Raw genomic sequence first — 72,089 nt, forward strand, 5'->3', positions numbered from 1 at the left:
CCCAGTACCAAAAAAAAAAGTCCTTTAAACAGATGTTACACCACCTATTGCATAGTCATTTATACCAAATAGATGAGGAGGCAGTGAGTAAATAATTCACTGCACATCTTAAGGATTATTTCACAAAACTGGTTTTGCTCATAAATAAACCATAAGGCACAGTGTATTTCTTATTGCATTTCACCATAATCACTGCTGATAAGAAAGTATCATACAACAGTTTGAACAAAATCAAAGAATTGTTTCAATAAGTTATCACTGAAGGCATAAACTTAGTCATTCAAATATTTTCCTTTGATCCTGTACTTCCTGTACTGCAATGTAACATCAGCTATTTACCTATTTATTTTTGTTTTTTTGAGACAGGGTCTCTCTATGAAGTTCAGGTTGGTCTTGACTCACTATGTAGAATAGTTGGCCTAGAACTCATGGCATTTCTCCTTCCTCAGCTCCCTGAAGGCTGGGATTATAGGCATGGGCTACCAAGCCTGGCTGTAACATTAGCTACTCAAAAGTGACCCTTCCAATGTACTCTTGTTTGCTTTTGTGTATATTCAAAATTTTTCATAATAAAAATGTTCTAAAAACTTTCCACCTAATTGGCTCAATTTTTGTTCACGTAAACAAATTGGGGAGAGTGTCTTTTGTACTTCTCTTTGAGGCAGACCCTGTGGACAGAATCTGGGCCATCTCAGTGCTTCCAGAGCTTCTGTGCCTGAAGTTGCCACTTTGGCTCATGTCTTCCATTCAGATTGTAGGAGGAAAACCAATCCATGAACATAAAAAATAAACCAGTGCCTCTGAACAATTTCAGTTGCAGTGTTCTCATGGAATCCTTTCATGAGGTTTGTTTTTTTGATTAAAAAAACATAAAGTGGCTCACAAAAATAAATACAAGTTCTAAGAAAAGATGGTTGAGGTTGTCTGCTATAATGAACCTATTGTCTTCTCTCTACAAGTGTCTGTAGAAACCCAAAAGAGAGAGAGACTCATATTGGCTGAGCACCTATGCAATGGGCACGGCTCTTAGGGTTTTCATGCTTTCCCTTCTAGATCTATGCAGCAGCCTGCAGTAGTTGGTTGGTTTTATTCTCAAATTTGCTGAAATTCTGACCCCATAAATTCTGATGAAGAGCATTGTTGGTTAAGGGTTGGTGGGGAAATAGAAAGTCATGTACCTACAACAGGTAACAGATGACAGGGTCATTTTCTCTGAGAGGATACTTGTAACTTTAGAGTACTCAGGTTGGTCCACCCAGGGGTAGAAGCTATCACTTATTTGAGTGCTCTGGGTTTCACATAAACAGCATCTTCTTTAGTGGGAGTTAAAAGCCATGGAGACAAGGAATTTTCTGGGGAATGAGTTACAGCCTAATTGGAATGGTATATACATTTGCCAATTCACTGAAATGCGGTATGTTATATAAGTTAACCGCAATATAATTGATTAAAATTTTTTGGATGACCTAAAGTATTTTTCTCATGGTTCCTTACAATATATTCTCAGCTCTTGGTCCATTTTGTGTGTGTTCATGCCACACTGGTTTTAAGTGTGAACTTCCTATTTAGACCACCTATAAGGCCTACAACATGATGGTTGCATTGGTTTTCTAGGGCCATCATAACAAAGTACCATGCACTAGGTAGTTCAAGCAACAGAATGTTATTGTGTGAAGTCCAGAAGTCTAATTTATTCTGGAGGCCAGAAGTCCAACATCAAGGAATCAGCAAGCTTGGGTCCAGGGTAGTGAGGAAGACTCTGTTCCATGCCTCTCTCCCAGCTTGTGGTGGTTTGCTGGTGATCTACAATGTATCTGGACTTTAGATCCACTACTCCAATCTCTGTATGTGTGTGTATCTTTGTGTTCCATTTTTTTCTTTTTGATAAAATGACCAGTTATACTGAATTAGGGCCCATTCTAAACCTCAATTTAATTTGATAATCTGTAAAGATCCTATTATCAGAAAAGGTCACATTCACAGACACTATAGGTTAGGACTTCAACATTTTTAGTGGGACACAATTCAGCCTGTAACATTTATGTACAAATTAACATAGAGATCTGGGGTTTTGCTTTATAAATGTGGTCATCTTGACAAGTTCCACTGGTCCTTAAGCCACTAGTCTTTGGAATCCTTGCCTGTCATTCCTGCTTTTTATGTTCTCTTGTTCTAGACCAAGTTCCACAATAAGCATAATGAATGAATTGATTAGGATGTAAAGCAAATGTTTAGACAAAAATGAATATATATACTCAATGTTCAGCTATCCTGTTCATTCATTCCTTGATTTACATTAGGGGCTTAAAGTAAATACCACCTACTTAGAAAGGTTGCTTTATATCAAAGGTTGCTTTATCTTGTGGCTGCTGCTATAGTTGCTTTACAAAATCTATTTCTAAGACCTGTAAAACTGTAATAGTCATCAGCTCTACAAATAAAGCAACATTAATTTTTAAAAATCAAAATAATGCTCCTCTTCACAGTAGAAAGCTTAGGGCTAGCCTTTTCTGTTTAGTTATCTTTACATAAAATATATTTTTATCCTATAATTTTCTAGTAAAAGAGCAAACATATTTAATGAAGAAAGCTGTATCTGCTTTCTTTTTTTCTTTTATATCGATTAATTTTAACATAATGTGAAGTCTTTACAGAATATTTGGAAAAACCAAATAAACAATCAAAGTACCATCAACTTATGTAGTGGATGTATATACATTACATTTTGTATATACATTGCATTTAGATATACTGATTGGACAAACATTTTTTCCTTTATAATGTAGATGAACTTTCTGCTAAAATTTTTATTTTTATTTTTTTGGTATGGGGGATCGAACTCGGGTCCTTGTACTTGCTCAGCAGGTGGCAAAACCACTGAGCTAAATCCCCGGCCCGATAGATTCTTGTTTTGTTTTGTTTTTGGTACCAGGGATTGAACTCGGGACTTTGCGGTTGTGAGACAGGCGGCAGAACCACTGAGGTAAATCCCTGGCCCTAAAATTTTTATTTTTATAACATTTCCACTACATTTTTGTTCATGGTGAGGAAAATGATACCAGATTTCTTTATTCTAAACAGTTTATATATTTTCTGACTTTTTTATTGTATGATAGCTAAAAAAATAGATCTAATAAGTTGAGTAACTAGTGAACAACTAGATGGGATTATAGGATTGTGCCAGTCATTGAAAAAGACATTAGAAAGGTAGAAAAGAGGTCATTGTCCTTAAGAATCCTTAAATCTAGTTGAGTCATTTACAAAACAAGTGCCAGGTCTGAACTCAAATCAAATTTTCCTCTTTGTTTATCTGCACATTATACTTTTATACTTTTTTTTTTTTGGTATCAGGGATTGAACTCTGGTCCTTGTGCTTCAGCAGCAGGCGGTGAAACCACTGAGCTAAATCCCTGGCCCATGCACATTATACTTTTATGCTACCTCCTCTGAGACTGAGGCTATGACTAAAGACACTGACAAAAATGAGAGTGAAAAGTAAGCAACAGAAAATTACATCTGCGGATGGTCCCCTTGGGCCAGGTGTGTGTTCATTATGTACCATAGGGGTAAAAGGGTGTGATCCTTTTCTCATCCTTTATAGGCATCAAAGCCAGTACTCCTACAATAAAAGCTTATAAAGAGAAAAATCATAACACATTTATTTCATCTAAGTTTTATGTGACACAGAAGTCTTCAGAAATCATGACACAAAGATCCAAGGAAAACTTTCTATTTTATGGTTAGGTTCAATGAAGAACAGCCAGTCAGGCAGAAATGTGATTGGGCAAAAGGGAATGACATAATGGTAATAGGCTGAGGGGGAAAATCAGCAAAACATGTCTGCTCAGATTCTTTTTGGCCTCTTTGTACAGCATTCCTTCTTCTTGAGTGTAGGGAAGGACATTCTGGAATGAGGGTCTTAATCTACTATTAGAAAAAGTAGTCTTGAGAATTTCCTTAAAACCAGCTCCTTTGCAGCATGGGAGGGAATGTTAGCATGGATATAATGCCTGATTTGAGGGGAGAGGAATCCTAGTTTATATGGCCTACGTTGGGGAAGAAGAATCTAGAAAAAAGAATGAGAGACACAGTGGCAAAGTGTCAGAAAAACCTTGTTTCGGAGGCTTTCCAACCTTCTTCAGTTCAAATAATCAGCATGCCAACATGCTATACTTTGGAGTACCATTTTTCTCAGCCACAACAGGAGAAATTTTATGTGCCTTGATTCTTTTAAGATTTTGCTTTTAGGGCTAATAAGTATTTGGGGAATGTAGTGAAAACAATACTAATAAGATAGTGAGATAGCATTTTTGTGTGCATGTGTGGTGTTGGGAATCAAACCCAGGACCTTGTGCATGTTAAGCAAGCACTCTATTCCTGAGCTATAACCCCAGCACAATGAGATTCCATTTATTACCTGATAGGAAGAGGATAAAATATGCTGATGACATAAGACATAAAAATACTATGGAGGTTTGCCCTTCATTTGGAATTCAAGAAACACACATCAGTGATGGCTATTAATGCAGATAGAAAATTTCAAATGTCAGTCCATAAAACAAAGCAAAACAAACAAATAATGCCCCACAATATCTTATCTTTCTTTCCCATTAAATCCTTTGTTTCTGAATGTGGAGAATTAATTATATTGATGAGGGCAAATCAGTTTTGGCAATTCATATTTTCAACCCCATTATCTTTTGCATCTTTACCTAGATGCAAACATTTTACTCTAGAGATAGGGATGTTACAAAAAGTCTACCAAAAAATGGGCTCACTTCATAAATAGCTACTTATTTTCCAATTAGCAAAGGTTAAAGCATAGATCAAATCCAACACAATACAAATTGCTACAAATGTCTCAACTTAAATATTTCCACCTTGTTGTCATCAGGATAACCACATCCACATTTTAGTTCATTTTGTTGAAGTAAGTAGGTTTTTTAATTTATCTGGGTAATTTTTTTTCACCTTCAAATTTTCTTTGGCTTGAATGGTTCCAGTCTTTCTTTGGGAAAGGGCAGAACTCCATATCTCTTCAAATATTCATGTGATTTATGACCTTATAAATGAATCTGCTTGATAGAGGATACTGGGGCTTGAGTTCCCAACGGGATACCAAGTTCCTATTACATCAGAAACTATTGTGTTGCCTTGCGGGCACCATGCTGATTATCCCCAAATCCACATTATCAAGGGTGTGAACTCTGCCTCTCTAGAGTCTTTCTTCTGAACTTACCCTTTTAATGGAAATTATCAGGTAACTCAACCCTCCCTGCTAAATCAACCCAGATACTGAACTGCAGTCATATCGCAGGATACTCATTTTCCTAATTACTTGGGGTATCAAAAGTACTTTCTTATCATGAGTTACTTAGCTACACCATGTCTTGCTGTTGTCTTATTTCTTGCTACCAGCACCACAATAACTCACCTGAGGACAGCTGAGGAGAGCTTCCACTCCAGATTTCTGGACTCACTTGGAATTTGGATTCCAAATGATATTTTACTTTTTTCCCCTCCTTTTTTTTTTTTGGTACCGGGGATCAAACTCCAGACTTTGGGCTTGCGAGGCAGGCAGAACCACTGAGCTAAATCCCTGGCCCTCCCCTCCTTTTTGAGGTAGGGCTCTTCCTATGTTGCCCCAGCTGGTCTTGAATTTCCTGCCTTAGCTTCCCAAGTAGATGGGACTACAGGCATGTACTCCTGCTGAATTGGTTTTTAGTTGTTATTTGCTAAGGTTTAGTCCTTAAATGTCCCCCAAAACTCATGTGTGAAAAGCTTGGTCACCAGCCTGTGGCACTATTTGAAGGTGGTGGAACCTTTCAGAGGTGAAGCCTAGTGGAAAGTATAAGGTCATTGGGAACATGCTCTTGAAGGGAATATTAGGACATCATTTTTTTCCTGCTGCTACAATGTGAGTAGCTTCTCATACCATGAACGCCCGGCCAGGATGTGCTGCCTTGCCTTAGGCCCCAAAACAAGAGCCAGCCAACCATGAACTGAAGCTTCTGAAACTTTGAGACAAAATATACCTTTCTTCCTTACAAGTTGATTATCACAGGTTGTTTGCCACAGCAATAGAAAGCTGATTAACACATTATCAGTGTTGCATAATAGAGAATTTGGGTGGTCCTTGTCTCTGCTTCCTGTGAGGGAACCTTTAAATCCTTGGAATTTTGATAGAAATGTTTTTGTTATTCTTGAGGGGACCCTCAGATTATACATGAATTTATGCTACTTAAGTGACTCAGAGTAAGGTTTAGGACAGTTCAGGATAGGGGGTAGCCATGTTGAAAGGACCAACCATGTGATTAGAAAGTTGGGACTTTGAGCCATGCCTTATCAGCCTGATGTCTGGAATGAGGAAGAACTGATGATTAAGTTTTATCATGTGGCCAATGACTCAGCCAATAAGGTCTATGTAATAAAACCTTCAAAAAAATTCTGCACTCCTGAAGCTTGGGTGTGCATCCTGGTTGGTGATACACACTGATGTGCCCTGTGGGTGATGCATCCAGAAGAGACAGGAGGTTTCAGATCTGTGGTTCTCTTCATTTGTCTGACTCTGATTTGTGTCTTCTGTAATAAAGATATAATAATAAGTATGGCACTTTCGGAGTTCTGTGAGTCATTCTATTGAATTACTGAACATGTGGCAGGAGTGGAAATCTCTAAGTTTGTAGCCAGCTGGTAAGAAATGTGGTGATCCAGGAACCCCAGAGGCTGGGTTGATGTGTGAAAGGAGGGAAGCCTGCTAGAGGTCTATGTCCTTGGTCTGGAAAATCTGACCTAACTCCAGGCAGTTAGTGTCAGAATTGCATTGCACCAAAGAATTTACTTTCTTGTTTTTCAACAGAAGTGGAAGAATTTCTTATGAATACATACGAACACAAGAACACAACTAATTTTCTCCTCAAGTTTATTTTTATGGTAGACTTCCAAGTCTAAATAAAAGATGAACAGTTTTATTTTTTTAGAAGATTGAAATACAGCATGATATTCTATTAATGGGCTTATTTAATCCAGCTACCATTGGAATGGGTTTGGGCTTATAACCAGCTAGTTTATTTTTAGTTTAGTGGAAATGACATGCTTTGGTGTGTTAAGCAACACTTTGCATGATTTTTCCAATGAGAGCAGCTTGCAAGAATTTCTAGCAACTTTGGATACTGAAGCTCTAAGAGATGGGAACTCTGCAAAACCACTGAGAAAAACAAGACATACTGCAGAAAGTTCTGGGAGACAAGATACAAGAGTAGTATGAAAATGGATGTATCAACTTGATTTGGGAAACTTAGAAGAGAAGAGAGGAATTTGGAAATAATTTCTGTCTCATGCAGAATCTTATAACAGAGAGCTCTATATACACTGAGTGCTCAATAAATGAGATACCATGAATGAGGCCTTGAAACTATGAGAGGAGTTTGATGTGAGTCCACGCATTAAATTAGTGTTATGGCCTGTGTCTAGACATCCCCCAAGGCCTCATACAGTCATAAGTGGGGCTTTTTCCAAGAGGGCTGGATCTAGAGTGTGTGATGTTGGGACCAAGGGTGTGTGATTACTAAATTAGTCCACTGATTGGTTTGACATTATTCTGGGAATGGATAATGGGAAGGCCACCCTGGGTGTGAGTGCTACCTGCCCTAATGATATGTAGCCTGGATATAACATAAGGGGAAGAAAGAGGGCTGCTATTGTTGCTTACTGCTTGCTTCCTCACTACTTTGTTGCTTTGCTGCCTTCTGCCCACCATGAACTGTTTCTCCTCTGCAATGCCCCTCTGCCATGCCAACCTGTCTTGGAGCCAGCCAACTATGAACTGAAATTCCTACAAATTGTGAGCTAAATAAACCTTTCTTCCTTTAACTTCAGGTGTCAAGTATTTTGTCTCAGCAATGAGAAAAGTGACTAAGACAATAGGTTATGATTCTTGCACTAGCCAGTAGGTTCTTTATGTAGACTGAACTTGGGGACAGGGAGCTTAGAATAGTGTGAGGAATGGTGGCTTCTCATATATGCTTTGAAAAACATGTTTGTATTTTTTGTTTCAAAGTAGGGCTTTAAATACTGATGCTTCTAACATGGTCCCAGTCTTGGGAGACAGAGGACAGGCAAAGCCAGTCTTTTCATGAGAAAATTATCCTGAGAATTGTATCTTCCTGCCCCATGGAGAATGCTGAAGGATTCTGCTTGGACAGTGTGATGCTTGGGTCAAGAGAGGATAGCTATTGAATATAAGAGACAATATGTTTAAATCCAAATACTCAATAAACGGTGAACATAGTTATTTAAGGTCACAAAGGCCTTAAATTCTTTCTCTTTTTTTTCCTCCTTAAAACTTGATTTTTGACTATGAACCTAAAAGGAAGTGATCGTGGAAGGTTTAATCTGGAACTATATGATAATAAAAAGAATAGTATGATGGCTCCCTACATACCCACCATGTATTACATGAACTTCAGCCAATGTTGCTGTAGGAAGCAGACATGTGGAAAATGTTCATCTAAACAGTAAGATAAGGTCCTCTGTGAGGAAATCAGACACACTGGAATTTCTTCAAGTATGTCTGTCCTGTCCTGATCAGTGGTGTGGCTACAAAGCTTCAGAGGGCTGCTAATAGTACCCTTAAAATGTCCTATTGCCTGAGGTACTGGGGATCAAACCCATGAATGGTGCCAAAGTTTACCCAGCTACTTCTTAGCCTTGCAAGGTGAGCAAAAGGGAAACCACAGAAAGTTCTTAGAAATAGTTTTAGAATTCCTTCAGCCTTGGAGTACATGCTCTGGGATAAAACCCTCAAAGAAATGCCCGCAAATGGAACAAGAAGAAAATCTCCTCTTCAGGCCCATTTAATTGAGCCATTAACACCTAGACAAGAGCAGCCCAGAAGCATTTGGGCCTTACCACCACAGCTTATTTACCGAGCAGGCGAGGAAGGTCATAAATGGCCTTATAAAACACACCCAGTTGTCTCTTATTCTTTAATTTACACCTTATAAAGTTAAACATATGATTATGATTGAATTAAACAGAAATTAACTGATGCTTTCATGGGTAGACAGCATAACTTCCTCACAACAATTAAGAAGTAGTGTAAAAAAAAAAAAGAAATAGTGTGAACACAAGAGGGCTGCTGACTACACAGAAAACAACATGATAGTGTTTTAGTCAGCTCCTTTAAACTTATAAAGAAGAAAATCTTGGACTTCTAGCCTCTGGAACTATGAGAAAATCAATTTCTGATGTTTAAGCCACTCAGTCTGTGGTATTGTTATAGCATTCTGAACTGACAAATTCAACAATACTGTATATATGAGGCCCCCTATGTACAAGGGTTTGATCTGTACATTTTTGGCTCTATAACAGTTTTACTGGGACATATCCGCATCATAAGTGAGGGAGCATCTGTACATATACTTCTCAGGAATCTGAAGGTTTTGGTTAACTTGGCCTACCAGCTGCTTTAAACTGGGGGCCCACTCCTATACCCATCGGATGGGTTGTGAGTCAGCTATGAATCTAGGAGCCTCAGCTGGGGCAGCTTGGCTTGGTTTCTTGTGTCTCTCACCCTCATCTTGAGATGATGGGCTAATGTAGCCTATCCTTCTCACTGTGTTAGCAGAAGAACAACACAGTAGGCCCAGATATTTAAGCCTCTTGTATCATATCCATTGTTATTCCATTGGTCAAAATAATTGAGATAGCCAAACTCAGAATCAAAGTGTGGGAAAATATACTCTACATACTAATGAGGGAATGGCAAAGTCACATGGTAAAGGTATAGTCATTAAAAGGGCTGAAAACTTATTGGTCAACTACCCGTTTGTTTAAACTATTTTAGCCTCTCCTAACAGAAGCCTACCTTACCTATGAGGCTGAAAATTCAGTGAGACCTGGCCTTATAAGGAATACATATAGAAATCATTTTCAAATCTTTAAACTTACAAAGTATAGTACCTCATTCATGGCATAAAATTTAGGAAAAATATTACTAGGATATGTAGTCCTTCCATTCCAACTCTAGCCTTTTAATTGTCTTATAATCACATACAATACTAACTCCACACTGGTAGAAGTAGGAAAATAAGGTTAACCTGTGGTTTGAAAATACGCATAGAAAACACAACTTTCTAGAAAGGATTTAAGAGTAACTTAAATGTATAATAGGTAATGTGAAATAGGAAAAGGGGCAAAGGGGAAGGAAGTGGGAGGGCTAGAGGAAAGGATAGAAGGGAATGGGATTAATATGAGAAAATGGAAAAATAGGAACAAAATCTTTGTAAATAGGGAGGACTGGAGGGGTTGAAGGGAGGGCTGGGCAAGGGTGAAAAATAAGAACCAAGAGAGACTATGTAAAGGTGCAAATTTCCAATGATGAATGTCATTATATTGTATACCTAAAATGTACCAATGATTAGAATGAATAATCGATAATGTAAAATAGGAATAAAAGGTCCAAAGGGGTAGGGGTAGTGGGAGGGGCAGGGAAAAGGAAAGAAGGGAAAGGAAAAATGCTGAGAAATGGAAAAAATGGAAATAAAGTCTTTGTAAATAGGGAAGGGTGGAGGGTGTGAAGGGAGGGCTAGGAATGGGGAAAAAATAAGAACCAAGATGCATTATGTAAAGGTACAATTCCCAATGAGAAATGTAATTGTGTTGTATACCTACAATGTACCAATAAAAGAATTTAATTAAAAAAAAAAGAAGAGTAACTCAGAACTTGTACAAACATTTCAGTGAAAAATTATCATTCATCTGATAAACAATTTTTGTACTATCTAGAATTATCAGAAGATAGATTTTTCCTGTATATGAATTCTTTTATGTCTTAGATCTAAGTCAACATGGGATTTTCAATTACACTTTTGAATAAATTGTTTTCATGTTGCGATTTATCATTTAATTAAATTTTCCATTTGAGCTGTTCACTTGCACCACTTGCATCAGTGACTAGATTTCTTTTTGGTGTCACTGTTCACACAAAAAATACAAAGTTTATGTTTCCCTAGTGTTGCACTACATATGAGATGCATAAAAAGGGACAGAAACCCGATATGAACAGTTGCTGGTCAGTCAGCTAAGCATATTCACTACTTAAGTGGTTTTGTAAAATAATTTAACATTCATGTCTTAGGAATATTACATATTACTATAGTTGAGGAAACTGAGATTATTAGCAATAATCAAAACAGTGAAAATAAATTTACACATTAAGAACTTCTTGAATACTTTTAACTTGAATAGTTTAGAAAAAAGACAGTCTATATGCTCCTTAGCAACATGCAGTTGCTAAGGATCAGCGGCACATGTCAAAACACTTGACATTTTTATTGTACTTACAGTTTTCAGTATACTCCCACATTCCTTTTCTAATTTTTTTCTTTAACACAATTCTCCTAAAAAGAAAGGTTTCTCACCTTGTCTCCTAATTAGTAGGTCAGGAGTCATGATTTTACAGATTTAGGTTGAGAATACTTCCATGAATCATACCTGTCCACACTGTTGATGAAATATAACCTCTGATTCCTGGATCCAGGCGCTTCCTTCTTGTACCCTTGAGCATTAGTCCAGAAAACTCAGGTTAATCTTGATGTGGAAATGGCAGGTTTGGATTCAGAGCACAGAGCTACATGCAGTTCATAGGAAGGGTTCATTCTGGATAATAAATGTATTTATTTTCATTATGCCTATAAACACTGATTTTCTGAAGGATGTTATTATGTGGCAATGTTTCAAAGGGAGTTTTAAAGAAATATGACAGAAATCAGTTTCTTAAATAACCATTGCTTCTTGAGAACATCTAATTTTAGGAAGGTTTTCAAATCCTGAATTCATTAAACTTTTTGATGTAAAACACACAGGGCAACAAAACAGAGATTGAAGATGAGGGAACAAATGCAAAACATAGTACAGCACATACAGATGGTCTCTGACTAATGACGATTCAACTTTTGAGTTTTTGATTTTATAGTTTATCAGGATGTAGTCCCATCATCAGTTAAGGACCATCTGTATAGAGGTTAGTACTATTCATGGTTTCAGGCATCCACTGGGAGTCTCAGAAAGTTTCCCCTGCAACACAGGAGACCACTGTAACAGGAGCTGTGATGTAGCATGACACGGTGGCTTTGACAAGCTTTCTCTATACATTTTTTTCTGTTGCTTCAGGATTTGGATAACTTTTTTGTCCTCCATTGCTTCTCAGGGAGCTGAGCATAATCAGAAAGGTTCAAGTGTGTAAATGGACAGGATTTTTAAGGAGAAAAAGGAGTGGGAAAAAAAGAATGGGAGCCTAAGTACGGTAAAGAAAAAAGGTGATTTCAAGTAAGAAATTTGAATGTAATATCTGTAAGGAAGACTTTAAAAAATCTACTGTACTTATAACATGTAGAACAGAATTGAACACATGATGAGTAAGGAAATATTCGTTGAAGAAATCATGGAATTATGGTGCTACTGCTGCACATGTTCAGTGTAGGGCAGCAGCAGAGCTGCACCCCTCAGGCCTCTCTTACCATTCCATGCAGGAGTACAGTTAGCTGGAAGCCTCCAGTTGCTAGCATCTCAGGATCTGCTTCAGCTTCAAGCTGAAGCCATACTCTTTTTTTTTTTTTGTATTAAATTCTTTTATTGGTACATTGTAGGTATGCAACACAAGTACATGTCTCATTGGGAATTGTACCTTTATATAATGCATCTTGGTTCTTATTTTTTCCCCATTCCTAGCCCTCCCTTCACACCCTCCACCCTTCCCTATTTACAAAGACTTTATTTCCATTTTTTCCATTTCTCAGCATTTTTTCCTTTCCCTTCTTTCCTTTCCCCTGCCCTTCCCACTACCCCTACCCCTTTGAACCTTTTATTCCTATTTTACATTATTGATTATTCATTCTAATAATTGGTACATTTTAGGTACACAATATGATGACATTCATCATTGGAAATTTGCACCTTTACATAGTCTCTCTTGTTTCTTATTTTTCACCCTTGCCCAGCCCTCCCTTCAACCCCTCCAGTCCTCCCTATTTACAAAGATTTTGTTCCTATTTTTCCATTTTCTCATATTAATCCCATTCCCTTCTATCCTTTCCCCTAGCCCTCCCACTTCCTTCCCCTTTGCCCCTTTTCTTCCTATTTCACATTACCTATTATACATTTAGTCCTTATTTACACTTTCAGTTTCTCACACCAGAGAAACTATTCGGTATTTACACATGTGTGTCCTATTTATTTCACTTAAGAGTATGGCCTCAATGTGCATCCACTTAGTTATAAATGTCTCTAATTTCTCATTTTTTATGGCTGAGTAGTACTCCATTTTATTAAAAAAACCACATTTTCTTTATCCAGTCTCCAGTTGATGGGCATTTGGGCTGTTTCCAAGTTTTAGCTATTACAAACTGTGCTGCTATGAACATGGGTGCACATATATCACTGTGGTATGATTCTTTTAATTCTTTGGGGAAGATCCCCAGCAATGGAATAGCAGGGTCATATGGGACTTCCAGTCCTAGTTCTTTGAGGGATCTCCATACTGATTTCCACAGTGGTTGCACCAGTCTGCACTCCCACCAGCAGTGGAGCAGGGTTCCTCTTTCCCCACAGCCCCGCCAGCATTTGTTATTGGTTCATTTCATGATAGCAGCCATTCTTTCTGGAGTGAAGTGGAATCTCAGCGTTGTTTTCATTTGCATCTCTCGAATGACCAGTGATGTTGAACATTTTTTCATGTATTTATTTGCTATTTCTACTTCTTTGTCTGAGAAATGTCTGTTCATTTCAGATGCCCATTTTCGGATTGGGTCTTTAAATTTGGGAGGTCTGATCTTTTTAAGTTCTTTATAGATTCGAGATAGTAGACCTTTGTCTGAGGAAGAGCAGGTGAAGATTTTTTCCCACATTGTGGATTGTCTCTTCACACTGCTGGTGGTTTCTTTTGCTGTGCAGAAGCTTTTTAATAAGAAGAGATCCCATTTGTTGATTGTTTGGGCTAGTTCACGGGCAACTGAGGTTTTGTTCATAAAATCTTTTCCTACACTGATGTCTTCAAGGGTTCTACCGAACCTCTGTTCCAACTGGTTCAGAGTTTCTATTTTAATATTTAGATCTTTAATCCATTTTGATTTTAGTTTAGTGCATGGTGAGAGATACAGGTCTAGTTTTAATCTTTGGCAAGTTGAAGCCCAATTTTTCCAACACCATTTATTAAAGAGGCTATCTTTCCTCCAGTGAGGGTGTTTGGCTCCTCGTTGAAGATAAGATGGCTGAGTGTGTCTGGCATTGCTTCTGCATCTTCTAATCTGTTCCACTGGTCCTCAAGTCTGTTTCTTTGCCAGTATCATGCTGTTTTTATCACAGTAGCTTTGTAGTAGAGTTGCAGGTTGGGGAATGTGATACCCCCTGCCATATCTCTGTTACCTAGAATTGCTTTTGCTATTCTGGGTCTCTTCTTGTTCCAAATGAATTTTTGGATTGTTTTCTCGAGGTCTATGAAGTATGCTGCTGGGATCTCAATTGGAATTGCATTAAATCTATATAGCAGTTTTGGAAGTATGGCCATTTTCACTATATTAATCCTTCCTACCCAGGAGCAGGGGATGTCTGTCCATTTTCTGATATCATCTTCAATCTCTCTTTTCAGAGTGCCATAGTTTTCAGAGAGGAGGTCTTTGATTTCTTTCGTTAGGATTCCTAGGTATTTCAGTTTTTTGGGTGCTATTGTGAAAGGAATTATTTGCCCTATTTCTCTCTCAGTGAGTCTGTCATTTGTGTAGAGGAAAGCTATTGATTTTTGTGTGTTGACCTTGTAACCAGCTACTTGACTGAATTTGGTTATTAAGTCTAGAAGACTTTTGGTGGAGTTCTTGGGGTCTTCTATATAGAGTATCATGTCATCTGCAAATAATGACAATTTGACTTCTTCATTTCCTGTTTTTATTCCTTTTATTTCTTTCTCTTGTCTAATTGCTGTGGCTAATGTTTCCAGAACTATATTGAACAAGAGTGGTGATAGTGGACATCCTTGTCTTGTTCCTCATTTTAGTGTGAAGGATTTCAGTTTTTGACCATTTAGTATGATACTGGCTGTTGGTTTTTCATAGATGGCTTCTATCTGTTTGAGGTAGAGACCATCTATTCCTATTTTGTGTAGGGTTTTTATCATAAATGCATGTTGGATTTTGTCAAATGCTTTTTCTGCGTCTATGGAGATAATCATATGGTTTTTGTCCTTGGCTCTATTGATACAGTGTATTACATTGATTGATTTGCATATATTGAACCATCCCTGCATCCCTGGGATGAATCCCACTTGATCAGGGTGTATGATCTTCTTGATGATCTTCTGCATTCTGTTTGCCATTATCTTATTAAGGATTTTTGCATCTATGTTCATTAGTGAGATTGGCCTATAGTTCTCTTTTTCAGTTGGGTCTTTCTCTGCTTTGGGGATCAAGGTGATGCTTGCTTCCAGGAATGAATTTGGGAGTATTGCTTCCCTTTCAATTTCATTGAAGGGTTTAAACAGTAGTGGCAGCAGTTCCTCTCTAAATGTTTTGTAGAATTCAGCAGTGAAGCCATCAGGGCCCTGGCTTTTCTTAGTTGATAAGTTTTTGATTACATTTTCAATTTCATTGGTTGATATTGGGTTGTTCAGAATTTTTAGGTCTTCTTCATTCAATTTTGGTAATTCATATGTATCTAGGAATCTGTCCATTTCTTCTGTGTTGTCCATCTTATTGGCGTATAGGTTCTGGAAATAGGTATTGATGATCCTCTGGATTTCTGCTGGGTCTGTTGTCATTTCACCCTTTTCATTCCTAATTGCATGGTTTTGGGCCTTTTCTTTCCTTTTTCTGATAAGGTTGGCTAAAGGTTTGTCAATTTTGTTGATTCTTTCAAAGAACCAACTCTTGGCTTCATTGATTTTTTTGTATCGTTCTCTTAGTCTCCATTGCATTGATTTCTCCTCTGATCTTTATAATTTCCTCCCTTGTAAGAACTTTGGGGTTGTTCTGGTCTTCTTTTCCTAGAAGCTTGAGGTTCAGCATCAGGTTGTTTAATTGGGCTCATTCTGTTTTCCTAGTATGCATATTCACTGCTATGAATTTCCCTCGTAAGACTGCTTTCATTGTGTCCCATAGATTGCGATATGTTGTATTGTCATTGTCATTTAATTGAAGGAACTGTCTGATTTCTTCTTTAATTTCCTCTGTGACCCATTGGTTATTCAGAAGTGTGTTGTTCAATTTCCATGTGTTTATGAAATTTTTTGAGTTTCTTTTGCTATGGATCTCCAATTTCATTGCACTATGGTCTGATAATATACAGGGGATAACTTCAATTCCTTTGCACTTACTTAAACATGTTCTATGTGTGAGTATGTGGTCTATTTTTGAGAATGACCCATGTGCAGCTGAGAAGAATGTGTATTTTGATTTTGTGGGGTGGAAGACTCTGTAAACATCTGTTAAATTCATTTGTTCAAGAGTTCGATTGAGTTCTAGTATTTCATTACTTATTTTTTGTCTAGTTGATCTATCTCTTTGTGACAGTGGGGTGTTGAGGTCCCCCACTACAATTGTATTAGTGCATATATGGCTTTTCATGTCTGTTAGTATTTGTTTTATATAGTTGGGTGCACTAGTGTTTGGTGCATAGATATTTATGATTGTCATCTCTTCCTCTTGGACTGTTCCCTTTACAAGGATGTAGTGTCCTTCTTCATCTCTCTTAATCAGTGTTGGTTTGAAATCTACTTGATCTGCCAAGAGGATAGCTACTCCTGCTTTTTTTCGGGTTCCTGTCTCATGCAGTATTGTTTTCCACCCTTTAACTTTCAGTCTATGAGTTTCCTTTTGAATTAAGTGTGTTTCTTGTATGCAGCATATTGTTGGATTTTGCTTCTTGACCCATTCTGCCAGTCTATTTCTTTTGATTGGTGAATTGAGACCATTAACATTGATAGTTATAACTGAAATGTATTGACTTGTCATTGCCATGACTTTTTCTTTTTGTTGGGTTCTCCCCCTTTACATTTAATTTCTTGTCATGTCAGATGGGCTCATTCTGCTTTGCTTCCTGGGGTTGTGATCCTCAATGTCTGTTCCTAGGATATTGTGTAAAATTCTTTGGAGTGCTGGTTTGGTATTCACGAAGTTTCTAAGGCGCTCTTTGTCATGAAAGTATCTTATTTCTCCATCAATTTTGAAAGATAGTTTTGCAGGGTACGTCAATCTGGGTTGGAGGCTGTTTTCTTTTAGGGCTTGGAATATGTCACTCCAAGCTCTTCTTGCCTTGATGGTTTGTGTTGAGAAGTCTGCTGTGATTCTGATGGGCTTTCCTTTGTATGTGATTTGTTTCTTTTCTCTAACTGCTTGTAGAACTTTGTTCTTCTGTTGAGTTTCTGGAATCTTAACAATTATATGCCCATGTGTAGTTTTTTTTGATCAAGGCTAGTTGGAGTTCTATATGCCTCACTTATTTGTATGTCAAGTTCTTTTCCCCTGCTTGGGAAATTTTTGCTATTATTTCTGTGAAGAGATTTTTTTATGTCATCTGCACTCTCTTCTGTTTCTTCATTGACTCCAATCAGTCTTATGTTATTCCTCTTTGCATTGTCTAGCACCTGCTGGGTTGATTTCTCATGTTCCCTTATAATTTTGAAGCAATTTTTCTTTTCCTGGTCATTATTTGCAATCTTATCTTCTACATCTGAAATTCTGTTCTCACATTGGCTCATTCTGCTGTGTAGACTTTCAGTGGAGTTTTTCATGTCCTGGAAATCTATTTGCATCTGTTTTATGGATTCCCTTTGTTTCTTGTGTTTGGATTCCATCATGTTCCTCAGCTCCTCTCTAGATTTATTAATCATGTCTTGCACTAGGGGCAGAATTTCTCCTGTTATCTGAGAAATTATTTCTGATTTCATTTTTTCCAGATCCCCTTTTGTTACCAGTTCAGTGGGTCCAGGTGGTTGAGTATGAGAGTGTTCCATCTCATTTCCCTTTGCGGTTGCTGTAGGTGATCTGGAAGTCTGGTTTTGAGACTTATTTACGTGTTTTCTCATTTCGACCGGGGCGGGGGGATGTTAGCGCCTGCACGGATTACCTCCTCTGAGCTGGGTGAGGTGGGACAGGGTCCGGGAGCAGCGGTAGGGATGGTGACCCAAAAGCTCTTTCCTGTGGGCGGGGAGCAGCTGGAGGGATGGTTGAAGCCATACTCTTGAAAGGCAGCTTTCAACACTGACTGAACACAGAGGGAGGGCAGTTCATTGACTGAACATTGAGAAGCAACTGGTCATTTCTGCCCTGTGTGGCCTTCTCTGAGGAGCACTCTTAGCTCTGGAGCTCACTACTGGGTTAGCAGATTGGTCTGTCACATGTACATCATGACCTGAGGCTCTCCCTGCTCAATCCTGCTTCTTCTTTCTTTAAGAGACCCCATCCCCAACTTCTGTTACTCCTGAGTCCAGGTTAATGTTATTACTAAGGACCCAATTACTATAAAAGCTCCTAAGTGATTATTCTCAACTAGTGCACTCATATCTTTGTGGAGCTACAACAATAGTTCATGGACTGACATTGATTTGTAGATCACTCTTTGGGAAATGGATGCAAATTTTCACCATGACAAAGGTTGAGACCTGGGAAACCTGAACCCAGAATAATTCAGAACCTGAGAGTACTGCATTTTGTCCTGCGCCAAGGTGATAGTGGTATTTATAGCAATTTCACATTTGCTGCAATACTGGTGATCAGTGAACGGATTTTCTTGAATAAGATGTAGGTTATTTGAATGTTTTTAAACTCATATTGTTGAGTTCCATGTCCTATGAACTGTGTACTAGTTAAGTGCAGTGGGACCACATTACAGTTTGTGACATTAAGATTAGTTTGGAAATTGTGATTCTAATAGTATATATCTAGAATTAATTTCTTTCATTAACATATACATTTCATGGTAACTTTAAAGGATAATTTGTTGGAAGTGGCAACTGATGATGAATGGATAAATTTTGAAAATATGGCATCATTTTTTTCATTTTAGAAAGAACTTAAAAAATGAATATTCTAGCCGGGGATTTAGCTCAGTGGTTTTGACCCCTGCTGCGCAAGCACAAGGATCCGAATTCGATCCCCAGTACCAAAAAAAAAAAAAAATGAATATTCTAAACTTGCTGAAACAGCTTTAAACTCTATTCTATCAGCATAGCTACCCGAAAATCATTTCTATACCATAGTATGAAAAAAAATGCGCACTATCCTTGCAAACACTGCAAGAAGCTCAGTCTTTTTTTTTTTGGTACCAGAGATCGAACTCGGGTTCTTGAGCTTGCGCATCAGGCGACGAAACCATTAAGCTAAATCCCTGGCCCTAGGGGCTCGGTCTTTAATCCAACTATATAATAACAAACCAGGAACAAAAATTATTTGTCATTTTAAGAACTTGGAGAACTGACATATACCGCAATTCTTCAAAGTGCTTTTATGGGTATTTAATACAGTATATTAATTACTATTTGTTCATAATTTTTGTTAAATTATGACTAGGGAACGATAAAAAGTGACAAACATCAAACAATGCAACTTGAACACTAAGTAAGGTTTTTGTTTTGATTTTTGTAATATATATATATATATTTTTTGGTACCGGGGATCGAACTCGGGTCCTTGCGCTTGCGTAGCAGGCGTTGAAACCACTGAGCTAAATCCCCAGCCGTTTTGATTTTTTACCAATGCAATTTTACCTGTATTAATACCAGTAATTAAAAATCTGAGCTTAGATTTTGCATGTTTCGTTATTCTAGCATTCATTTTTTCTGTATTTAAAAAAGTATCTCAGCGATGGACTGAAAAACTAAAGAACTCGTCCTTTTGTCAAGGATAATTTGGGAAGCTACTCTAGAAACCTAATTTTGAGGTAGGTAGAATGTAGTAAAAACCAGGGCCCTTAAAGGCACGTCAGCCAAAGTAAAAAAGTGAACAAAGCTTTATTAACATTCTTTTCTAGTTAACTATGCTCAACTTGTATTCGGGGTGGAAGTTCGCCGAACAAACCTACGTAAAGGTGTCCAGAGCCTCTGCTCAAATTCCTTTCACATCCTTGCCGTCAAGAACACCGCGTTTCAGGCCGCAGGCAAAGCAACCGAAAGACCAGGCGACCAGCGTGAACTCATCGGAGTGCGACGCTCGCGCTGCAGCCAGAGCCGGCGCCGTTACGTCATCATCACGCGACCGTTTAGGAGCCGGGAATCGAAGGTCTAGAGGTATTATTCAAAGCTGTTGGAGTTTTTTTCGTGCTTCTGCGAAGGCCCACTTCTGTCCTTGGGTTACTCTTTCATCTCTGGCCAGAATAGGAGTGGGGTGGGCCTGCGTAGCCTTCCGGGACTGAGATCTGTGGCAGCTAAGTGTTATTGGGAGCATTATTGCAGGACCCCCACTTCCTCTTGTGGCTGCTTGCTGAGTTTGATTTACCCTGGCCTGTCATTTCTCTCTTGGTTCGATCTGTCTCTTTTTTCTTTGTTAATTTTGCATTCATTCAAATATTGGGCGGCAAGAAATAAAAATACACGACTTTACAGCTTTCAGCTGACTTTAGCCTTTAGGGAGAAAGGCTAAGGAGGAAAGTGTAGGGGAGTAAAATGTTACTCTCGTTTATCATTCACATTTATGATTACAGACTATCTGCCCCCGCCATATTAGCCCATCTGAAATTGTGGGCTGATATTGACCTTCAGTTAAAATCTGTAGTGGATGATCTCAAGAGGGCATTTTTTTTTTCAAGAGGGCATTTTTAAATTTATGGCCCAAGAAAGTTCATTGTGACTCAGACTTATGTTAGAAAACAGCTTTAATATATTCATGTTTGTTAATTTCAGTTCGATTTTAGCTTGATAAAGATATGTCTGTCGCAATGAAATGTTCATTTATTAACCCATTTCGACTGACTGGTAATAGGCGGAACCAAAACTTGACCATATATTTTTATTTCAAAAATAACAATCCCGTTCAGAGAACAGCTTGTAGGTGGTGGAAATAATATAATTCATTGTTTTGTTGGAATATAAAATAATGACGGTGTGAACAGTGATTTTTCAAAATAAATTCTTAGAGTCAAAAGATGTTATAGTTACATTCAGATAGCTGTATTTTATATATCACAATTTAGAGGTGGTAAAATTTTTACTTAACAGCTTTTAACTTTTCAAATGGCTCTTCATACATATTAGCTTAGCTGCTGTTTCTGAACATTTGACCCTTTAAGTGTGGCTCTAAATAGCCCATATTGGATTAGGATTTTTTGGAATCATTTTCACTTTAGTAAAATAATGACTAATATTACCAGCTAGTGTTTTAAATGGTAGCCAGGCACTGTGTTAAAAAATATGCCTATATTATTCACTTAATCTGCACAACAACTATACTATTATTTTTACTTTAGGGATAATTACCTTGAAGAGCCTACTGAGTAAATAACCAGTGGAAAGTTCTGAGCAGAAGAATGATGTGATCAGTTTTAGGTTTTAATAGGATTACTCTGGTTGCTATGTTAAGAATAACTTGTTGGAAGGTGGGGTAGATGAAAGCCAGGAGACTAATTAGAGAGGTGTTGTAATAATTCAGATGAAATGATAGCATCTTAATAGAAGGAAAGAAGTGAAGATGTTGAATAGCATAGTTCAATTTTGGATGTGTTTCTTAGGTAAAGCCAACAGGGTCTGCTTATGGATTAAATGTGGGTTTGAGTATAAGGTAATTGCCAAAGCTTTGAGCTTGAGTAACTAAAAGAGTAAAATTACCATTAACTGAGACATGGAAAACTGTGGGAGGTACAGGCTTATGGGAGAAGATTAGGAGTTCAGTTTTGACATGTTAAGTTTGAGATATCTGTTAGTTGTCCAAATGGAAATGTTGAGCAGGCAGTTGAGTATATGAGCCTGGAGTGCAGCGGAATGGTCATAGCTAGGAACAAACTTTTGAGAGTTGTCAGTGAATAGATAGTATTTAAAGTCATGAGATTAGTGCCTGTCATTAAAGGAGTGAATATTGACAGAAAAGAGAAATGGCACAAGGCCTGATTCCTTAGGTGTATTAGCATTTACAAATTAAGTAGCTGAGGAAGAACCAGAAAAAGGGATAGACTAAAAAACCAGCAAGGGACAAGGATAGTTTGTTTTCTGGTGCTATGGCTTTCAGGGTGAAATAATGGCATTCAGTTTCATCAAATGTAGCTGATGGATCAGGGAAAATGAGGACTGACACCTTTGGATTTATCTAGATACACAGTATTACTGATAGATATATGGTAACTGTCTGGAGAAGTCACACACGAATGACTGAGATTATTGGAGGTATATTCAGAGAACCTCGGGAGAAAAATGGGATAAAGAGACTATCTTCATTGGGGAAATACAAGGAGGGGGCATTTGGTATGGGTTTTAAAGGTTTAATAGGTTGTTCTAGGCTCAGAGTGAGGAGATGGATGGGGAGGGGTTATTCCAAGCATGAGGGAATGACTATTATGAAAGAGCCTCCTTTCTCCTTTCATAGCCATACCTCCCAGTGATGTTTTGTTTTATTTATTTATTTTTTTCTGGTGCTGGGATGGAACCCAGGACTTTGTGCTTGTCAGGCAGGCGTGACACCACTGAGCTAAATCCCCGGCCCTGGTTTTTTCTTTTAAAGTAAATACAAGATGTTATGTAATTTTACTCCATGTACTTGAGTATGCATTCTTAAATGACAGGAACATTTTCTTGTATATGTATAATGCCATGTTCATAGATTATAAAATTATCAGTAACTTCTTGGTATTATTTTATTATTATTTTTTTAAAGTAGGAAGATATTTATTGATAGGAAAGCTCCTGAGGGGCAGGAGGGGTCCCGAATGGGTAGCCACTTCTTGTTATTATTTAATACCTGGCCCATGTTCAGATTTCTTTCTCTCAAAAATATATTTTTACACTTGATTTATCTGAATGAAGATCCAAACAGGTTCTGCACATTTCATTTGGTTATGTCTCCTAAATCTTCTTAATCTCCTCCTCTGTATTCCTTCTGTTTTCTTTCTTTTTTTCTTCTTTCCATTGACTTTCTACAGAAACCTGGTCAGTTGTCCTATAGAGTAATTTTCATTCTAGGTTTGTCTCTTTGCTTTCTTACAGTGTTGGCTTGTTTCTCTATTCACAATATTTCTCATAAAATGCAAGTTAGTTGTCAAGGCTTAATTAAATTCAGATTGCGCTTCCAACAGTGCTGAGTGTGTTACATTGCCTTTCATCAGCAAGTTCATTATATGTCCTACTTTTTTTGTGATGTGATACAGGCAGGAAAAGTTCACTAGGTGACATTTGAGCACAGATCTGGTGAAGGTAAAATAATGAGTTTTGAAGCTGTTGGTTGGGGTGGAGGAGGGGAAGAGAGTATTCTAGGAAGGAGAGAAGAAATACAAAGGCCCTGAGGTAGGCACAATTCTTGAAGTCATGAGGGGAAGAGGAGTAAGACTATTGTAGTTGGACTGAAAATGAGCAGGGGGAGAGTGGAAAGAGATAAGGTCACAAAGGTGACAGGGAGTCACGGAGAGTGTGTTTGGCTTTTTGAGGCCACTGTAATGATTTTGTCTTTACTCTGAGTGAGGTGGAAAGCCTTTGAAAGTTTCTTAGCGAGACATTACTGAGATAAATATACATCTTACTCTTTTTTTATCCTCTTTTCTCCCTGCTTTCCTTCCCTCCCCCCCTTCCTCTCTCCTCCATCCATCGCTTGCTCTTCTCTTTTTTGTATGTTTGCACTAAATGTTTACATTGCTTGTGTGGAGTTGGTACATGTGAACACATCTTAATCCTTTTTTTAATCCCCTTTCCCTTCCCTTCCTTCCCTCCATCTCTTGATCCCCTTCCCCTTTGAGAAAGACCCATCTCCCTATTTTATTGTATTTTTTAAAGCTAAGCAACTCTTTTATTGAAAGGACCCCTCAGAGCCCCTAATTTGTTAATACATACTGAAAAAATTCAAGAAGATTAATACCTAAAATTATTTTCCTGTAAAAATGTTTTCTTTCAAGACATACTAAACAGAGAAAAGCAATAACCTTTGCCCATATGAACTCCAGTTTCTTTTTCTGGCTCACATGTAATTAATTCTTTTAGAACTACCCATGTAATCTGGGAAAAATATATATCCTCATGCAAATGTGTATGTATCACTAGGTGCAAGTTTCAGCCAATAATTTAAATTCTAATCATAAGTAATATAAGTAAACAACAGGCAAAAACAAAGGTAGCTTCATATCCTCTGATGGGTGTGTTCAGTACTGCCTCTTGGTTGTCTGTTTGCTCCTATCTCTAAAACTGTGCCAACTTCTCTGGAGGCTGGGATCTCCCTTTTTTGTTGATTGCTTTCTTATACCGTCTAGCTGGAAGCAAAGAGGCCATTTAGGTGGTTATTGCAGCAATTCAGGCAGAACATGCTGGTGATATGGACCAGTGTGATAGTAGATTCTGGATATGTTTTGAAGATGAATTAAGAGAAAATAGTCAAGGTTTTCTCTGAAGTTTGGGTCTGAATAATTAGAAAGTGAGTCAGGATAATTGGAAAGTTGCTGTGAAATGGGATGAGGAAGACTAGTAGACAAGATTAGGAATTTGGCTTTGGGCAGGTTACATTTGAGAATTTATTAGATATCCTATGAGAGATAACAGAGCAAGCAGTTGGAAATGTAAATTTAGAGTTAAATGGAGAAGTCAGGACTAGGAAAACAAACCTGGGAGTCATTAGTTTATTAATGTAATTTAAAGCCCTGAGCTCACATAAGAGTAAATTAGAAAAGTAAAGAAAGTTAAGGACAGCCTTTGGGCCCTTTAATAAGGTTGAGGCTGAAGACATGAGAAGAATGCATCAAAGAGACCAAGAAAGCAGCCAGTGAGGAAGAAGAGAAGCTAAGAAAATGTTATGTTCTGGAAACCAAGGGGAAGGAGTCAATGATGTCTTGATAAGAATAATCTAGGGCCAGGGATTAGCTCAGTGGTTCTGCCACCTGCTTTGAAATCGTAAGGTCCTGAGTTCGATTCCCGGTACCAAAAAGAAATGATAATTGGCCATTGAATTAACAATGTGGCAGTGGGGATGATCTTGATGGGCAATTTTTTTTTTTTGTACTGGGGAGCGAACTCAGGACCTTGTGCTTGCAAGGCAGGTGCAGTGCCACTGAGCTAAATCCCTGGCCCTTGTTGGGCAATTTTAAGTGAAAAGTAGGGGGCCTATTTGCAGGGCTTCTGAGAAAATAAAAGGAGAACTGTAGACTTAATATAAGCAGCCTTTTTGAGGAGTTTGTTGTGAAAGAGAGCAGCAATAGGGTTTTAGCTGGAGATTGTGTTAGCTTTCCATTACTGTAACAAAATACTCAAGATAATCAACTTATAAGAAAAAAAGATTTATTTTGGCTCACAGTTTCAGAATTTTCAGCCCATGGTTGCTTGGTTGTATTGCTTTGGGGCCTGTGATGATGCAGAACATCATGGTGGTGACTATATGGTGGAGGAGCAATAAAGGTGCTTAATCTCATTGTGGCAAGGAATCAGAGAGGACTGGGGTCCTAACATCACCTCAAGGGTGTCCCCCTAGGGACCTAACTTCTTTCCATTAGGCACCACCTTTTAAATGTTCCACTACTTCCAGTAGCACTGTGGCTAGGGACCAAGCCTTCAATACATGAGCCTTGAGGGAACATTTAAGATCAATCTGTAAGAGAGGAGGATACAAAGTCAGGATGTTTTTTCTGTGTCTTGTCTTAGATGGAGAAATAAAATGTTTTATTCTTAGGAATAATGACCTAGCAAAGAGAAAACCTGATGCAAGACAGTAGAAGAAATTCTGAGAAGAGTTTGAGAAGTCCTTTTTTTTTGCAGTACCGGGGATCCAACTCAGGACCTTGCACTTATGAGGCAGGCGTGGTCCCACTGAGCTAAATCCCCAGCCTGAGAAGTCTATCTTAATAAATTTATATACATATGTATAAGGATTTCTGTAGGCTGGATTCTTAAAAGAATTTCCTGAGTCAAAGGATACATGCATTAAAAAATATGTACCAATTTATATTTTACCTTTATTTTATATCCTTGCTAACATTGAACATTCCTAATCCTAAAAGTTATTTGCACTTGTGTTAGCCAGCTTTCTGTTGCTGTGATAAAATACCTGACATAAGCAACTTATAAGGAGGAAAGGTTTATTTTGGCTCATAGTTTCAGAAGATTTGTTGTCTGGTTGGCTGGTTTCATTATTTTGGGCCAGAGGCAAAGCAGAACATCATGGTGCAAGAGCTAGATGGAGGAAAGCTGTTCACCTAGTGCCAGCCAGGAAGCAGAGAGGGAGGAGAGAGAGGGAAGGGTCTAACAAGATATACCTTTCCAGGCTGCAGCCCAAGTGACCTACTTCCTCCAAGTAGGCTGGATTTCCTACAGTTTCTACCACCTTCCAATAGCCCATTTAACTATGAACAGTTAAGTACTGTAGGAATTGTTTCTTAAAGGTTTAGAAGTTAGTGATAAAATCTTCTAGGCCTGGAGCATTTATGGAGGTCTGTGGCTTTTTTTTTTTTTTTTTTGGCTAAAGGTCTGTATAATTCTTTTTAGTTTTATTAATTGGATTTTCCTCCAGAATGCCTTTCTTACCACATTTTCAAATTTATTGGTTTCAAATTCCACATAAAAAGAGGAAATATGTGTTCTCTGTATGTGTAGTAGATCTCTGTCCTTATACCTTTATCTGGACAATGAATGCTGGAGCCATCCATTCTTTCACAGATCTGGAGATTGATTTAGCTGTTTTCAGCCCTTCAGGCCCTTGGGGTTATTAGATTCTGATTCTCTTGTTTAAAAGGTTCCTAGACTCTTGCTTATCAGCTTGATCTTGCTTATTCTGTTTACAGAATTTCTACTGTTGAGCTCAGCTGATGTGTATGTGCCATTGTTGATTTCTAGCATTTTATTTGTATATTTGTTTTAGCTTTTCTGTCATTTTGGATCATTTTGAGGGGCAAATGCATATTTTCAGCTACCCTTTGAAATAGGAGTCACAATTCTTCCCTGAATGGTTTTTTTTATAATTATTACAGTCTTTGTTTAATTGCTGATTGAACAGTAGTTGGATAGTAACTTTACAGCTCAAGTAGTGATAGTCAGATGGACGTCATTTTTTTTTTTTAAATGAAACCAAATGTCTCAGGGTAATATACTCATTGAGAGGAAATGTTGATATATTATGACTAAATAATCAAATAGTACTTTAAAAATCTAAAAGACATTTAGAACTTTGAGGTACTTTACAGATCATTAGACCAACTGCCTTATTTTATGGATGAGGAATTTGAGGCCAGAGAGATTCATTGATTTATCTAAGGTGACAAAGTCAGTGATCAAGCAAGATGGAAAGCCATCCCTTTACTTCCATTCTGCTGTGCTACTTGCCATTATACACATTATTGCTATTCTTTTTAGCATGTAATGAAGGAGGTATTTCTGCTAAAAATTTTTTTTAACCTAAAGATATTACATATGACTTGGAATTGCTTCTGAAATTTGGTCTTGGATACTTTACTTTATGCATTGTGTGAATTTTGCTGTTTCTCACGTATTGATTATTATGATATAAATGTGAATTTTAAAAGAAAGGCTGTCAGGGTGTGCTCTACCTTGAATGAAAACCAGATAGTTTATTTTTCCCACATTTCCTCTTTTCCGCTTGCAGACTTTGTATGATTTATGGACTGTCTGAATTTCTTATTAATATTTTAAAGAAGCTTAAGGAATATACATATAAATATGCATGGGCTGGAAAAATAATTTTAGTGATAAATGATCAAGATTTTTCAACCTAAGATTTTTATTTTTTTAGCTTAATATAACGTGCTACTAGATCAATACCTAAATTTAGAAAGACTATAATATATTAGCTTTTCAAAGAGCACTTTGCTTATTTCTTCAGCAGATATTAGGGGATGTATTTATCAGATTTTTATTGCTTTTCTTGGTCTTTAACTTCAATAAAAAGTTTTTCAAATGTAGGATTTTGATATCTCATGTTTGTAATCCTGTTTTTAGTACTGTAGAAGTATTGAGAGTTTGATAGGTATATTGTTAATATATTTGAGGGAGTTCTTCCCCCCCAGGCAATTTAAGAACAGGGGAGGTTGGACTGTAGTTGCTCTAGAATTATATTCTAAGAACATTTGTTTAATTATCTTCATGTTTTAACTCTTAATGCTTTTGAAATAAATGAAATTTTGATCTTTTGGTATGACTTCTATCTCTGATACGAATTCTAAGAATTTATTTTTTTTCCAGTTGGTCATAATGGCAGGGGAAGAAATTAATGAAGACTATCCAGTAGAAATTCATGAGTATTTGTCAACATTTGAGAATTCCATAGGTGCTGTGGATGAGATGCTGAAGACCATGATGTCTGTTTCAAGAAATGAGTTGTTGCAGAAGGTATATTTTAAGTATGTAATTCCTAAAAATGAATTTCACAGATAGGGTGCTACTTTATGATACATATGGAAAAAATAAATTAGGGATTTATGCTTTTTTATCCCTTTATTTCAGTTTTTTAAGTGTTTGGGTATTTTAAGGCAAAAAAAGAAAACCCAAAGCAAAAACTTCAGTCTGAGAAATTATTTCTTAAATATATTTTTATTTTGTCTTTGTATTGAAAAACAAGGAGCACTCACAGCATTCTTTTTGACAGATTCTATCTTTGACCTTTTAAGTATTACAATGATGTTATCAGGGTTTCTGGAAACTCTATAGGACAAAAACAGTAAATTGACTTTGACAGTCTAAAACAAATCTCATTATGTTTCTTCTGTCTGTGGTATTGCCTAAGTATTTTAGCCTGCTTCTTATACATAAATGCATCATGTACAGTGTTTATATTGAAAAATTACTTTTGACATGAAAGCCCAGATCGTAACTCCTGAAATTAAAATAATTCAGAAGAATTTTTCTTGGATTATACACATTTCTTGTCTAACTAAAGATGATACCCTGAAGTGAAAATTTGTGGGTAAAATTCACTGGTCAAGAACACTTCTTTTTGCAAATTATTTCCAGATCATTTGGTTATTGGATTATAGGAAGTGAAAAAAATTTCTTTGATACACTGTGCTTTGTGAGAGTTTAAAATGTTATCTGATGGTGTTCAAAGTTTGTGTATTTCTTTTTTCTTTCTCATTTTTATTAGTTGGACCCACTTGAACAAGCTAAAGTGGATTTAGTTTCTGCATACACATTAAATTCAATGTTTTGGGGTATGTATATTACTTTGGAGTTAATTGCAAAGCTAATAATTTATTGTGTCAGTTTATTGTGTGATTTATTTTTTTAAATGCATACAATTTATATACCATTATACTTTATGACAGTTTTAACAGTCAGATATTTTATTTCTCTTAAATCAGCATACTAGCTACCTATGAGCCATATATTACATAGTATTGTATTAGTAATGCATAGAAGTTCAGTAACTTAAAATTTAATTAGCTATCAGTGGGACTTGCCCTTTTTGTGAGTAACTAGAGTTTCTTTATTAGAATGCTTTTATTCATATACGTATCATTTTATTCCATGAAATCTTTCTCTTACAGTTTATTTGGCAACTCAAGGAGTCAATCCTAAGGAACATCCAGTAAAGCAGGAATTGGTAAGATTTCAGTTAATTTATTTTTATTTTATGTGTCTATTACAGTATTTCCAAAATTTCAGTCACTATCTTTATCACACTAATTATGGAGAACAAAATTAGATTTGAAATTATGAGTGAGCCAGATCTTATCATGTCTTTGGTTTTTCTTTCTCTTACCTTTATCATAGAATTGGTGTTCCATATATTATATAAACCTGGATGGGAAAATATTATGATTCTAGTAGTTATTTATAACTTCCATATTATTTTTCCTATAAATTCTTAAAATCTTGTTCATCTCTGGGGCTGCTTTTTTTCTTTTAACTCTTACACAATTCTTAAAAGTATATTCTAGTTGATTTACTAGCAAAGACGGGAAAGTTTCTCCCCCACCTTTTCAATTCCTCCATTAATTCATTTTCTCAGCAGTAAAGAATCCAATTCAGCAACAAAGCTAAAAGCTTTTTTGGCACCAGCTGTATGTGTACTGTCCAGTAATTCTGCATTAGTGACATATTTACAGCTTGTAATAAATCTTGTAGGTTTGTCTTTGTATTCCATTTAGATGTATAAGTACAGTATATAAGGTCTGATATCTTGGAGTTTTTGCTGACTTCAAATATTAAATCATCCAATTTGAAGGGAAAAATTAGACATCAAACTTAGGGTTACCTTTTTGACTTGGCTTTATGAATAAGAATATTAATAAATTTATTCTTTGTGTTTATAAAATATAAAGTAGATATATATATGTGAAATGCACTTGACATTGTATTCTTTTTCTCAAGTCTTATGGTAATTGATATGTATGTTATTTATAACTTAGTAAAGCACTTGGTCATTTATTTTTAGAAAATGAGTAAACAAAACTTCTTGTTTTCATTTTTTAAATATGTGGCCTTAACAGTTAACATTTTATTTTTTAAAGTTTTTGAGGGAAAAATAAATTCATTTTTAAATACAGCAGTTGGGAAAAATATTTAAAGCAAAGGCATAAAGCAGGGTGATATGCAGATTTTGGTTTGACCAATTGTACTGGCTTAAACCTTAAGAAGTATAGGTTTTACTGTCTGTTTTCAGCTTTGTAAAATTGACTTTACATTTATAAAATTCTTTTTTCCCTTTAACACAAGTTTATTAAGAATAATCAGTTTTGTCTTCTGCTTTCTCCCTCAGAACCCACTCTGTGGAGGAATGCATTGATATTCTGTATAAAGGTTGCAAATAAAAAGCATACAAAAGCCTAGTCCCCTTTTCTGACCTTGGGATAGATATCACTAATTGATCACAGAGTTATTTTTTTTTTTTTGCTACTGGGGATCAAACTCGGGACCTTGTGCTTGCGAGGCAGGCGCTGGAACCACTGAGCTAAATCCCAGGCCCAATCACAGAATTATTGTGATTGGATACCTCTTTACCATATACATCATAAATGGGGAAAGGCACTGAAAATAGTCACTATTCATTCAACAAATATTTGATTACCTACTAGGAGCCAGGCATTATTTCTAAGCTAGATGATTTTTTCAGTGAGCAGTGGTGAAGAATGTGGCAGACCTCACACTATATGGAATGGAGGGAGACAAACAAAATAAACAATAAGTACATGAATATGTAGTATATTAAAAAGTTATATATTATGGGGAAAAATGTAGAACAGAGTAAGGAGGATTGGAGTGAGGTCGGGGCCTCACTGACAGGGTTAACATTTGAGTAGACTAGGAGAAAAGAGGGAGTAGCTGGGTAGGTATTTGAGGAAGATCATTCCAGGCAGAAGAATAAGCTGGGCAAAGGCCCCAAAGCAGGGCTGGCGTGGGTATGTGTTCCCCTTGGTGTCTTCTATCTCAAGGACTGTGGCTTTTACAGTACTCTGAGGGAGAGGGAGCCAGGGGAGGGTTTCGAATAGTTACCGACCTTTTACAATGAAAACTAAGGTTTTACATTTTTCTGTGTATGTTTATATAACTATTTTCATTATTTTAATGAAACTTGCTTTTAAGCAGTGATCAATCTCTGTTCTATTTTATGGCTCTCATCAACTTTATTTCTCCATTTGAAGTATAGGATAGCCATTTATACTGATTAATGTCTCAGAAGATTCAAAGTGGTTCAGCAATATATTATGTTTCTCACCTTGTAAAGTCTGATTAGAACTATATATTTAGAAAATTTTATGCCTTTATCAATCAGAATTATGAAATTGAATAAAAGATCTTGTTTTCATTCTTCCTGTTTTAATTGTGACACTAGATGCTAACATAAAAAGATAAACAGCTAAATCTGCCTCATCTATTTTTTTGTTTAGAAAAATTATAACAGAATTTAGTTCATATATTGTACATGTATGAGAGCTCAGATTTTAGATTTTGGTCTTCATATACAAACAGTTAATATATGGATTTGGGTTAATGCTAATTAAAAAGATGTAAAGCCACATGTAAGCAATTCAGCGTTCATCTGTGTGGTAACATCTTGGTATGATTCTTTCTTTGGAAACACTCAAAACACTTCTGAAATGACTTTTCAGTATCTGTCCTTCCCCTAGAATATGAACTCCTGGAAAGCATGGCCTCATGTTTATCCTGTTCCCTTTTACTAGTGCTATGCACTTAATAGGCAATAAATACGTATCTGTTGAATTTAACTGAGGTGTAGTGTAATAGTATAATAAAACTTAGTAGTGGTGAACAGCTCAGTAAATCCATTGCCTTTCTTTTCTTTCTTTTTTTTGTCTCTAAGGAAAGAATCAGAGTATACATGAACAAAGTCAAGGAAATAACAGACAAGAAAAAGGCTGGCAAGCTGGACAAAGGTGCAGCTTCAAGATTTGTGAAAAATGCTCTCTGGCAACCAAAACCTAAACATGCAGTGAAAGTTGGCAATAAAGGAAAAAAGTAAAAATTAACTTTTAGTTTTGATGTACACATACTCAAAAAGTACATTATTTTTTTCACAACATAGATGATTATGTGGCAATGAGAGGTTTAAATTTACTCTTTTTGAAATTTGTATTTAAATTTACACTTTAAATTTGTAGTGCTAAGTATTTCCCCCACCAGAAAGATTGACTTGTCTTTATTGATTTTCCTATAGAGCACCATGAAGTTTTTAACATTGTGATTTATATTTATAGTTTACCATCTCTTGGCAAGATACTCACTTCTCTACATAGGTCAGTCTTGCAAGTACCATTTTATAAGCAACTATGAAATTTAAGTTAAATGTTCTTTGTAAACATTTGTACTATTTTAAATGAATAATAATCTTATGAAGTATGCTATCTATCGACTGAAATTTTAAGTACATATGTTTTTACTGTATGGTATTAAGAATGAAATGGCTTAAATATTTTTTTCTGTGTAGTTAATTCATCATATTTTCATTGTTGTAGGAATTACTGCTTTTTTGGTATTCAAAGTGTGAAATTAAAACTTTAAGATTGTACTTTAATTCTTGGTATATTGCCTCAGTGTCATATTTACAATAAAATATATTCTTATTAATTTTAGGTGGGAAATAAGGTTGTATGGTGATGGGTGGCTTTTGGTCTGACGACTGTACCTTTTTTTTTTTGGTACCGGGGAGCAAACTTGGGTCGTTGTGCTTGTGCAGCAGGCGGTGAAACCACTGAGCTAAACCCGTGGCCCTGTACCTTCTTAATAAAGGCTCTAAATGTTGCGTAGCTGACCTGTGTAATTTTCTCTTCTGAGTAAATATGCCCTCAAAATGAGGCAAATAGGTTTCAGAAGTCAGATTTAATGGAGAAATATATGTTTTTGTTTCTCAGTGTTCTTGGTCTCACTTTTTCAGATTTTTTTGATTACATGTTCCTGAGGTTATGTTCAGTAACATACTCGTTTCTTGGAACAAGTCTCTTTGTTACATAATGCCACTTAAGTAGAGGAAAAGTCCAAAGGAGATTATATTGTGTTTATGTTTTGGTTTTTTTTTCCGGAATATTGTTACAGAGAATTCGTTATAGTAAAACTTATTTATGCCTAACTCCATGAATTTTAATAATATGCTCTTAATGCTTTCAGTCTTTGAATGCACATCATTAAGAGTAGCTATGCCAAGTATAGTAAAGTGCTTTAATTTTTGAAAAAGGAGTTGTTAAAATTTTCTATGTGATTAATTCTCCATAAGTAACCTTGAATAAATGGATTTCTTGATTTATTGTAGCAGATATTGGAAATGATTTTAAAATGTAATGGATTTTGTAAAGCGTGTTGAACTCTTTCTAGATACATGAAGAGGAAGTCAGTGATAGATACAGAAAGTCTTATCTCTGATGTCACAAATTTTGGAGTGGAAGAACATTTGTGAACACTTAATAGTTATCTCCTTACATATTTTCATCCTCTCACATTTCTAGCTATTTTAAAAAGTAATTTCATGAGTAAATCTATTATTAAGATCAAATATGTGCATATCTTTGTGTTGCTAATTACAAAGAAACTTTTAACTTGGATTCCTGTGTATTTGTAAATTTCATATAGAAAAATTCTTGAATGAACAAATTACAGAAAATTATTAGCTAAATTATTGGTTTGTGAAAGACCAGCTGTTACATTGGAGATTCTTAAGTAAATAATTCTTTATTTATAGGAATAAAAATAGTTTGAATGTATTCCACTTTATTAAATATAATTTAAAATATTTACTGCTTAGCATATGGCAGGGAGCTGAGTGGTGGTCATGCATTGGATTACTTGTTTGTTTATTTATTCCATAAGTATACTTAATGACATTTATATTGCCAGATACTGAGCTAGGTGCCAAGTTCCAAAGATGACAACTCTAGCTTGTATCTTATTTTTATAAAGTGTTAGGAAAAAATAGCCTTTCATTTCAATTCTGTGTTTCAGAGTTCCTGGAAAATTTATGACAAATTGTGCTCATTAACCTTAGTCAGAACCATAAAGGGTGATGGGTTGATCTATTTGACTGTGGTGAAGTTATTGTTAACATAGTTTGTTCCAAATGGCAGTCATTCTAAGTTTAGGTGTTAATTACATCTGTTATTAATCTCTTTGGGAATTGACAAGTTGGAGAGGTTGCAGCTATAGATATTTTTAAGATCAGAATTATAGATTATTAATCTAATACTAAATAATGAGATCTTTTCTCTTAATATTTTAAGTAAAATTTTCTTCTTGTTCATAGTTGCAGGATGGGAATTCATTTTAGCACAGTAGAAAATGTTGAGAGAAGAATTGAAGATTTAATTATGTTTTACATTCCTGGAATTAGGAGGTTATGATAAGTTGATGAACTTTTAAGGTACCCTGTGGCTTAAAATTTTTCTACTTAGCTACTAGAAATGAACTGATACGATTTCTAAATAAAGGTTTTAAAATTGCAAAGAAATGTAGGAAATACTTAAAAAATGGACAGTGTATTGGATGTAGATACTTTTTTCTGAAGTCTGTCAATGGAGAAAAAGATTCTTTTTTTTTTTTTGTACTGCGGATTGAACTTGGGTCCTTGCGCTTGCGAGCCAGGCGGTGGAACCACGGAGCTAAATCCCCAGCCCGAGAAAAAGATTCAGTTTATGATACAGTTAAATTATAATTTTATACAATAAAATAAAATTCTGGCTTTACAAAGTGAATTATCTGAGAAAGATTTGAATAGTGATTCTGAGCTGTATGTAATAGCTAAGTTTGCTAAACTTGGTGTGATAGAAAAATACAGTGAATATTCAACCATTTATTACAGTGAAAGACACATTGCCATTAAGCTTCAAAATCCTGCTCCTTCCTTTGAACCTGCTTATCCCACCATCCTTGGCACTTCCTAAAGCAGCACTGGAAGTCCTCTTTCATCTTTAGTTGTGCTTTTGTGGCTGCCTTGATGTTCTGAATCAATTAAAAATGTTTACCTTTTATGCTCATTTTGACTTTGAAGAAGTCAGAAATTGCACAGTGCCAGATCTGGTAAATAAGGTGAATGAAGACACACCAAAATGTTTTTATTTGTCTGCCTTTCTGTTGTGTGGCACTCAGTGGCATTCACTGTATTTTTGATTACACCTCGTAAAGAAATAGGACTTCCAGAATTACTTCAGAAAGTGGCAAGAATGATAGGATAAGTATGTTAGAAAAGTGTGTGTGTGTGTGTGTGTGTGTGTGTGTGTGTGTGTGTGTGTGTTTGCGGGGGGTATTTTGAAAGATTAATGGCAACATGTCTTCTACTGTAATACTTTTTAAAAATTTATGTTTTGTTCCCCATTAAGTTTATTGGTACATTTTAGGTATACAATACAGTTACATTCATCATTGGGATCTTGTACCATTACATGAGTATCTTGGTTCTTATTTTTTTCCCCTTCCCTTGCCCTCCCTTCACCCCCTCCACCCTTCCCTATTTGAAAAGACCTTGTTTCCATTTTTTTTCCTATTTTCATATTTTTTCCTTTCCCTTTTTTCCCTTCCCCTACCCCTCCCAATTCCCCTGCTCTTTTAGACCTTTTCTTCCTGTTACACAATATCAGTTATACATTTGTAAAATTACAATATCAAGATCTAGGAGACATTACCACAGATTTTACAGAATTTAAAAGGATATAGAAAGCATATTTCAAAAATCTGTTTTGAAATATATTTGACAACTTCTAAGAAGTACCTTGGAAGACAAATTAATGAAACTAACTCTGGAGGAAATATAAAATTTGAATAGCACCTATTAAAGAAAGTATATTCCTAGCTTGAAAACCTACCTATATGACAACAACAGGCTCCTCATATACATTTTAACTGATAAATTACATCAAACATTTAAAGCAGAGAAAAGGAATACTTTTCTCCTCATTTTAGGAAATCAACATTGTACTAATCCTAAAACTGGATAAAGATAATAGAAGAAAAAAGTATGAACAGAGATAGAAATTTGTTTAACAAAACAAACTATTAGAAGTCAGATCTGGCAGTATGTAGAAAGTGGTTTTATTATAAGGATGGCAGTGTTGGTTCAGCATTGGAAGATCCACCCCCATAAGTCATCATTTTAACAGAGGAAAGGAAAAAGCCATATGATCCTGTCACTAGTTGGAGAAAAAGTATCGAACTAAATTTTACAGCTGTTCATGGTAAAAGCTATCAGGAAACTAGAAGTAGAACAAAACCTTCTCAACAGATTAAAGACATGTACTCCATACTTCCAGCAAAAATGCCTTGTAGGAATGGAGAAGATACAATGCTTTCTCCCTAAGGTGGGGAACAAGGGCAGATATGCCTACTCTTCATCTGTCTATTAAATTTTGAAACCTAGGCCCAAACCAAAATAGTCTGGCAATAAAATGACACAATTAGGATAGGATTGGCAAGGTAGAAGCAAAATCTTTATATGTAGATGAAATGGTCATCTACAGAGAAAATACTAAGAAATCTCTAGGAGCCCCTAGAACTTGGACTTGAATTTAGCAGGATTAGAAAACACAAGGTATATATAAAAATTCAGGTCTGTGTATACTTGCTATAAATGAAGAATTGGATATTGAAATTTAAAAGTTATGTGGGAGTACAAAGGACCTAGAAAAGTAAAAAAAAGAAAAAAAAAGTATTGGAAGACGTTTAGTACCTAATTTTAAGACTTCCTCTAAAGCTACAGTAATCAAGGCAGTGTTGGTGTAAGGAAAGACATATAGATCATTGGAATAAAACAGGGAATCTAGAAATAGAACCACACATACATGGTCCACTGAGTTTTGAAAGATTATTTAACATTAACATTTAGTAGGATATAAACTCAATTCAAGAGCCAGGGAAAGATAGTGTTTTCAGCAAATGGCACTAGAACACCTGGTATCTGTATGTAAAAAATTAACCTCAACCCTTTATTTCCATACATGAAAATAACTTGAAGACATCTATGAACCTAAATATGAAAGCCTAAAACTATAAAACTTTAAGAAGAAATTATAAGGGAAAATGTTTATGAATTTAGGGAAGGCAAGAGCTTCCTAGGATACAAAAAACATGTATAAAAGAAAAAAAATTGATAAATGAGATTCCATCAAAATTTAGAACTTTAAATGACATCATTAAAATGAAAAGTAGTCCTTAAACAGACCATATTTACAATCCATATAACCTATGAGCAGAATATATAAAGAACTCTTACAGCTCATAAATAGACAACTCAATTAAAATGTAGATGTAAGAAGATGATAAATAGCCAGTATAGCACAAGGAAAGGTGTGCAACATTAGAATCAGAAAAATACTAATTAGTACAAAAACAAGATTGAGTTATACATTCATGAGGGAGATGAAGCTAAAAGTTTTAAAAGCCTTGTCATGACTTTTTCTTTTTGTTGGATTCTCCCCCTTTGTGTTTAATTTGTCACCCCCAATGGATTCATTCTGCTGGGTTTCCTGGGTTGTGATCCTCATTGTCTTTTCCTAGGGTATTGTCTAAAATTTTTTGGAGTTTTGGTTTGTTATTCATGAAGTTCCTAAGGTACTCTTTATCGTGAAAGTATCTTATTTCTCCATCAATTTTGAAAGATAGTTTTGCAGGGTACATCAATCTGGGTTGGAGGCTGTTTTCCTTTAGGGCTTGAAATACATCACTCCAAGCTCTTCTTGCCTTGGTGGTTTGTGTTGAGAAGTCTGCTGTGATTCTGATGGGCTTTCCTTTGTATGTGATTAGTTTCTTTTCTCTCACTGCTTGTAGAATTTTGTTCTTGGGTTTCTGGAATCCTAACTATTATATGTCTATGTGAAGTTTTTTTTTTGATCAAGTCTAGTTGGAGTCTTATATGCCTCACTTATCTGTATGTCATGTTCTTTTCTCCTGCTTGGGAAGTTTTCTGTCATTACTTTTGTGAACAGTTTTTTTATGTCATCTGTACTCTCTCCTGTTTCTTCATTGACTCCAATCAGTCTTATGTTATGCTTCTTTGCATCATCTAGCAACTGCTGGATTGCTTTCTCATGGTCCCTTACAATTTTAAAGTAATTTTTATTTTCCTGGTCACTAATTGCAGTCTTATCTTCTATATCTGAAATTCTGTCCTCACATTGGTTCATTCTGTTGTGTAGACTTTCAATGGAGTGCTTAATCTCCTGGAAATCTGTTTGCATGTTTTATGGTTTCCATTTGTTTCCTATGTTGGAATTCCATCATGTTCCTCAGATCCTCTATTTTTTAAATCTGTGTCCTCTCTAGATTTATTAATCATGTCTTGTACTATGGGCACAATCTCTGCTGTTATCTGAGAAATTATTTCTGATTTCATTTTTTCCAGATCCTCTTTTGTTGCTAGTTCAGGGAGTCCAGGTGGTTGAGTATCAGATTGTTCCATCTTGTTTCCCTTTGGGGTTGCTGTACGTGATCTGGAAGTCTGTTTTTGAGGTTTATTTTTGTGTCTTCTCATTTCCATGGGGGGGAGGGGGGGGTGCTGCTGGCACCTGCGCAGCTCACCTCCTTTGCCCTAGGAGTGGTGGAATGGCGGCAGGGAGCCTCCTCCTGGGTGCTGGGATTGGCTCACCTCCTCTGCCCTAGGAGCAGTGGGACTTTAAAAAAATTTAAATACACAGTGTATTTTTTCCATCACCCCTTGTGTAAAGGGAAGAAGGAGAAGAACTGATGTCTCATTTTCTTCCTTAATAGCATAAGAGTGAACTTGTTCATTGGCTCTTTTACTGAGTCATCTTGATAACTTAATTTATGTAAATATGATGTGAATATACTTTACTAATACAAACTTCACTTTCCTTGTATTCTGGTCTAAAACTTCAGTTTGGGAAATATAAACTAAAGTTGTTTATTTTCTATATTAGGATTTTATAGCTGTCACTAGCAATTTAGGAGAAATGTGCAAGACTGTAATACAATTTTGTAAATTTGTTCTATTTGATTAATTGGCTTTTGTATTCATGTTAGCAGGATTGTAAGAAAATTCTTGGAACGTTTTTTGTTTGCAGATTTTTTGTCCTATTAAAGTCATAGACTGATTCGTGGAACACCTACCCTCTGACTTGATGTGCCTTTTTAAAGTGCTTATTTTGTGACATAATTTTTATGATAGCCAGAAAGATTTGTAAAGCAATCCGGAAAAGGGCCAGCCACTGTGATAGCTGTTGGCAATTGAGGCTTAATTTTAAGCTACATTCGCCTCCTCCCAAAGCTAAAAGCCAACCAGCTCTGGTTCTTGAAAGGTAGAAAGAAAATACTAGATTTTATTCCCCTTCCTCCTACTCAGCCTTGAAGTTTAACAGATGCATCATGGCAGAGTAACTGCACGCAAGATGTCAATTTCACAAAGTGATATATTTTAGACAGTATACAAAATTTGATGGTGGAAAAAATAAGCTTTTATAAATGAAACATTTAAGAGACTTTTTTTATTATTTGCCTTTCAGTTTAGTGTTGCCTTTAAGGTGCACCATTTCAGTGTGGCAGCTACAATAAATGACTGAAGGAAATTCAAGATGATAATTTAACATTTCAAGATGCTTCCTCTGAAATGAATGTTCACCTATACAGGGCTTGGATTAAAGTTTATAGTCATACATTATTTTAAAACCAAATATCCAGGAAATATGTGGTGATATGATTTGAATGAGATGATTAGTAGAAATAGAAAAGAATACTTTCAGTTCCTTATTATGTACTTATTATCTATTGAGATGCTATATTGAAAAATTGTAATTGCAAAAAGAGTAGAAGCTTGGTATATACTATTTTCTATACAGTGCAATCCATCTTAGGCCTTATCCAGAAAGGTTTGGTTATTAAAGTAAAAGCAAATCATTATAACGAAGAATCACCTCTGATTTAATGCTTTAGCAAAGGATTGCTGTCATCTTTCTGGTTGGTGTCATTTGACTTGGTGACCTTTGCTTTCTATCCATTTCTTGACTTACTTAAACTGAAATCATTTGCTACCCAAATTCTGATTCTCTATTATTTTTCTCTTAAAAAAAGAAATCATTATTTAACTGTTTATCTAGTAGCTACTGCTTTTTGTGGGTTTTGACAATTATGACTCTTAACATTTGTAATTTTGACTCTCTGTGAATGATTTTTAGAGGTCCTTGGAGTGTACAGCATTTTGTAGTTTTGCTAGGGCACAGTCTAAATCTTTCTAAAATTTTTATGAGATGGCATTACTCAGCTAGTGATTTAGCCTTGTCAACCTCTCAGCATCCAAAGCTTTTTCCTCACTTATAATCTTATTTACTTATTCACATGTTCATTCAATAAATGTTTATTGTGCTCCTGGGTGCCAGGATGTTTTAGTCACAGGAGGTTTAGCAGTTATCCTGAAATGGTTGGGAGATGTCAAACTTTTTTTTTTTTTGGAATTGATCTAAGGCCTCTGCATTGTAGGTAATAGCTGTACCATACTGCTCCAAACTTTTCAGCATGTGAAAAATAGCTGCTATGAGCTGAATTGTGTTCCTCCAAATTCATAATTTAAAGTCCTAAGTCTCAATATTTCATAATGACACCTTATTTAGAAATGAAGTCACTGAAGATATAATTAGTGAAATGAAGTCATCAGGGTGGGTCCTAATTCAGTATGACAAGTGTCCTTCTGAAAGAGGAAATTTAGACACATACATACACACACGTGAGCACAGAGACTAGCATGTGAAAATGAAGACAAGAGTTTGGGGTGATACTTTGATATGTTAAGGAACACACAGTTAACAGCAAAGCATTAGAAGCTGGAGAAGAGGCTTGGAACTGATTTTCACAGCCCTCAGTGGGAACCAGCTGTGCTGATGCTGATCTTGGATTTAAAGTTTCCAGAATTGTGAGACAATATAATTCTGTTGTATGAGCCAGCCAGTGTGTGGTACTTAGCTACGCCAGACCTAGCAAATAGGAACAGAGGCCATTAGATCAGGGAAATATGAAAGTATGTGGAAGAAAATGGCTTGAGGTGAAAATGTAATTCTGAAAAACCCTTGGAACCTATGTAAACTTATTTGGGAATATTTTTAAATTTGGGCAAAGATCTCAGGACTTATACCTTGAAATGTCAAGGGCTTGTGATACTCTTTCTGAAGTCAAAATGTTCAGAACTTTTTAATAGATATTGTTAGTTATGATTGAATGTGCCATCTCTAAAACTTTGTTATCTTGGTTTTGAAGACATTAATTTCCCTGAAGGAAAGAAAACCCTGTCAGGTTTCCATGGAGAGATTTCCCCCAGCCTATTACCATGTGCCATATGGTCTTTTCCTAATGTAGTGCAGCAATCAGGTTCAAATAATGAAAATAAATACTTAAAACGTCTTAAACAAGTTGTGTGTAGTTTGTGCTGTTGTTTGAGCACGTACCACTTTAAAAATCCCATATGGAATTCATCTGGATAGAGATGTTTTGAAATGTGTCTTTTTTCCAAATAGCTAACTGTATAGTGTGCTATTCAGTTTTCTTTTTTTAAATTAGAAGTTAGAGAATTTATATGTGGGTTTTTACTCTTAATGATTTGGGCCCAGTTTTATCTGTTAGCATTATAAATTCTGCTTATCACTTTTCAGTTTTTAGAATCAACTGGTAGATAAAACATGAAAGAAAATGTAAATGAAATGGACTTGGAGAATGTAGATGTAAATGTAGAGTGGTGAGCTAGAGGTGGGGAGGAGAGAAGCAGGCATCCTCATATGTGAGATGCGATGCTGTACAAAACTGATGTATGAATGAGACTTTAAAAAGGGATTAGGTTGCAAAGGCAATAGCTATACTTTACACACACACACACACACACACACACACACACACACACACACACCCCGCTTTTGCAATACTAAGGACTTAACCTATGGCCTCGGGCATGTTAAGCAAGTGCTCTACCACTGAGCTACATCCCCAGCCCTTTAAATGTTTTATTTTAGGACAAGGTTTATCAAGTTGCCCAGGACTTGAACTTTTGATCCTTCGGCCTCAGCCTCCCAAAGTAGCTGTGATTATGGGAATGTGCCACCATGCCTCATGCTTATTATTCTTTTTAAAAACTGGAATGTTGGGGAGAGTAGTATAAGGTAAATATTAAAATTTTGGGGTATGTACATGGGTTGTCAGAAATAGCAACATAGATGTAAGGAAGGTAATGACCGGAACTAAATACAGAAGTGGTTGAGAAGAGGGAATCCTCACATGAGCAGGGGTGAAATTAGAAGTGCAGGGTTTTGTTTTGTTTTTGTTTTGTCATTTGTATAATTTCTTTGGCAAAAAGAAATGAGAAAAAAATGTGTGAATTATTTACAAAATTTATCCATTGAAGCAGTATGACCATCAGATACCCTAGTGATTACAAATTGGTTTTTGAGATTTTAGGCTATAAAAACTTACAGTGATGGGGAAATAAGAATGCTTAAGTGTAGTAGCAAAAACTTCCTTGTCATACATGTGCATGTGCAAACAGATATGTGTGTATGCATGCATGAGCTAGTCTGTGGACATTTAATAATTTTCCTAAATTTGGGACCAATTTACTTTGAATTTTTGACAAATTATATACCAGGTAGAAAATACTTCTCTGGAAGTGGATCTCTTACTGATCAGCCTTCCATGTTATTTTGAGACTTCAAAGTATTATTTGAGAGAAATTTAGACACCACAGTAGTAGCTTTATCATAGGGTAATAGTAGGGCTGTAGTTCACAATAGTAAGTGATAGTGTGACCTTTGCTTGGATGTCTTATGATGAATTGGAAGAAGGATTTTATTGTTCCCAATTTTCATTAGAGATGATTAATTTATAGGAAATGTGTTTATAATCTGTTGTATCACTGCAGCCTAACTGGTTTATAAATGTTAAGTGTTTGTAATCTGAAGTTGTACATCTTAGAGATATAGTGAAATGTAAAATCTTTTTAGAAATTGACCTAGCAACAATTAGGAATTAAAATTAGAATTTAAGGAGTTGAAATTGGTAGATTTTTATCACCTTTTAAAATTTGTTGCAAACACTAGCAGTGTTTTCTTAACACCTAATAGTGTTTTCTTAATTATTGACACCACTAAAATTTCACTTTACGACAAGTAGTTATTTGAAGTCTCCCACCTATATTATGTCGCCTAACTTTGTAACACTGAAAACACCTGTAATTACATTCCATTCTTTCAGGTAGGCATTTAAAGTAAATTAAAATAACATCAAAGAGATGTTAAAAACAACTTTTGGAAACTGTTAGTTATGCTTTAATCCTTTTACAGGAGGAACTATGTACATACCTTCTTAATACATATCTTAAACTTTGATGTGCTGGGCTGGGGATATAGCTCAATGGTTCTGCTGCTTGAGTCACAAGCACAAGGTCCCAAGTTCGATCCCCGGTACCAAAACAACAACAACAACAACAACAAAACTTCGATGTACTAAGCTTAATTCTTACGCATCCCCTGCTAAGGACATTCTGCACCCACAGTGTCTATGTGGTACAGCTGATGAACTGCAGAGTCCATAGTGTGCATTAAGGTTCACTCTTGGTGGTGTTCATTCTATGGGTTTGGACAAATGAATAATGACATGCATTTACCAGTGTAGTTAGCAAACCAAATAGTCTCACTGCCTTCCAAATCCTCTGTGCCTGGCCTGTTCACTCCTCCTTCCTTCCTGACCATTGGCAACCACTGTTCTTTTTACTGATTCTGTAGTTTTTACCTTTTCTAGAAAACTGTGCAGTGGGAATTATACTGTATGTAGCCTTTTCAGATTGGCTTCTTTCATTTAGTAATAGACATTTAAATTTCATCCACGTTTTTTCATGGCCTACTAGCTCATTTCTTTTTAACACTGAATAATATTCCGTGGTCTGGATCTATCATAGTTTATTTCTCACCTTCTGGAGGACATTTTGGTTGCCTCCAAGTTCTGGAAATTATGCATAAATCTGCTATAAATATATGTGTTTAGGGTTTTGTTTCCTGTTCATTTGGGTAATTACTAAGAAGCACAACTGGTGGGTCATATAATATGAATGTTCAGTTTCCTAACAAATGGTCAGGTTGCCTTCAAAGTGGCTGTACCATTCTGCATTCCCACCAGCAATGGATGAGAGTTTCATTCATTGTCCACATTTTTGCTAGGATTTGTTGGTGGTGTAATTTATTTTTAAAGATTTTATTTGTATTTTCTACTGCACATTTTTGTAGAAGTTCAAAGCAAAAAAAAAAGATTTAAATGATCAAGTAAAACAAAATGATCAAGTGAAAAAAAAAATTAGAATGGAGTTAGTGTCTCGTCTAAGATGCTGGGACCTGGAGCATTTCATTCAGTCTAAGACTTGGGCTTTCATTTAAAACCTATCTTAAAAAAAAAAATCCATCTTAAAATTCCTTAAGTTTTCCAACCCATTGAAAGATATTTTCAATCCATTTGAATTTCTACAAGGCAAAATATTACAATCATCTTCCATAAATAGGTATTTTTGTCAGATATAAATAATTATTAATATGTGAGTTGGGAAGCACAGTTGAATTTACTAGGGTTTTGTTTTTTTGAGACAGGGTCTCATTGTGTAGTTCAGGCTGGCTGTGGACTCACTATGTAGCCCAGGCTGCCCTCAAACTCAAGGTGATCCTCCTGTCCTTGCGGGTGCTGGGATTACAGGTGTATACCATGCCCAGCTGTGGGTTTGTTTTTATTTTATTTTTTTGTTTTTTGGTACCAGGGTTAGAACTTGGGTCCCTCCGTTTGCAAGGCAGGCAGCGGAACCACTGAGATAAATCACTGGCCCTGGTGTTGGGGGGGGGGCTTTGTTTTTAATGCTATCCTGATCAATTGTTTGGAATATGTTTGCCCCTTATTATGACAAAGTAAATAATATGAAATAAGTGTTTTTTAAAAAATATTATTTTATTGGTACATTTTAGGTATATAATATAATGACATTCATCACTGGAAATTTGCACCTTTACATAATCTCTCTCGGTTCTTATTTTTCCCCATTCCCCTGCCCTACATTCAACCCCTCCATCCCTCCCTATTTACAAAGACTTTGTTTCCATTTTTTCCTTTTCTCATATTAATTCCATTTCCTTCTTTCCTTTCCCCTACCCCTCCCACTTCCCCTTCCCCTTTGCCCCTTTTCTTCCTATTTCACATTATCTATTATACCTTTTAGTCTTTATTTACACTTTCAGTTTCTCACACTAGAGAAACTATTCGATATTTACATGTGTGTCCTGTTTATTTCACTTAACAGTATTATCTCAGTGTGCATCCATTTAGCTATAAATGCCTCCAATTTCTCACTTTTTATGGCTGAGTAGTACTCCATTTTAGAAAAACCCCCACATCTTCTTTATCCAGTCTCCAGTTGATGGGCAGTTGGGCTGCTTCCAAGTTTTAGCTATTACAAACTGTGCTGCTATGAACATGGTTGCACATAGATCACTGTGGTATGATTCTTTTAATTCTTTGGGGAAGATCCCCAGCAGTGGAATAGCGGGGTCAAATGGGACTTCCAGTCCTAGTTCTTTGAGGTATCTCCATACAGATTTCCACAGTGCTTGCACCAGTCTAAACTCCCACCAGCAGTGGAGCAGCATTTCTCTTTCCCCACAGCCCCGCCAGCATTTGTTATTGGTGGATTTCATGATAGCAGCCATTCTTTCTGGAGTGAAGTGGAATCTCAGCATTGTTTTCATTTGCATCTCTCAAATGACCAGTGATGCTGAACATTTTTTCATGTATTATTTGCTGTTTCTATTTCTTTGTGTGAGAAATGTCTGTTCATTTCAGATGCCCATTTTTCAATTGGGTCTTTAAATTTGGGAGGTCTGATTTTTTTAAGTTCTTTATAGATTCTAGATAGTAGACCTTTGTCTGAGGAAGAGCAGGTGAAGATTTTTTCCCACATTGTGGGTTGTCTCTTCACACTGCTGGTGGTCTCTCTTGCTGTGCAGAAGCCTTTTAATAAGAAGAGATCCCACGTGTTGATTGTTTGTGCTAGTTTATGGGCAACTGAAGTTTTGTTCATAAAATCTTTTCCTACACTGATGTCTTCAAGGGTTCTACCTAACCTCTGTTCCAACTGGCTCAGAGTTTCTATTTTAATATTTAGATCTTTAATCCATTTTGATTTTAGTTTAGTGCATGGTGAGAGATATAGGTGTAGTTTTAATCTTTGGCAAGTTGAAGCCCAATTTTTCCAGCACCATTTATTAAAGAGGCTATCTTCCCTCCAGTGAGGGTGTTTGGCTCCTTTATCAAAGATGAGATGGCTGAGTGTGTCTGGCATTGTTTCTGCATCTTCTAATCTGTTCCACTGGTCCTCAGGTCTGTTTCTTTGCCAGTACCATGCTGTTTTTATCACAGTGGCTTTGTAGTATAGTTGCAGGTTGGGGATTGTGATACCCCCTGCCATATCTCTGTTGCCTAGAATTGCTTTTGCTATTCTGGGTCTCTTCTTGTTCCAAATGAATTTTTGGATTGTTTTCTCGAGGTCTATGAAGTATGCTGCTGGGATCTCAATTGGAATTGCATTAAATCTATATAGCAGTTTTGAAAGTATGGCCATTTTCACTATATTAATCCTTCCTACCCAGGAGCAGGGGATGTCTGTCCATTTTCTGATATCATCTTCAATCTCTCTTTTCAGAGTGCCATAACTTTCAGAGAAGAGATCTTTGATTTCTTTCATTAGGTTGATTCCTAGGTATTTCATTTTTTTGGATGCTATTGTGAAAGGAATTATTTGGCCTATTTCTCTCTCAGTGAGTCTGTCATTTGTGTAGAAGAAAGCTATTGATTTTTGTGTGTTGACCTTGTAACCAGCTACTTGACTGAATTTGGTTATTAAGTCAAGAAGACGTTTGGTGGAGTTCTTGAGGTCTTCTATATAGAGTATCATGTCATCTGCAAATAATGACAATTTGACTTCTTCATTTCCTGTTTTTATTCCTTTTATTTCTTTCTCTTGTCTAATTGCTGTGGCTAATGTTTCCAAAACTGTATTGAACAGGAGTGGTGATAGTGGACATCCTTGTCTTGTTCCTGATTTTAGTGTGAAGGATTTCAGTTTTTGACCATTTAGTATGATATTGACTGTTGGTTTTTCATAGATGTCTTCTATCAGTTTGAGGTAGAGACCATCTATTCCAATTTTTTGTAGGGTTTTTATCATAAATGCATGTTGGATTTTGTCAAATGCTTTTTCTGCGTCTATGGAGATAATCATATGGTTTTTGTCCTTGGCTCTATTGATACAGTGTATTACATTGATTGATTTGCATATATTGAACCATCCCTGCATCCCTGGGATGAATCCCACTTGATCAGGGTGTATGATCTTCTTGATGATCTTCTGCATTCTATTTGCCAGTATCTTATTAAGGATTTTTGCATCTATGTTCATTAGTGAGATTGGCCTATAGTTCTCCTTTTTGGTTGGGTCTTTCTCTGCTTTGGGGATCAAGGTGATGCTTGCTTCCAGGAATGAATTTGGGAGTATTGCTTCTCTTTCAATTTCACTGAAGAGTTTAAACAGTAGTGGCAGCAGTTCCTCTCTAAATGTCTTGTAGAATTCAGCAGTGAAGCCATCAGGGCTCAGGCTTTTCTTAGGTGATAAGTTTTGAATTACATTTTCAATTTCATTGGTTGATATTGGGTTGTTCAGAATTTTTAGGTCTTCTTCATTCAACTTTGGTAATTCATATGTATCTAGGAATCTGTCCATTTCTTCTATGTTTTTCATCTTATTGTCGTATAGGTTCTGGAAATAGGTATTGATGATCCTCTGGATTTCTGCTGGGTCTGTTGTCATTTCACCCTTTTCATTCCTAATTGCATGGATTTGGGCCTTTTCTTTCCTTTTTCTGATAAGGTTGGCTAAAGGTTTGTCAATTTTGTTGTTTCTTTCGAAGAACCAACTCTTGGCTTCATTGATTTTTTGTATCGTTCTGTTAGTCTCCATTGCATTGATTTCTCCTCTGATCTTTATAATTTCCTCCCTTGTATGAGCTCTGGGGTTGTCCTGCTCTTCTTTTTCTAGAAGCTTGAGGTTCAGCATCAGGTTGTTTAATTGGGCTCGTTCTGTTTTCCTAATATGCATATTCACTGCTATGAATTTCCCTCATAAGACTGCTTTCATTGTGTCCCATAGATTGCGATATGTTGTATTGTCATTGTCATTTAATTGAAGGAACTGTCTGATTTCTTCTTTAATTTCCTCTGTGACCCATTGGTTATTCAGAAGTGTGTTGTTCAATTTCCACGTGTTTATGAAATTTTTTGAGTTTCTTTTGCTATGGATCTCCAATTTCATTGCACTATGGTCTGATAATATACAGGGGATAACTTCAATTCCTTTGCACTTACTTAAACATGTTCTATGTGTGAGTATGTGGTCTATTTTTGAGAATGACCCATGTGCAGCTGAGAAGAATGTGTATTCTGATTTTGTGGGGTGGAAGACTCTGTAAACATCTGTTAAATTCATTTGTTCAAGAGTTTGATTGAGTTCTAGTATTTCATTACTTATTTTTAGTCTAGTTGATCTATCTATTTGTGACAGTGGGGTGTTGAGGTCCCCCACTACAATTGTATTAGTGCATATATGGCTTTTCATGTCTGTTAGTACTTGTTTTATGTAGTTGGGCGCACTAGTTTTTGGTGCATAGATATTTATGATTATCATCTCTTCTTCTTGGATTGTTCCCTTTACAAGGATGTAGTGTCCTTCTTCACCTCTCTTAATCAGTGTTGGTTTGAAATCCACTTGATCTGCAAAGAGGATAGCTACTCCTGCTTTTTTTTTGGGTTCCTGTCACATGGAGTATTGTTTTCCACCCTTTAACTTTCAGTCTATGAGTTTCCTTTTGAATTAAGTATGTTTCTTGTATGCAGCATATTGTTGACTTTTGCTTCTTGACCCATTCTGCCAGTCTATTTCTTTTGATTGGTGAATTGAGACCATTAACATTGATGGTTATAACTGAAACGTATTGACTTGTCATTGCCATGACTTTTTCTTTTTGTTGGGTTGTCCCCCTTTACATTTAATTTCTTGTCATGCCAGATGGGTTCATTCTGCTTTGCTTCCTGGGGTTGTGATCCTCAATGTCTGTTCCTAGGATATTGTGTAAAATTCTTTGGAGTGCTGGTTTGGTATTCATGAAGTTCCTAAGGTGCTCTTTGTCACGAAAGTATCTTATTTCTCCATCAATTTTGAAAGATAGTTTTGCAGGGTACGTCAATCTGGGTTGGAGGCTGTTTTCTTTTAGGGCTTGGAATATGTCACTCCAAGCTCTTCTTGCCTTGATGGTTTGTGTTGAGAAGTCTGCTGTGATTCTGATGGGCTTTCCTTTGTATGTGATTTGTTTCTTTTCTCTAACTGCTTGTAGAACTTTGTTCTTCTGTTGAGTTTCTGGAATCTTAACAATTATATGCCTATGTGTAGTTTTTTTTGATCAAGGCTAGTTGGAGTTCTATATGCCTCACTTATTTGTATGTCAAGTTCTTTTCCCCTGCTTGGGAAATTTTTGCCATTATTTCTGTGAAGAGATTTTTTTATGTCATCTGCACTCTCTTCTGTTTCTTCATTGACTCCAATCAGTCTTATGTTATTCCTCTTTGCATCGTCTAGCACCTGCTGGGTTGATTTCTCATGTTCCCTTATAATTTTGAAGCAATTTTTCTTTTCCTGGTCATTATTTGCAATCTTATCTTCTACATCTGAAATTCTGTTCTCACATTGGCTCATTCTGCTGTGTAGACTTTCAGTGGAGTTTTTCATATCCTGGAAATCTATTTGCATCTATTTTGTGGATTCCATTTGTTTCTTATGTTGGGATTCCATCATGTTCCTGAGCTCCTCTCTAGATTTATTAATCATGTCTTGCACTAGGGGCACAATTTCTCCTGTTATCTGAGAAATTATTTCTGATTTCATTTTTTCCAGATCCCCTTTTGTTGCCAGTTCAGTGGGACAAGGTGGTTGAGTATGAGAGTGTTCCATCTCATTTCCCTTTGGGGTTGCTGTAGGTGATCTGGAAGTCTGGTTTTGAGACTTATTTACATGTTTTCTCATTTCAACTGGGGTGGGGGCTGTTAGTGCCTGCACGGATTACCTCCTCTGAGCTGGGAGAGGTTCGGACAGGGGCCGGGAGCAGTGGTAGGGATGGTTTCCAGGAAGTCCCTTCTTCTGGTCCAGGAGCAGTGGGATGGCAGCTCAGCAGCCCCTTCCTCTGGGCCAGGAGCGGCGGGACAGAAGGTGGCCCCCAAACCCTATCCGCCTGGCTGGAAGCAGTGGGAGGGATGGTGGCTGGGAAGCCCCTTCCTCTGGACCAGGAGCAGTGGGACGGCAGCTCAGCAGCCCCTACCTCTGGGCCGGCAGCAGCAGGACTCAGTACCGTGGTCTGGTGGTCCAGTGTCCTCTGCGTCTTTGTAGTGTGGAGCCAGGTGGCTGTACAGAGGAGCAGGGGTGGGGGTCCAGTGGATTGTTGCCATGGCGCGGGCTGATTCTGCGTGTTCGTGACTCAGGACCTCAATAGGGCATGCGCAGACCTGCCTGTCTGCAGAGGGCTGATTCGGCTTGTTCAGTGGGACTTGGGAACTCGGTAGGGGGTGCGCAGATCTGCCTGTTTGTAGCGGGCTGATTTGGCATGTTCCTTGTGACTCAGGACCTCTGAGCTCTTCTTGTTTTAATGGTTTGTGTTGAGAAGTCTGCTGTGATTCTGATGGGCTTTCCTTTGTATGTGATTTGTTTCTTTTCTCTAACTGCTTGCATAACTTCATTCTTCTGTTGGGTTTCTGGAATCCTAACTATTATATGCCATTGTGTAGATTTTTTTTGATCAAGGCTAGTTGGAGTCCTATATGCCTCACTTATCTGTATGTCAAGGTCTTTGTCCCTGCTTGGAAAGTTTTCTGCCATTAATTCTGTGAACAGTTTTTTTTATGTCATCTGTACTCTCTCCTGTTTCTTCGTTGATTCCAATCAATCTTATATTATTCTTCTTTGCATCATCTAGCAGCTGCTGGTTTGATTTCTCATTGTCCCTTATAATTTTGAAGCAATTTTTCTTTTCCTGGTCACTAAGTGCGCTCTTATCTTGTATGTCTGAAGTTCTATCATCATATTGACTCATTCTGCTGTGTAGACTTTCAATGGAGTTTTTCATCTCCTGGAAATCTGTTTGCATCTGATTTATGGATTCTGTTTGTTTCCTATGTTTGGAGTCCATCATGTTCCTCAGCTCCTCTCTAGATTTATTAATCATGTCTTGCACTATTAGCACAATATCTGCTGTTATCTGAGAATTATTTCTGATTTCATTTTTTCTACATCCTCTTTTGTTGCCAGTTCTGGGAGTCTATGTGGTTGAATATCAGAGTGTTCCATCTCATTTCCCTTTTGGGTTGCTGTAGGTGATCTTGAAGTCTGGTTTTGAGACTTATTTATGTGTTTTCTCATTTCATTGGGGATTGGGGTGCAATGGTGGGGGGTTGTGTGTGTGTGCTGTTGGTGCTCACGCGGCTCACCTCCTCTGTGCTGCGAGTGGTGGTCCAGCAGCCCAGAAGCCCCTTCCTGTGCACTGGGAGCAGTGGTAAGGTGGCCCAGAAGCCCCTTCCTCTGCGGTGGGAGCGGTGGTCGAAATAAGTGTTATCTTAAAATTTCTACTCAATTGTCATTTTCACAGCTGGAACCCAGGCAATGTTTACATTTTTTACATAGGTATCTGTAATTAAAGTATAGGTTACCAAGTTAGGTGGGAATTTATTATTTTCTGTTTATAGGCAAAGTCGTGGGGGTACAGAGAAGACTCTTCGAAGGCTTTGATGTGAATCCATTCTGGGGACTGTCTCAGCCACTGCTGTCCTTGTGGTCAGTTCAGTAGTGACCAAGGCCCTTCCCAGGAGGAGGCTTCACAGCTGGGTGAGTCATGGGTGCTGTTAGCTCACTGGGAAAACTTGCCCTGGATTTTCAAACACTGGCTAGTTTCATTTTGGCTTTATGTGGTATCAATATTAAGTGCACACACTGATTTTCAACAATATTTGGGGCTTCATCGTGTTTCTTCCACTGTGCTCTATTGCTAATGTCAGCAAGAGGAAAATCATCTGGAATCACTAACCATTTTTTTTTCCAGGGATCGAAATCGGGACTGTGTGCTTGTGAGGCAGGCATTGGAACCACTGAGCTAAATCCCCGGCCCACCATTTTTATTGCTTGATGGTTTGGCCTCCAGCTCAGACTTTCTTAAAACTATGCAAGAAGCATATTGATGTACCTGGTTGTATTGTTCAAAAGCCATTCTTTCCTTAAAATAACTGGTTTTTATTCTCCTTTAGCATGTAAAACAGGCTGTTTACAGAGCATAAGAAGGAATTCTCTTCAGCAGGAGATAATTGAACATTTAAACCAGGATTCTGTCTGTTTCCCCTTTATCCTCAGCTGCAAATAGCCTTGCATCATGCTTCCCACCAACTTGACTGTAACTTACATTTTTATGAAACAGTTAATAAAGATGTAGTGATGGTAAGCAAGTGTTTATTGTTTACTGTCTGCCTATGCCCAGCTAGCTTCAGAGTAGGAAGAGTGAAGTTTAGTGTCCAGGTCTTACTCTTTTGAATTTACAATTTAGGGGAGCTTTCCCCTCAATACTTAAGTAACATGAAGAAACATTTTATAACTATCTCTTCAAAGTTTAACACTTGGAACTATTTTTGTTTTCATGCTTCGGGCTTTCTTAACGGTGCAGGTGTTTCTCTCATATAGATAACATTGTAATGCTTATCTGTTCCATTGTGGGCGTCATTATTGCATTTACTAATAAGAACCACCAGGTGGCAGCAAAAGAACATAGAAGATTTTCTATTTTGCTTTTGTGTCCACAAAAATGAAGTGTAAACTATCCTGGGATTTTATGGGCAAAGGAGAGAAAAAAATACAATGATTAAAACTTGACCTATAACTATAGCAGATGAGGCCCAAATACATTTTAATCACTAAATGTAAGTTACCCTAAATGTGAAAGTTAAATTTATACTTTATTTTCCAAAGCCATATCAAACTCCCTTTTCAGTTTCTTTTAGTCACCAAAATCTCCTTCAAAATTTCCATGCAGTCACATTTTATACTTATTATGGTGAAGAAAAATATCCTAACTAGATACTAAGAAAACCTTGCTCGATAGGAACTTGTGAACAGAGTGTGAATGTCAAGAAACAACTGACAGGAGTCACTTTTTTCCAATAATGCATTGTGAAGAACACTCAGAGAAAAATTGACTTCAAAGATTTGTTCATAGATAAGGATTTGTTTTCTTTTTTCTTTAAAAACAATTGCTTTGTGAGCAGATTTTAAGCTATAAATTTGCAATGGCATAGTTCTGAGCTGAGTACTTTATGATATCTCAAACTAATAATGTATAATGGTCTAGAGGGAACAACAGAAAAACATTTTCTTAAAACAGATATTTGAAAACTACTTAGGTGAAAATAGATTTTCATCTAAATAGATTCCTATTTCTCCCAAGTATTTTTCAGCCCTTTTTGTTTTCTTTAAAATAATTTCATTTTTAGAAAAAAGTATTTAGCTTACCTTATAACTTGTAAGTGAACTACAGAATATAAGTGTAGAATGGAACTGTTGCCGTTGTCTAAAGTGCTAAGTACTGAACGAAAACAAGGTATTATCATCCTGGGCTTATTCTGGAAGGTCATGAGGAGCAGTGCATTTTATCCCCTGTGGGGCTTGGGGCCTTCAATTTCCTGGAGCCCTTACTCCTTCTTGGTTTTGTTTCTCCTTAGCAATGTTAATGTAGCTTTTGTTTCTTTTCCCCCCTCCCTTCCTCCCTCCTTAAACTTATTGGTTTTTATTCCTCCCTTCTCCCTTCCTTTCTCTTCTTTTTTATTTTTATTTTTGAAGTGCTAGAGATTGAACTGAGGACCCCACACATGCTAGGCAAGTGCTGTACCACTGAGCTACACCCAATCCCTATCATTGATTTTTGCTGTATGTCTGATATAGTTCAGTGAGGCTTATGTTATTTGAATCTTAAGAGACCTGAAGTTTTGGAAAATAGGGTTTTCTTTCCTAAAGAGACATATGACCACCACAGCCTTTAACAGCACTCCAGATGTTCCAGCACTATTTATAGGTATTAAGACCTCGAATCCCATTCTTGAAGTATAGCTGATAACCTTTCTGGGCTCACACTATGACTGTCATTATCTGCTATAAACTAAGAAAAAGGAGAGGAAAGTTATTCTTATTTTCTTCATTCCCTGTCCTTGGAGCATTTTTTTTTTTTTTGTAGAGGAAGGAGAGAGGAAAGGAAACATTTTTATTGTTCCAAGGCAAGTTAGATTTGTGTGGTATGTATTTAATTCCTTCTATATAGAGCCACTACCGAAAGAGGCTAATTTGCTATTTCTAATTATCTAAAGTATTTGGGGCAGAGTACTGTAAATCTTCTTAGAAAATTTTTAGGAAAGAAATTTCTATATCCTTCTTAGTGATGATCACTTATATTTTCCCCCATGTCTGTCATTTTGACACAGGATTTTCATTTATTTGTATTGGCTGTCTATGAAGGGAGATTGTAAGTAAATGAGACAGTTTTTTTTTGAAACTCAATGGTGGTAAAACTAAAGGATACAACCAAATGTAATTTGTACCTGTCCTTAGACTATAGACTATTTTTCATGTTGCATGATTAATTTTGTTCCAGATTTATTATTTTTATGGCTATTTTAAATTTCATCAAATTTGACAATCTAAGTCACTGATTCCTCAAATACATCTTCAGGTAAATTTCCTAATAGGATTTTTTGTTTTTTGGTGTGAATTGTAGAACATTAGAAAAAGCATTATAACACAGCTTTCACTTTTGGATTCCATCAGTGCCTATTGACTTAGAAGAAATCACTGAAAGTGCACATATGCTTCTCCATTTACAGTGGCCACAACCATACCCATTCCCCCCCCCCCCCCGACTCTTCAAATTCCCATGGAAAGGAGTCAGCTTCTTGGAAGAAAATGCTATTAAAATGTTATGTTGGTAGTACTAACATTCAGATGATATTTTGCATCAGAGCTGGGAAACTTTGATGGAAAGTTCCTAGTTTGTTCTCTATATCTCTTGTCCCAAGAAAGGTTGTTGAGTTAATAATTGGAAAGGTCATTTCAGGAAGTTAGGGTTCTCTGATTGTGTACTTGGAAAGTTCTTTGGCTAAAATCTGGCTCTGAAGTCTTATCTGTTCCCCTTGGATAGCTAAGGTTTTGCTAGATTGTTTGGGATCATGTATTAATCCTTGAAGGAGTCAGAGAGTGAAAAATTTATGACAAAAGCAAAAGTCTTTATCTTGCAGGAGAAAGTCTCAGCCTTTCTCGAATTCATTTGGAAATACAAGCCCACAGGACGAGGAATAGATTCTCCTCTTTTTGCTACTAATGAAAATTATTCCTCTTCATCCTAGAGTGCCATCTAGAGCAGTGGCTCTCAGCCCTCCATCCCCATGAGCACCAGCACATGAGGTCAAAACAAAATCCACCCATGTGGGCCTGTGTCAGACCAAAAGGTCAGACTTTTGGGGGTGGAGCCCAAGCGTCAGGATTGTTTGAAGCTCCTCAGCATATGTCACTCTGCACCCAAAGATGACCAACACCCGTCTAGAGACTGAATGCAGAATGACTTGGCCAAAGGTTTAAACCACAGAGTAGTTCTCAATATCCATTACTTTCTTGAAGGGAGGGCAGGGGAAGGGAAAAAAAATAAGAACCAAGATACTCATGTAAAGGTATAAGATCCCAATGATGAATGTAACTGTATTTTATACCTAAAATGTACCAATAAACTTAATGGGAAAAAAATATCCATTACTTTCTTCCTGCTTTTATTATTTGGCTTTTCCAAAAGGGACCTGTAATTTGCAGACAAACAAAACACACTAGCAAAGCTGGGCTCGAAGCTGGATATCTAATCTTGTTAGCTAATCATGGTCGTCCCTGGGACCATGCAACCTCCTTTGCTGTGCCACTAACAGGGAAAGGTACTTCCTTCCTGCCATCAAAGGAAACAAAAGTGAACACAGGGTTCATCCAAGCCATCTCAAATCCTGCTAAAGTTCCAGATATAGACTCAGAATGATAAAAATGGTCTTCTCAACTAGGACATGCATCTACTTGATAATTATAAGTTTAAGAAATTTGTGGTTTCTGTATTCTGTCTGAAATTACAAAAATAAGAGACCTCATACCTCAAAATATTCAAATAATTATATAACTTTTTTTGTTCATACACACAAAAAACACAATTTGGAAATAGTAGGTGTAGAATCAAAGCTCTCAATTTCATCATTAATAAGATTGACCCAAAGAGTTAGAAATGGACTTTGGTCTTGAGTTGATCCTGGTTAGCTGGGACATTAGTTTTATTTTAAACTTTCATTCAGCATCAGTTTCCTCACTTATCATTATACATTGATGGTTCTGGCAAGACAAACACCTTACCTGCTATTTTAAGATCCTTAACCACTTTTCAAATCCATCCTGCTGTAGAGGTAAGTTCTCACTAGCTATTGACTTGCTTTAGAAATATTCCAACTACAAGGTCATAATTTTTCCTGGGTGAGTAGAAAAGAATGTTGATGTCATTTACTACTATCAATCACATTTGTCCTCTTTTATGAGGAAGATAATGCAGACACTGGATTATATTTCAAGACTGTCTCAGAAAGACACATATCACAGAGATCTGGAAAATATTCTTTTCACTGATTATGTTATAGACAGTAATGTTTAACATGGCACATAAATCAGCGAAGTCAACGAGCATGAGTATGATATATTTTAAAAAGAATCCTAGCCATATACTTATATGTTTGTCATGTAGTTGGTGCTTAATGAATGTTGTCTAAATGGTGAATGAATTTGAAATGCTAGATAGTAATTTCTCATTCTCAAATGTTAATTTGGAGAAATTATAAAGACTATAGTTTTTTGGTCATAAAAGATATTTTTTACTTTAAGTTTCCTTAAATAATTAAAATTTGAGTATAGTAAAATAGGAAAAACTCATTATTAGAAAGGGAATGGCAATTTTTAATTAGTGCTTGGCTAGTATCTTGGGTAATGATTTTGAAAAGTTTAAAAAATTTGGGCCAGGGATTTAGCTCAGTGCTTTCACTGCCTGCTGTGCAAGCACAAGGACCTGGGTTCGATCCCCGGTACCCCCCTCAAAAAAAAATTTGCTGCAAGCTTCAGAATGCCTTTATTTTATTAAAACTGCAATTTCAATGACTATAAGATAAAAAATTTTCCCCAAGGGGAATACTTCAGTATTCTGGTTATGTCAGTTATGATAAAGTTTGTGGCTATGAAACACAGTTTTATTAAGATTTTAAAGAAAGTGAAAGTCACACTAATATTATAATAACTTTAAATTAATATTTTTTCAATGAAAAAATTTTAATTTAATCAAATATATATTAATAAAGAAAATATAAAAACACATCTTTTATGAAAAAATAAAAGAAAATAACTAGAGAATATTAACAATGTAATATTAACTATTGTTCATATACTGTGCACCATGACCTTAAAAGAATAGCCAAAATGTTACAGAGTAGAAGTCATAGACAAAAATGTTTGTTTCTTCTTTCTAAAAGAAATTAATTTGAGGAAATGAGCGTTCAGTTTCTTAGATGGAGTAACTAACTGAGAAACCATTTAGGAATAGGAAGTTAGGAAAAGAAAGAGGAATAGAGAAGAGTTGGATAGGAATAGAAGAGAGTTTGACCAGCTCCTCTTATTTAAAATTTTAAAAAGGAATATTACAAAGAGTCAACAATGGGTACCTCATTTCATTAAAAAGCTTTTGCATGGCAAAGGAAACCACCGACAGAATGAAGAGACAGCCCACAGCGTGGGAACATTTTTTCGCCTGCTGTTCCTCAGACGAAAGACTGATATCTAGAATACATAAGAACTAAAAAAAATCAAATCTCCCCAAAGCCCCTCAAGCCAAAAATGGGCATCTGAGATAAATATACACTTCTCTGATGAAGAAGTACAAATGGCAAATATATGAAAAAATATTCAACATCACTAGGTCATTCAAATTAAAACAATGCTGAGATTCTAGCTTACTTCAGAAAGAACGGCTATTATCAACCAATAACAAATGCTGGCGGGGCTGTGGGGAAAAGGAACCTTCCCCCATTGCTGGTGGGAGTGTAGACTGGTGCAACCACTGTGGAAATCAGTGTGGAGATTCCTCAAAGAACTAGGACTGGAGGTTCCATTTGACCCAGCTATCTCCCTTCTTGATATCTTCTCAGAAGAATTAAAAGCATCATACTACAGTGATATATGCACATCCGTATTCACAGCAGCACAGTTTGTAATAGCTAAATCTTGAAAACAATGCAAATGCCCATTTACTGATGAATGGATTAAAAAAAGTGTTTTTTGGAGTACTACTCAGCCATAAAGAAGGATAAGTTTGAGACATTTATAGCTAAATGGATGCTCATAGGGACCATACTCTTAAGTGAAATGAATCGGACACACGTGTGTAAATATTGCATTGTTTCTCTGGTGTGAGAAACTGAAAGGGTAAATCAGGACCAAAATATATAATAGATATTGTGAAATAGGAAGAAAAAGTTCAAATGGGAAGGGACACAAAGGAGGGAGGAGAGGGAAAGGAAGGATGGGAAAAGAAAAAAAATGAGAAAAGAAAGATAAAATGGAAACAAAGCTCTTGTAAATAAGGTGAAAAGGAGTTGAAGGGAGGGGAGGGGAATGAGAAAAAGTATGAATCAAGATATATCATGTACAGGTACAAATTCTATATGATGTATGTGATCATATGAGTATCTAAATTGTACCAGTAAACTTAATAATGATAAAAAATAAAATTTAGAAAAGGAGGATATTATATTTAAATGTCTTCTTTCCCTAATAATTATAGTCAAAGTAACTTAGACCTTCTTGCTAAATGCAACTTGAAAAGCTGGATCGTGACAAGTCAACAAGCAAACAAAAACTGCTTAAAGATCCTAGGAAGCTAATAAGGTAGTAAAGAAGTCCCAGGCCTAGATCTAGAGGTGGGGTTCATACAGATGCTGGGCAGCTGGGGAGCTGTTTTGACTTCCTCTCGTGGAGCTAGAGGCTGAGAGGGCAAGTGGTCAGGGAATGGGTTTGAAGCTACCCGAAGCTGGGCCAAAGGGACCGGTGGACAGGGAACATCCGGGTTGGAAAGGGTTCTCATACTTCATTTCCCCACTTGAGTTGGGGCCCTAAGAGTTATACCCTAGGCACACATAAAAGTTGATCCTTGTAGGTGATCCAGAGCACTATGCTCTAGGCACCAAGTGAAGAAAATATAAATCCCCCCTAGAGAAACGTAATGTTATTATTCAAGCCCTCAAATCACATGTTCAAGGAATTTTGCAAATACAATATCCAGGGCATAATAAAAAAGATCCAGACAGGAGACATAAATGAAGGCAGACAGGAACAACACAATGGAAATTAGACCCACAAGAGCTTCAGATATTGGCATTATTGAATGTAGAATGTAAAATAAATATACTTTGGTAAAGATGACAAGGGAAAATTTGTGAATTTTGGCAGAAGAGGAAACATAAAAGAAGACCAAACAAAAAATCTGGAACAGAAAAATTAATGACTGAAATACATAGCTCTTAGTAGTTGGCTTTAACAGCAGATGGATGCAGTTGATGAGAGAAATTAGTGAACAGCTTGATGGGGTGAAGAAAAGATCTAGGATGAAATATAAAGAAACAAAATGATGGAAAATCAGAATGGGGATAAAAGACATGAGGATGAAGTAAAAAGTCTACTGTATGAGTAATTTTAGTTCCATAAAGAGAGGAGAAAGCTGATGGGATGGGAGAAAAACCTGAATAAATTGGAGATACAGATTTTCCAAAATTGATGAAGTTTAGCAAGCCCCAAAGAATACCTACAAATCCAAAACACGGCAAATAGAAAGAAAATCATATTTAGGCAGATCATGATAAAGTATTATGAAAACTGAAGTTTAAAATAATTTAAAAAGGATTGCTTTCAAAGAAGTAACAATTTAACTGGCAATTGGAAGAAATAACAGAAACTGAAAGACAATGGAATCAGATTTTAAAGTGCCGAGGTAAGATAATCGCCATCCTTAAATTCTAAGCTCAGTGAAAATACCCTTCAAGAATGAAGGTAAAGTCCTTTAAGACACACACTAAATTTAGAGAATTTGTCATTAGCAGACTCACACAAACGGAAATCCTACAGGGTATTCTTTGGACAGAACCAAAATGATTCCAGGCGTAAGATTTCCTTCTGTTTAAGGGTACTCAGATAGAAATTTGAAGATGAAGAAAAGAATCAAGGCAAATAAAAGGAAAATGAATTTCAGCTCAATTTAAATGAGTATTAACTGAATAATGCAGTAAAAATATCACACAGATCATATACTTTGTTTGTTTGTTTTTTTGAAAATCTTATGTTGCCCAGGCTGGTCTAGAACTCTTTTTTTTCATTAAGTTTATTGGTTCCTTTTAGGTATACAACAGTTGCATTCATCATTGGGAACTTGTACCTTTACATGATATACCTTGGTTCTTATTTTTTCCCCATTCCCCTGCCCTCCCTTCAACCCCTCCACCCCCCCCATTTACAAAGACTTTGTTTCCATTTTTTCATTTTCTCATATTTTTTCCTTTCCCCTACCCCTCCCACTTCCCCTACCCCATAGACCTTTTCTTCCTATTTCACATTATCAATTATACACTTTTAGTTTCTCACACCAGAGAAACTATTTGGTATTTATACATGCATATCCTATTTATTTCACTTAAGAGTATGGCCTCAATGTGCATTGATTTAGCTATAAATGTCTCTAGCTTCTCCTTCTTTATGGCTGAGTAGTACTCTATTTTAGAAAAAAATCACATCTTCTTTATCCAGTCTCCAGTTGATGGGCACTTGGGCTGTTTCCAAGCTTTAGCTATTACAAACTGTGCTGCTATGAACATGGGTGGGCATATATTGCTGTGGTATGATTCTTTTAACTCTTTTGGGAAGATACCCAGCAGAGGAATAGCTGGGTCAAATGGGACCTCTAATTGTAATTTTTTGAGGTATCTCCATGTTGATTTCCACAGTGGCTGCACCAGTCTACACTCCTACCAACAGTGGAGAAGGGTTCCTTTCTTCCCATAACCCCACCAGCATTTGTTATTGGTTGATTTCTTGATAGCAGCTATTCTTTCTGGGGGTGAGGTGGAATCTCAGTGTTGTTTTCATCTGCATCTCTTGAGTGAGCAGTCATGCTGAACATTTTTTTCTTATGTTTCTTTGCTGCTTTTACTTCTTTGTCTGTTCATTTCAGATGCCCATTTTTGAATTGAGTCTTTATATTTGGAGGTCTGATTTTTTAAAGTTCTTTATAGATTCTAGATTGTTGGTCTAGAACCCTTGAGCTCAAGTGATCCTCCTGCTTCAGCCTCACAAGTAGCTGGGATTACAGGTACATACATCATCATGGCTGACTCTTGTGGGGTTTTATATAAGCAAATAAAAATATGTAAGATACACAGATAAATGGCATACAAATTGTTAAGTACAGATATAAGAGAAAACATTTTAAGGTTTTTTTGTCCATAAGAGTAAAAATGTCTTTTCTCATAATTTTTCCTTTCCCTTCTTTCCTTTCCCCTTCCCCTCCCACCACCCCTACACCTTTGGACCTTTTCTTATTTCAAATTATCAATTATTCATTTTAATCATTTTAATCCTTATTTACACTTTCAGTTTCTCACACTAGAGAAACTATTTGGTATTTACATGTGTGCCCTATTTATTTCACTTAAGAGTATGGCCTCAATATGCATCCATTTAGCTATAAATGTCTCTAGTTTCTCATTCTTTATGGCTGAGTAGTACTCCATTTTATAAAAAAACCCACATCTTCTTTGTCCAGTTTCCAAGATGATGGGCACTTGGGCTGTTTCCAAGCTTTAGCTATTACAAGCTGTGCTGCTAAATAAGAACCAAGATACATCACGTACAGGTACAAGCACCCAATGATAAATGTAAATGTATTTTATACCTAAAATGTATCAATAAAAGAATTTAAGGAAAAAAAAAAGTAAAAATGTCAATTAGTAGTAGAGTTGATAAGTTAAAAGATGTAGTTGCTATCTGAAGTCACCACTAAAAGGTGCACAAATTCTTTTTTTTTAAATTAATTTTATTGGTACATTTTAGGTATACAATATGATGACATTCATCATTGGAGATTTGTACCTTTATGTAATATATATTGATTCTTATTTTTTTCCCCATTCCCCTGCCCTCCGTTCAACCCCTCCACTCCTCTCTATTTATAAAGACTTTGTTTCAATTTTTTTCGTATTAATTCCATTCCATTCTTTCCTTTCCCCTACCCTCTCCACTTCCCCTTCCCCTTTGCACCTTTGCTTCCTATTTCATCTTATCTATTATACCTTTTAGTCCTTATTTACACTTTCAGATTCTCACACTAGAGAAACTATTTGGTATTTGCACATGTGTTTCCTATTTATTTCACTTAAGAGTATCGCCTCAATAGGTGGACAACTTCTTAACCAATAAGAGAGGAGCTGGAACAAAAAAGTATGTCTTTTTAAAAAAGTAAAATCTGAGAAGTAGGAAAGAGGAAAGAGAAAAAAACCCCAAATCATAAAATAGTGACAAGTGACCAGTCATTACATCAAATAGAAATAGACTAAAATTATCAACTGTATAAAAATTAAAATTCAAACATGATATTTTCATGAAGTACCTGTATATGTAAAACATAAAAGTTAAGAATAAAAGGATAAAAGAGATTCACCCAGAAGATGTAGCAATTCAAATTTTATATATAACATATCTCAAAACATAGCAAAAATTGACAGAAACTAAAAATATAAACTGACTCTCCTAATTGGAAATATTGACCTATATCTCCCGGGAACTGACAGAATAAAGAGAAAAACAGTTGTAAAAGTGTGAATATTTTGAATAACACAATCAGTAGAGTTGACCAAAATGATATGTAGAATATTGCATCTGTAGAATTCTTTCAAACTAACAAAACATTTTAAAAAATTGAGTAGGAGCTAAAAAGCTAATTTCAAAAACTTGAAATTAAACCAAATATATTTTCTGATCGCAACACATACTTGAAAAGGTAAGTAGACAATTAACAAGAGAAACATTACTTGAAAAATTCCCATAAATTTGGAAGTTCAGTATTAAAATTCTAAATAATAATTCTAAAAAATTCTAAATAAAGGACAAAGAAGAAATCACCATGAAATTTAGAAAAATTTTTTGGATTGAATGTTATGTATTAAAGTTTATGGGATGCAGTTTTTATAGCAGGTAGAAAGAAATTTGTAGCCTTATACACTTTTATTAGGAAAGAAAAATTGACCCAGTAATCTAACCTTGTATCTCAAAAAGTGAAGGAAACCAAACCAAAACAAACCAAACCAAAACAAATTACACTCAGAGGAGAAAAAAGAAATAATAAAGAGCAGAAATCTGTAAATCTGGAAACAAACACCCAATCAAGAAAAATAATAAAGCCAGAAATTAATAAAATTAATACAACTTTTAGCAATATAACAAGACAAAATAGAAAAGGTACAGATAACTAATGCCAGGAATGAGAAAGGAGGCCATAACATAGATCATCTTGATAGATGCAGAGTACAAATTTGATTTTGTTAAACATTTGTGTTAAAATCTGGGCAAACTCGAAATAGAAGGCACTTCCTCCGGCTGATAAAAGGTAGCTATGAGAAGCCTGCAGCAAACGCCTGGCTTCTCCCTTTAAGTTTCAGGACAAGTTAAGGGTGTTTGTTATCAACACTTTCATTCGAGATTTTATTGGGAGGATTTTCTACTCAAAAATGTAAAAAGAATGAGGACTGAAAAATAAGAAATAAAATTGCCTTTATTTGAAGACACTATGATTATATACATAGAAAATAAAACAATCTACAGGTAATTACTATAATTAATAAATCAGCTACAAATATTGAACTAGCTAGAAATAACTGCAGAAAAGTTGGTTCAAGTCACTGTGATGGACTGAATGTTTGTGTCTCCCCAGTACTCCTAAGTTGAAGTTGTAACTTTCGTGTGGCATATTCCTGGCAAGGACCTTTAGGAGGTAATTAAGGTTAATGGAGGTTATAAGGATGGGTCCTCATTGAATACCTGGCCCTGATTGGATAGAATTAGTGTCCTTATTAGAGGAGACACTGAGAAGCATTCTCTTTTTGTCTCTCTGCACACTCAGAGCAAGGGCAATGTGAGGGCAAAGCAGCCACCTGCAGGCTAGGAAGAGACACCTCCCCAAGAGTCTAACCAGCGTGCACCTTTATCATGGATTGCTAGTGTCTGAAACTGTAAGAAAATAGGTTTCTGTTGTTTTAAGCCTGTTATTTAAAGTCTGTAGGACTTTATTATGGTAGCCTAAGAAGGCTCATTCAGCCTCTCTGCAGATAACTACAAAAAGTTACTGAGCTCCATTAAGGTAGGCCTAAATAAATGGAATAGAACAGTAGCTCACAGATTGGAGGCTATAATTCTCCTCTAGGTGACTGAAGCACTGATTCTTGATCGTGATTGTGTACACAAATTACTGAGGGGTTTTGTTAAATGTGGCTTCTGATTCAGTAGGTCTGGGGTGTCACCTGAGAATTTGCACTTCTGGTGATACTGCTGGCCCACGGACGACAACACTTTGATAACCAAAGATGTACAGATTTAGTGAAATTCCACTCAGTGACCTCATGGTCCCGCACCCCAATCTCCTCTATAGTTGTCTTCATATATTATATCTATCTAGGTCAAACTGATTCTTAAAAATATCTTCTCACTGTTGCTTTTCTAGATTATTCTGAGAACTAAATGGCTTTAAACATCTTCAGAATGGGATGCTAGTTTCATTTTTAAAGCTTTCTGTTATTGAAGTTTTCAAACAGCAAACATAGGGAGAACATAATGAATGCTCATGTGCCTGTCACCTGTTGACCTATTTTCTAGAATTCTCAGCATTTGGCAAGTTTAATTTCATCTATCATCTGCTCTTCCTTCCCACAATGAATTTCAAAGGCAAATGAGACATTTTGTCATTTCATGTGTAAATATTTCAATAGGAATCTAAAGTATAAACACAATACAGTGAGCACATTTAAAGAAACTGGCAAGTTTCAAAATCATCAAATACATAAACAATTGTAAAAATCTTCTCCCTTGTTCCTTTTCATATGTTTATTAGAAAAATCACTGGAGTTTGTGTTTTCTTCCATAGGGTGGCTTAGAGTGTTCTTCCACGTCCTCCATTACCTGTAAAATGGTAACGTATATATAGGAGGCTTGAGACTGGCTTTGATTTTTTTCTTTTTTGGCAAGAACACTTCCTGCCATGTGTATTCTTCCTGTGGTATCCAAAGGAAGGCCTGTGACACCTGTGGCTGTTTTTCCCAACAGTAAGATTTATCAGTCAGCTCCTGGTCATCTCTTCCTCTGCTGGGCTTGGCAGCTATTGGGGGTAACTGCTCTGATCCAATATTTCATTAGGGGCTGCAGAATAACAATAGTCTATCATTTTTACTTATTTATTAGGTGGAACTCTTCTCCTAAAGATTTTTTTCCTTACAAACTATTGTTACCATGAGGTATAGTTCATACAGAGAAAACATGACAAATACTTGATTCTTTTCCTTTATTAGCTCAGACTCCAAAATAATGTTTATCCTCTAATATTTTTTAAAGGCAACTGATTTTTTTTAAAAAAATGACTTTTTCCACCTGTAAATGTTTCTACTTTTACTGTGTGTCCATGTTTTGTGGATACTTGTTTGGAGGCCCAGGTGTTCTGTCTTTGGCTAGTGGGATCTATTCAAGCTGCCACATACTTCTGACACAACCCCAGTTGGTTTGCAGCTTCAGCCCAGTTCAATGCTTTGCATTTATGTTCTTTCCTCATCCACAGAGATTTTGTCTTGTTTTTGAGCCAAACTCTATATTTTTTTCCTGCTTTCATACTTTATCAATGACCACCTTCTGTATGAAAATTCAACTCATACTGTACTATCTTGAGTGGAAAGTCTAAAAGAACTATTGAAATAATCACCCATGTTTAAGCTACTTTAAACAAATAAATTGAAACTTCAGTGCTTGGTGACATTGGGCTAAAGTCTTATAATCAAGAGATGCGCAGAAGGAGAAAGAGGGTAGAGATAGAGTCAGGCGGAGGACTTGGTTTGTTGCAGGCAGGAAGGGGAAGTGGACATCAGACCTTCATGTTGGCTCTGAATGTTTCCCTCCAGGCCAGCCATAGAAAAATGCCTCCGTTCTTGTCTAGAACCTAAGTCAGCCAGGCTTAACAAGTTATTTTCCCAAGTTATTTTGTCTTCGTTAAGTTTCAGCTTAACAGAGTCTTCCAGATAATGTTTAGTTATAGATTCTTTTTTTTTTTTTGGTACCGGGGATCGAACTTGGGTCCTTGCACTTGCGCAGCAGGCGGTGAAACCACTGAGCTAAATCCCCGGCCCAAGTTATAGATTCTTGGGTGAGGCAACCTAGGTATCTGGTGTGAGGAATAAGCAAAAGCAGGCAAGGAGCATCCCTACAGGGCCTTGTTTTATGAAGCTTGTTAGTGTTGCTTTGTGCTTTCCTTGACAGTATTTTACATTGTATATTCAGCATTTTATGTTTTCAAGTTGATACTGGATAATCAACCCACATTTGCCTTTGAGAATGCTCTTAGTTTACAGTAATTATTAAATAGCTAATATTTCAAAAGAATGTATTTTTCTAGTAAAAATGATGTATATTTTATACTGAATGAGTCTCTAAAAAGACAAATGTCTCCGTGTTTAAGCATTGTTTTGAATTTTAGCATTATTGTCTTTATCTGGCATCACGAAAGTCTCCACCCTTTCTCCCTTTCCAAATGTTCATGATTAATCTTTTAAATTAGAGCTAAATAATTAGTAGATGGATGTACACACCAACACATAAGTGTCATTTTCTGAAATACTTTTGAAATATGAAATTTTTAATTAAATTTTCTTAAAATGCATTTTGTATTTTACTCAGTTAAATTTTTTTATTGCACTTAGGAAAACCTAGAATTTTTTCAAATTTTGTTTTACTGGGATGCTCACATTAATCATACATCAATAAGGAATTTTTATGACTAGAATTATAATTTAATCTTCAGCAAAGAAGAAATTATTTTTTCCCAAAAAACTTTAGGGCATTAGTCAATTCCTCTATGACTACCATAAACATATTATTCCCAAGATCTATGTTTATATTCTAGAGGACTATATCTTAATAAGTTAACTTCAAAGGATCAAATAAATCAATCTCCCATTTGGATGGTTTTATGACTGCCTACCACAAACTGATCTTTGGATAGAATTGATGTTGAATGACCCCTTTGGGCAGTGGTAGGCCACTGGACTCAACTGCTGCTTCTGATCTCTTGTAGCCAGAGTAACATCTTTGGATCAACATTACCTTTGAGATATTTTGATTCCAGGAAACAGAAACTAAGTGAATTAGTTAAACTATCTCAATGTCACAATATTAACAAGTGAGAATTTATTATAAAGATTCAGAAAAAGAAAAGAATATAGAAGAGGCTGTGCACTTGTTGCAGTTGACAGACTATTCCCTTTTTGGACCCCCCAAACATTTCCTGAGCCTGTTGTGTTTGTGTATCTGTCCTGAGAACTTTGTTTTATATTACATTAAAAAGTAATGTAAATAAAACATCACATTAAAAAGTAATGTTAAGAAAGAGGTAAGCAGTATCTGCTGGCTGATAAGGGCTAAATTTCTTATGTTGTCTATGCATCTACAAACACCAGACTTTGGAGAGTGAGGTCTTGCTAAATGGACTGGGTGAGCTTTGACACTCAGTATCACCTGAAGTCAGTTCATTTCCTTATAACAGTTTTATCTCTGCTTGAGCTACTTTTCTAATAGTGTTTTTTAAAAACTGAAACTTGGGTATTACTTTTTATAAGTTTTCAGATTTGTAGATAAGTGACTCTAAGCCAGGCAGGAAGAATCTCTGTCTTTTCTTCTTCATCTTGATTCTTCTAGGTCTGGGCAGGTAGTTTACTGTGTAGTGGAGGCAAGTTCCCCTGATTGAAAACCACTGAGGCACATCTGTGGAGTGAGGGTCTATATAGAAACCTTATTTAGGGTACTAGAAGGCTTACTGATCACCCACCAAAAAAGGAAGAGGAAGACTGAAAATGACCTGAAAAACAACCTGTGAAGTGATCCTTTTGCACTGAAGCAACCTCTTCCAAATAAAATAAGAAAAAAGGCATATTTTATAAAATTTTTAAAAAAAATTTTAAAAAATTATGTCTCTTGGTACATTTTAGGTATACAATGTAATGACATTCATCATTGGGAATTTGCACCTTTATATAATCTCTCTTGGTTCTCATTTTTCCCCCTTTCCCTGCCCTCCCTTCAACCCCTCCATCCCTCCCTATTTACAAAGACTTTGTTTCCATTTTTCCATTTTCTCATATTAATTCCATTCCCTTTTTTCCTTTCCGCTACCCCTCCCACCTTCCCCTCCCCTTTGCCCCTTTTCTTCCTATTTCACATTATCTATTATACCTTTTAGTCTTTATTTACACTTTCAGTTTCTCATACTAGAGAAACTATTCAGTATTTGCACATGTGTGCCCTGTTTATTTCACTTAAGAATATCGCCTCAATGTGCATCCATTTAGCAATAAATGTCTCTAATTTCTCATTTTTATGGCTGAGTAGTACTCCATTTTATAAAAAACCCCACATTTTCTTGATCCAGTCTTCAGTTGATGGGCATTTGGGCTGTTTCCAAGTTGTAGCTATTACAAATTGTGCTGCTATGAACATGGGTGCACATATATCACTGTGGTATAATTCTTTTAGTTGTTCGGGGAAGATACCCAGCAGGGAATAGCTGGCTCAAATGGGACTTCCAGACCTAGTTCTTTGCGGTATCTCCATACTGATTTCCACAGTGCTTGCACCAGTCTACACTCCCACCAGCATTGGAGCAGTGTACCTCTTTCTCCACAGCCCCGCCACCATTTGTTATTGGTTGATTTCATGATAGCAGCCATTCTTTCTGGGGTGATGTGGAATCTCAGCGTTGTTTTCATTTGCATCTCTTGAATGACCAGTGATGTTGAACATTTTTTCATGTATTTATTTGCTATTTCTACTTCTTTGTCTGAGAAATGTCTGTTCATTTCAGATGCCCATTTTTGGATTGGGTCTTTAAATTTGGGAGGTCTGATTTTTTAAAGTTCTTTATAGATTCTAGATAGTAGACCTTTGTCTGAGGAAGAGCAGGTGAAGATTTTTTTCCCACATTGTGGGTTGTTTCTTCACACTGTTGGTGGTTTCTCTTGCTGTGCAGGAGCTTTTTAATAAGAAGAGATCCCACTTGTTGATTGTTTGTGCTAGTTCATGGGCAACTGAGACTTTGTTCATGAAATCTTTTCCTACACCAATGTCTTCAAGAGTTCTACCTAACCTCTGTTCCAGCCAATTCAGTGTTTCTGTTTTATATTTAGATCTTTAATCCACATTGACTTTAGTTTAGTGCAAGGTGAGAGATACAGGTCTAGTTTCAACCTTTGACAAGTTGAAGCCCAATTTTTCCAGCACCATTTATTAAAGAGGCTATCTTTCCTCCAGTGAGGGTGTTTGGCTCCTTTGTGGAAGATGAGGTGTCTGAGTTGTTTCTGCATCTTCTAATTGGTACCACTGGTCCTCAGGTCTGTTTCTTTGCCAGTAGCATGCTGTTTTTCTCACAGTAGCTTTGCAGTATAGTTTCAAGTTGGGGATTGTGATACCCCCTGCCATGTCTCTGTTGCCTAGAATTGCTTTTGCTATTCTAGATCTCTTTTTGTTTCAAGTGAATTTTTGGATTGTTTTCTCAAAATCCATAAAGCATGCTGCTGGAATTTCAATTGGGATTGCATTGAATCTATGTAGCAGTTTTGGAAGTATGGCCATTTTCACTATGTTGATTCTTCCTACCCAGGAGCAAGGGATATCTTTCCATTTTCTGATATTGTCTTCTATCTCTCTTTTTCAGAGTGCTATGGTTTTCAGAGAAGAGGTCTTTGATTTCTTTCATTAAGTTGATTCCTAGGTATTTCAGTGTTTTGGATGCTATTGTGAAAGGAATTGTTTGCCCTATTTCTCTCTCAGTGAGTCTGTTGTTCGTGTAGAGGAAAGCTATTAATTTTTGTGTGTTGACCTTGTTTCCAGCTACTTTGCAGAATTTGGTTATTAAGTCTAGAAGACTTTTGGTGGAGTTCTTGGGATCTTCTATATAGAGTATCATGTCATCTGCAAATAATGACAATTTGACTTCTTCATTTCCTATCTTTATTCCTTTTATTTCTTTCTCTTGCCTAATTGCTGTGGCTAACATTTCTAAAACTAGATTGAACAGGAGTAGTGATAGTGGACATCCTTGTCTTGTTCCTGATTTTAGTGTGAAGGATTTCAGTTTTTGACCATTTAGTATGATATTGGTTGTTGCTTTTTCATAGATGTCTTCTATCAGATTGAGGTAGAGACCATCTATTCCAATTTTGTGTAGGGTTTTTATCATAAATGCATGTTGGATTTTGTCAAATGCTTTTTCTGCATCTATTGAGATGATCATATGTTTTTTGTTCTTGGCTCTATTGATACAGTGTATTACATTGATTGATTTGTATATGTTGAACCATCCCTGCATCCCTGGGATGAATCCCATTTGGTCAGGGTGTATGATTTTCTTGATGATCTTCTGCAAAGGATTTTTGCATCTCTGTTTATGAGAGAGATTGGCCTATAATTCTCTTATTCAGTTTTGTTTTTCTCTGCTTTGGGGATCAAGGTGATTCTTGTTTCCAGGAATGATTTCAGGAGTATTGCTTCCCTTTCAATGTCATTGAAGAGTTTAAACAGTAGTGGCAGTAGTTCCTCTCTAAATGTCTTGTAGAATTCAGCAGTGAAGCCATCAGGGCCCAGGCTTTTCTTAGTTGATAAGTTTTTAATTGCGTTTTTAATTTCATTGGTTGATATTGGGTTGTTTAGAATTTTTAGGTGGTCTTTGTTCAACTTTGGTAATTCATATATATCTAGGAATCTGTCCATTTCTTCTGTGTTTTCCATCATATTGGCATATAGGTTCTGGAAGTAGGTATTGATGATCCTCTTGATTTCTGTTGGGTCTGTTGTAATTTCATCCTCTTCTTCCTAATTGCATGGATTTGGGCCCTTTCTTTCCTTTTTCTGATAAGGTTGGCTAAGGGTTTGTCATTTTTTTTGATTCTTTCAAAGAACCAACTCTTGGGTTCATTGTTTTTTTGTATCATTCTCTTATTCTCCATT

At 36.4% G+C, this 72,089-nt stretch overlaps 1 protein-coding gene across 1 annotated transcript; it reads left to right on the top strand.

The window, feature by feature from the left end:
• Nucleotides 1-20,069: 20,069 nt before the first annotated feature.
• C1d (C1D nuclear receptor corepressor) lies at nt 20,070-33,372 on the top strand. The gene is given in 6 exon segments (XM_004849948.4): nt 20,070-20,272; nt 28,352-28,498; nt 29,250-29,316; nt 29,653-29,708; nt 32,430-32,531; nt 32,533-33,372. Coding segments are annotated over 5 exon segments (393 nt in total). The 5' UTR covers nt 20,070-20,272; nt 28,352-28,360; the 3' UTR covers nt 32,563-33,372.
• Nucleotides 33,373-72,089: the final 38,717 nt, after the last annotated feature.

The sequence above is a fragment of the Heterocephalus glaber genome, unplaced genomic scaffold, assembly GCF_053883595.1.
Source record: "Heterocephalus glaber isolate CG9 unplaced genomic scaffold, H.glaber_assembly_v1.0 deba00001457, whole genome shotgun sequence".
Classification (NCBI taxonomy): domain Eukaryota; kingdom Metazoa; phylum Chordata; class Mammalia; order Rodentia; family Bathyergidae; genus Heterocephalus; species Heterocephalus glaber.